This window comes from Chinchilla lanigera, unplaced genomic scaffold, assembly GCF_000276665.1.
Source record: "Chinchilla lanigera isolate Chin_1 unplaced genomic scaffold, ChiLan1.0 scaffold00068, whole genome shotgun sequence".
Lineage (NCBI taxonomy): Eukaryota > Metazoa > Chordata > Mammalia > Rodentia > Chinchillidae > Chinchilla > Chinchilla lanigera.
The window spans coordinates 2,713,024-2,782,218 of record NW_004955469.1 but is presented as its reverse complement, the minus strand read 5'-3'; the positions used below and the strand labels follow the sequence as shown (position 1 = coordinate 2,782,218).

The window sequence follows — 69,195 nt, the reverse complement described above, 5'->3', positions numbered from 1 at the left end:
CTGCCGGGCGGGCCCCGACCCCGACCGAGAGCCCGGGAACCAGGCGCCCGCCCCCGTTGGGTCCCGCCGCTCGGCGCCGGGAGCCGATGGAAAAAGTCTCCACATGGCTCGGACCCGCCGGCTCGCGGCGGCGCCCGGAATCGCGCGCTCCCGGCCCACTCGCCCTGGGCACCACGGCTGCCTGGCCTCTCGAGTGACCCAGAGGGACGCCCGGGCCGAGGCCACTACCTGGGCCCCCGCAGACCCCAATTCAGACCCGAGCGCGGCACGCACCCAGCCCGTGCCCGACTTCGCGCCCAGGCAAGTTCGGGCGCCTCGGGCTGAGCGGGCGCGGCGGCCACGCAGCCAGCCCCCGGCAGCGTGGGGCACACGGCAGCCCCGGGCTTCCGCCGGCGAGCGGGGCCGAGCTGGCAGCGGGAGGTTCCGGGAAGTTGGTCTGCGAGCCTAGAGACCGGCAGAGCCCCACTGCGGGGCTGCTGAAGTTGTGCCGCTGGGGGAGGCGCGTCCCCTTCCCGGCTCGGCGAGGCGCGGGCGCCTTCACGCGCGTGGACCCCGGGACGCGCCTTCCCGGCCGGCTTTGTCCGGTGGAGCCGGGAAGAAAGGGACGAGCGTGGAGCTCGGGCGGGGAAACCGCGGTGGGGTGCAGCATCCACCTTGGCGGGGGTCCGCCTCCTCCGCGGAAGGACGTGGCCCACAAAGAGCCTGCGGCGGTCCCCGGAAAGTGGCTCTCCCGCCCCAGCCGCGGTCCGCTAGCCCGCCTTCCCGATGGGGGCGCTTTGTTCTCGGCCCCTGTAACCCTTTCCTGGGATCCGCCCCGCCGCGCCCGCCCGCACCGGCTGGGTCCTGGGCCGCCGCCAGGTGTCAGCGCCGGCCGCCGGGTGCTCAGCCACAGCCCCCGAGTGAGGTGCGGGCCCCGAGGGTCGTGCGGGCGGGGCGCTCTGGCCACCCCTGGGAGGTGGAGGGAGGTGCGGAGCGGGGCGCTTCCCTCCCGGAAGTGGCGGTTTCCCCCTCCACATCTGGACGGCCGGGCTGCCTGGCTGTGGCAGGAGGAGGCGCGCGGGTCCTGCGCTTTTGACGGGGCGCTCAGAGCGCTGCTGTCTTCTACTAGCATTTGCGCTGGCGATGGAAGCTGGCAGTTTCTGAGAGCTCTGGGGTCTGGATCCCAGTCCAGGCGGGCACTGCCGCACCCTAAGTGACTTGTTCTCAAGTTCCAAGAGGGGTCTTTCCCACGAGTCTGGAGGAGCGGGGAGTGCTATGGTTTCTGTCTTCAGTTCACTCCTGGCTTTCAGGTCCAACATGTAGCTCTGGAGGATTGTGGTTTTCCTGGGACTCAGACTACGCCTGCAATCCTAGTTCCCACTCTGGGGGAGAGAGGGAGCTGCCCCCACGCGCCTGCTTTACCCGTCTGGCATTACCTCCTGCTCCACTCTCCAGGCCCAAGACGGGGCCGCCCTGGGGCCCCGGAGGTGGGGTATGGCACCTGCTTCCAGCTGCGGTCCAGAGAGGTGCTGGCTGCCCTCTGCCTGCCTTGGGAGAGGCAGACATTCCTGGGAACCCAGGTCCGTGGGGGCCGCCTTTGAGGGCCAGGCAGCTGGCAGCAGCCTCTCTGAGTTTCTGTTTCCTGGGGTTTTCTGCGTGCTGGACAGGAGCAGATGCTGCAGGAGGACACACTGTATCTGGCCCAGAAACTTTGACACTGTAGGGAGACACGAGGCTGCCTCTGGTGGGGAAGGAGGGAGGGAAAGTCCAGAGCTGGGAAGGCCTTCTGGAGGTGGGGGCTTCGGAGCCCCAGACACTGCCTGAGCTCTGGGAACGACTCCATCATGGAGCTTTGGTGTTCTTTTTGCTCTGTTTTATAAAGTTTAGTTTGTTTTTCCTCAGCCTTGCCCTCTTCGTTTTATAGCGAATGTCTGTGTTTGGTTAAAAGTGGGGACATGACATGGCATAAAGTACCTTCCCAGGGGCCCTTCTTCTTTCCTAAGAGAAGTAGGGCACTGGGACTTGCTGGAAACAGGTGAAGGTGCCCCAACGTTGTGGAGATCTGGCCCTCCCTGCAGGCTGACTTTGGCTCCCGTGGGAAGCGGGTCACAACCCTCCTGGGACCAGCGAAGTAGGGAGTGCCTACTTGCTGGGTCCTGGCTGTGAATGGATCAGGGGAGCCAGCTGGGACAGGAACTTGCTCAAATCCGCTCCCCAGAGACTGAAACAGGTTTGTCTAAAGAGTGTCTGTATGTTTCCCGAGGCCTTTTGTTTCCACCGAGTCAGAAAAATGGCCTGTCCTGGAATTTGCTTTTTTTTCTCTTCTCCTGCTTGAAAGGCCTAAAATCCCTTCTCCCTTAATTATGCAGACTAGTAGAGACGTTTCCCTCAGCCTCCGCCTGCCTGCCCAGCTCAGCCTTCCAGAGGTGAGGTCACTGCTGGCTTTGGCTCCCCGGGGAGGTGGAGGGTGTGAGTCTCTACCTGTGGCTCTTGATAGGTTCCAGTGGAACCTCATTAATGCACCTTGGCGGGGAGGCCTAGGAAGGAGAGGGCCTGGACAAAGGAGCCGGGAAAGGCTTCGTTTCTGCAGTTTTTATAGAAAGATCTTTTCTGTTGTGGCAGAGTTTTAGATTCCTGAAATCTCTTAAGAGTGAGGTGTCCTTGGTGTTCAGGCTTTTTCCGTGAGTTAAGAATCTGTAGTAACTTGCAAAGTATTCTTACTGTGGGCAGGACTCTCAGATATTTATTTCCCTTCCTTTATCAACAACAGCAACAAAATGCTAGACATAGTTTAGTCTCTGGATGCCGAGGCTGCGAGCATTGTGCCCCATGGCCCCTGTTGCTCCATTTTGAGTTCTGATCTGCCTTTTGCTTTTCTACCCGTCAGATTTCCAGAAGTGACCTTTGTGTGCCTGAAGTAGCAGCTTTTCTGTTCAGTTCCACTTTGTTGCTTTCTCTGGCAGTACTGAGACGCTAATGGTCTTGGTTCAAATCATTTCTAAAGGGGGCTGGGGATTTAGCTTAGCAGCACAGCGCCTGCCTGGCAAGCGCGAGGTCGTGAGTTTGATTCCCAATACCGGGAAAAAACCAAAAACAAATTATTTCTAAAATAAGAGCTGTAGACTGAGTGTGGTTCTTGCCCATGAGTGGCTTTTTGACCAAGTCCTCACGTGGATTTGGTCTTTTGTGGGCCTCAGCTTGAACCTCTGTGAGGTGCTGAGGAGAAATACACAAAGAAGATTTGCTGTCATTCTGTGCACTGTGCTCACCGCTAGACCTAGAGTAACAAAGAGATACCAACTGAGCGAGGCACGTAGGAGCCCTCTTCTGGGACAGGCTGTGCAGGGTCCTGGGGAAAGCCACTGGAGGAACCCTGTTCCTATTGCCTCAGCCAGGTTGGTCTGTAGGTACAGGGACAGTCTAGATAGCCTGGCCTGCCTAGCCCACTCTACGTCCTGATGAGCAAGGTCCCTCGTTCTTAACCCTTGACTGTGACCCTTCGCTTTGGTCCTGTCTCTGTCTCCTCACCATATGTTTTATTTGAGTTTTAGTTCACCTTTCTATATGATCTGCACCCACACTTCACAGACCAGAAACAGCTTTGGATCAGTAGAGCCACAGGATGGAGTCTCAACTCTGCCACTAGTTTACTGCATAATCTCTAGTGAGTCACCTTAGTTCCAAGTCTGTTGTCCTCATCTTCGAAAAAGACAACGTAATACCTGTTCTCCCTGCTCCATTCTGTCATTTGCCTATTCATTTCATAATGGATGTGTGAAAGTGCTTTGTGATGAAAGCACCAAGGAAAGTTAGCTGTTGATACAATTAAGATTAGCTTTTATCGAGTGCCTGTTATCGCATTCTGGGTTCTTTTCCTACATTCTTATTTAATGTTTCCCTGAAACCTTTATGATACACATCATTCATTACCCTGTTGTTTTGGCTGAGGAAGCAACAGCCTACAGAGCTGAGCCCCTCCAAGGAGCAGCAGCAGTGGAACGAGGACTCAGTATAGTGTGCGTACGTGTGTGTGTGTGAGGTGTCACCTGCTCTGAGAAGCCAGCACCTGGGGGCTGGCTGCATCCTCTGAATCCGTGGTGGGACTGCCTGGCCCATGGGGGTGAGCGTTTGGGTGGAGGGGGCTATTAAGCTGGACAGAGCTGGCGCAGTGCCTTTAGGCAAATTCTAAGCATTGGGCAATGCCCTAGGCGTCATCTAGATCTTCTCCCAGAGTGCTGAGATCAGGAGAAAGCGGGGTCCAGGAGAGCAGGGTGGGAATCTGTCTGGGGCCTCACACAGCCCCCAATGGGTGCCAGGTAGGCTGTTAGGACAGCGCCCTCACCCCTGCCCTGCATGGCACCCAGGACACACCATCTTTTATCCGTGGGCACCAGGGAAGCACTTGTAAGACTGGGAGACCCCTTTGTACGCCTAGGAGGTAGATATCATGGCCCAAGTGGGGTGATGGAACCCAGGATTCCTGTCTACCACCTGTACCCCCTGCTCCCCTGCCAGCCAGTAGAACTGTCATCAGATAATTACCTAGTCCTACAGGAAACAGATTTTTGATTGCTCCCCATCAGTTTTACAATTTTGGGTTGAAAGTTGCTCAGCCTCTGTCTACCTAGAAGAAAGTAAGTGGGGGGGAGGTCTATGGAAAGAGAGGTTTTTTTGGTTTGTGTTTCGGTTTTCTGAGATAGGGTCATGATATATAGTTTGGGCTGGTCTTAAACTCACTATGGCCCAGGCTGGCCTCAAACTCATGGCAATCCTCCTGCCTCAGCCTTCTTTCGAGTATTGGAATTACAGGTGTATGCCACCATGCCACAGCGGAAAGAGGGTTTTAGATGCCAGCATCCAGTACCCTGGAATAGAGTCAGCACAATGTCACTTCCCTCTCGTTCCAGGAGAGGCTGGATTTAGGGGGTGAATTCCGGAACCTTTTACTGAGTGACATGAATATCCTGTCGGGTGTAAGGGGAAGGGAGGGGAGGGAGGGAGGTTTGGGATGTAGGCCATCAAGACAAAGTTACAGAGAGGAGACCCTACAGTTTCCAGCTCCAGACAGGCATCGGAAGGCCCTGCTCACATTCAGAAGGCCCTCTGGAAGCTTACATCCAGGTGGCAGCTGGTGTGGAGAGGTCCCAGCATTCCCAGGGCCAGCATGGGCACCCCAGGTCAGCTCCCTGTGGTCACAGCTGGGGGAGTCCCGGGGAGGCGCAGGGCAGTGCAGGGCCCTGCTGCCTGTTGTGCCTGGTGTCTGAGGAGCCAGGAGGTCTACTGGTCTCCAAGCTGAGCAAGGCCAGGGAGTGTGTGGTGAGACCCCGGGGACATTGAGGCAGGAGAGGCAAAGGAGTGGTGAACCTGCTCCTTCACTCAATTATTTGCCCAGTAACTTCGAGCTCTGGATTCCAGATGTGTCCCCTCCTGCTCCTGGAGCCCCTCCAGGTCTTCAGCCTCCTGCTGTTTATGGCTTCGTGGGCTGCCTAATTATATGTAAAGGGTGGCTCCCTCTGGCCTCAAGCCCTGGGAAAAACTCCTCTGCCCGGTGACTCACCTGAGCTCACGTCCCTGTGAGAGGCTGAGTACGCACGCAGATGTGCAGGCTGTAGCCCCATGGGCCCTTGCCCGGCAGCTGGACAGCTGTCCCCTGTGGCTTTCCTGCGTGTCGGGCTGTGGCCTGGCTTTCGGGGAAACTGGTCAGCACCTGTTTGCAACTTCCTCCTCAGAAACCTGGAAGCTTTTTCCTTTCCCCTCCCTTTCTGGAGCTCTTTTCCCATTTTAAATGCAGCTCTGACTGTCTCTGTGTCCCTGGCATGAAAGTCTGTGCAAGTTTTTCCTACATAGGGGGGCAGCCGGACCCGTCCTTCCTAGTCCCAGCTTTGTCCCAGCTCTGTGTGGCTTGGCCAGGTCATTGCCCCTCTGGGTCACTTCCTGTCCAAGGACTTTCCTTCTTCAAGTCTGAGAGCTGTGTGGTTGCAGAACCCTTGTCCTGGGGAAGACTACAGTGACAGTGAAGGACTCCACAACCCTCTGCCGTTGTCCCCTGGGGACTCACAGGAGCTGCACACAGGGGCTCTGTAGGGTGGACCATGCCAGTGGGGGGACTTGTCAGGTAACCTGGAGGGTGGGTTTGGTGCTCAGCGTGGGAACCAGAATGGACAGAGGCCGCTGGGCAAGGTCGGCCTGAGGGTGGTGCTGGGCGATGTTCCCTGCACACACCCAGGCCTCCTGGCACCTGCCCCAAGGTCCGCTCATCAGCAGGAATGAAAGCTGTGCTGGGCAGGTTGGGGCAGTGGGCAGGCGGGCGTGTCTATCACTGCACTCATCAGCTGAGTCATGGTGCCAGGCCCACAGGTCCTCCCCGAGACTCACCCACGCAGCCTGGACCCATGGAGCCTACTGTGTGCTGGGCACAAGGTGTGGGCCTTGCCTGGCATCACGGAGCCCATCTGTGACATGGGGAAGGGATGGGGAGATCATGATCTGGGGTGTTCGTGGCCACTGGTAGCAGTGTTGTGTGACTGGTGGCTGGAGTCCCTGCCTGGCTTCTGCTTCCCTGGGAGGATTCTGCCTCTGTGCTAGGGGTGGCTGAGCCGTACCTGACTTGTCCGGATCGAGATCTTGAGCACCTGCGGCGTTGCAACCCTAGGCAAAGTTCACATCTGGGGTACAGAGGAGACGGTGCCTGTCACTGCAGCCAGACTGGAGAACCAGAGGGGACACGAGTTCAGGTGCCTCCTATGTCTCACACGAAGCAGTCTCCAGTCAGGAACTTGGGTTGTCAGGCAGGACGGTGTTCGAACCTCAGGTGCATAGACTGCTCTCTGGCAAGGGAGGTATTTGGGTAGGGATCACTCTCATGGGGCTGCGAGAGCTGTCAGGAAGCCAGGCTGCTCCAGGGCCATGCTGGGTATCACGGTCCCTCAAGGCTGGTGAGAAAACCCTCGCAGCACAATGGCAGTAATTGGGATTTCTAATCCTTCCCACCAGGGACCACCTAGGGCATTCTACGGCCACCCGGACCCTCCCTGGATCCCTGTTTTCCCTTTGTAAGGGCCCGATCTGGGGACCTGAATCCTAGGGGCTAGGTGAGGGGGGCCCGGAACTGGCAGGCTGAAGAGATAGGATTCTAGGTCCAGGCCCAGGGTGGTGGTGGTAGGGTGTGGGAAGGGGGACAGGACTCCTACAGGCTCCTACTCTGCACACCCTGGCACAGTGGGTCTAGAGAGGCCGTTAGGACCTGAACTCCGGCCACCCTTACTGGGGATGGCTGTGGATGTGCCAGGGGCCTGACCTGGCCGGGCACTTCCTGTGTCTGTCCTGCACAGGGCCACCCCAGCTTCCCTATACCCCTGCACAGGAAGCTCTGGGCCTCTCGAGCCCATCTCCTGGGAGTGCTCGGGCGGACATGGCTGTCAGGTTCAGGCTCGCAGGGCCCCGGGCTGTGGGTTGTCTTAGCAGGCGCCGGGACTGCTGTGGGCTGACATGGCTCCAGCTCGTCCAGAGCCACCCACGGGTGCAGTACTGCTGTGGCAGTGACTGTGTCTCTTCCAGAATGGGTATAGGGGAGGATTGGGCCGGGACCCTCCCTGCCTTAACCCCATAGGCTCCAAGGGGCTGAGGCCTGGGGCATGAGCGCAGTGAGGTCCTGGGGCGAGTCCTGGCTGATGTACCCTCCCGAAAGACCTGAGCTCCGTGGGTGAGTCAGGGAGGGCTGGTATCCTGGCTCAGGGAATTGTCAGAACAGTTTCACCCCTAACAGACCCCTGTCTGGGGCTGGGTGGGCATGTTGAAGAACACTTATGATTCAGCCCCCTCCTGCATCCTCTGGCCAGAGAGAGAGCTTTTCTCAGAGTGCCTTTCCCACGGAAGGACAGCCGCCTGCTCCTGGATGCCAGGGTCTGCCCACCTTTAGGGTCACGCTCTGGGGTCCTGCAGCCTTGTGGCAGGGGAGGAGGGACCCTCTGGGTGTTGCTTTGGGTCCAGACCTGGGCTGGGGCAGAGAGAAGTGCTGGGTAGCGCCTTGTCCATGTGGATCACACGCATCTTCATCATTTCGTGTGCAGTGTAGGCGTGGCTCCACCTATTTCCATGCCTCAGTTTCCTCTTCTGTAAGATGAGGCTGTCGCATCCCGCCTGGGAGGGCTGTTGAGATTTCTTGCAGTCAGGCATGCGGTATCACTTGGACAAGTCTAGGGGCGTAGAGCTGGGCTGCTGTGCAGGAGCCCAGTGGCCATGGCCAGGAGGGTGGGCCAGTCTGTGTGAGTGGCCGGCTGGCCTGGCCCAGTGGAGCTGGCACACATGGCTTTTGCCTCTTCCCAGAACACTGAGCTGGCCACCAGACTTTGGTCTCTTTCTGAGCCTCTGCCCAAGGCTGCCCCCGACTTGAGCCCTGCAGGTTGGGCTGCCAGTCCTGGGAGGAGGCCAGGCAAACCCACACACCGGGCGCCGCAGTGGGGCCCAGGCTGCCCTGGGAGGAGTCAGGGCCTCTGTGGATGCCAGGCCATGGGTGGAGTGGGCCCGTTCTCTGGGCCACGTCATGCCTGAAGCCGTGTTCCGCTCAGAGTCGACAGCCCGTTGCTCCTCTGTGGAGCGGGCTGACAGCAGGCCAGCCAGAGAAAGGCTACTGGCCTCTCTTGGTGACCATGTGCTGGTAGTCGGGGACTGTGTCTGCCTCGTCATTCTCATCTGTACGGTGGGCTTGGAGATAGAAGCAATATGATTAAGAAGGTTAATTAATGCAGGGAGAGTGCTTCAGCCAGCACTGGCTCACACTCCTCAATCCACAGTAGCTGCTGCAGTGGTTTCTTGGTTTTTGTTTTTTTCCCTTTCAAGGCCTAATTTGGTGGTACTGTTCTTTACTGAACCCCAAGCCCATGGCAGATCCATAGGCTCTTCTGAGCCAAGGGGCTGCCCTGGCTGGGGTGGCTTGTGCAGTGGCCGCAGGGCGTAGCTCAGCCCTGGGCATAGAGGGCCATGCAGATCTCCCCACCCACTGGAGAAGGCCAAGCTGCTTTGCCCCAACCTGAGTGTGCTAGCCTCCACGACTGAGCTGTGTCTGCTGCTTAGGGAGAGGGGTGGGCCTGGTACCATGGGACCCTGTCAGGGCGCTGGGCCCTAAGCTTGCCAGCATTCCAGCCTTCCTAGTCCTAGTTGTGCTCTACCTATGAGGTGCCTTCCTGGCCCAGCCCTGTGTTTGTGTATGGGATAAAAGCTACAGACATCTGTGGCTCAAAGAGAGAGCAAAGGAAATTTAGTCTCTTTTCTGGGTACGGTGTTGTTGTCATCCACATTCTGACAAAGTTTTAAAAATTTCCTCTTGGTGTGTCACAGCCTCCCTGTGGTAATTCTTTCCCTCTGTCTATATCTCTTATCCAGCCCCAATGTCCCAATTCCAGAATTAGCCCCTCGCCCCATAGGGTGCTGATTTATGCTATAGTGTGAATCACTAGTACCCCTCAGCCTTCCTAGAAGCATTTTTATGTCAAGAGGCGATTGTGTAACTGCAGGGACCTAGAGAAAGAAGCCTTGGTGATAAAGTTGAAGTACCTGCTTCTGCCATACTTCCCACAGCTGGCTGGAGTCCTGGCTGGCTGCAGGTGTGTCGACAGCTGTGTTTCTGCCTTTGTGAAACTTGAGGGTACTTTATTTAGCCATTGAGGGGACGATGTCACTAGAAGTCCACGTGTTCCAGCCATCAGGCCGCTAAACCTGGTGGCATCGGGCATGCTGATGGGGAGGGTGCAGAGCTGATGTGGTAGACTCCCTGGGACAGTCAGGCTCAGGAGGGTGGGGCTCTGCGGGCCTCAGCTCCTGTGTCCCCAGGGGAACTGGTCACCATCCCCAAATCACCTTGGTTTGGGATGCCTCCAGCACACTTCCTGGGCCCCAACTCCTTGGAAGCCAAGAGAAGTGATAGTGAGGCAGTGGTAAGGTCCCCTTCCCTGCCTCGGCCTTCTTGCTGTCTGTGGACTGTCTCTGCCATGGCCCCTGCACCTGGGCCCTGGGGAGTAGAAGCTGCAGACCCTCTTGCCACTATTTGGCCAAACCCCACTGTATCACTGGGCAGCCTGAGGCAGGGATGCCCAAGGTCACCCCAATTGGTGAGGAACAGAGCTCAGACTGTCCTCGGTCCCTAGCGTGCCCCTTGTCTACCCTGCAGTGGTCAGTGCCTCAGGTCTTGTGGCCTAGACCCTTGCCGCTGCCTTCTGGGAGCAGCTCCAGTGGGAAGGCTGGCTGGGCGTGGGCCTAGCAGCCCTATTTCACCAAGGGCAAATGTGGCCTCCGTGGCCTGGCTGTGTCCGGGCCCGTGGGGAGCAGCACCATGGGCTGGCACAGAGGCTGGGATTGCCTAGGATCCTGTCCCCTGTGGACACCCTGCTGTTTCCAAGAATAGGAAGCACAAGGAGCGGGGTGCATGGGAAAGAGCCCTTGGGTTTCCTGTCTGATACCGCTAAATGGACAGTGCTGTCCTGAATAGGTCTTTAAAAATAAGCGGACAGGTGTCCACCCCACCTGGCCCAGAGTCCAGGGCCAGGAATGGCAGGGTAGGGGCTGCTGAGGTAGGGTGGGGTGTCCTGGGTGCCCTCTCACTGGGCCCCGCCCTAGGCCAGGCATCACTCCCTGCCTGTCACCCTCCCTTGGCAGGTCCTGGCTTGACTTGGTAGAGAGACGGTGAGCTGATAAATCACTGTGCCTCTCAGCTGGAAATACTGGCGGTGCCACCAGGGCCCGCCCTCCCAGAGTGGGGAGATTTTGGGGTGACTGGACACGGTGATTCTGGGGTGCCCTGGCCTCAGTAGCACCTTCCTGCCACTTTCAGTGAGGTCACCGGCAAAGCTGCTGATGGAGAGGTGCAGGGCTAGGGAGCCGAGGTTGTCCTGGGTCAGGTTGTCCTCGGCCTGGAAAGGGTCTCACCCAGCTCTAGGACGGACTGGATGGGCCTATAATACAGCACTCTTGCAGGCTGAGGAAGGAGGGTCACAAGTTCAAGCCCAGTCTGGGCCATTTAGCCAGACCCTCTCTCAAATTAAAAACAAAAAATTAAAAATGGGCTGAGAATGTAGGTCAGTGTGGAAGGCACTGAGTTAAATCCCCAGTACTGCAAAAACAAAGCAAAACAAAACCTCCAAAGAAACTGATTTCTAAGCACTGTGAATGTGTTTAATCCTTCCGAGTTTGCTTGCTGTAGCGTGGAATTCAGTAGACTGGGAGTGATGGGTGTTTGTCCTGGGGGACCACAGGGCCTTGTCCCTTTGATTTGGACCTGTCTGGGACCCCTCAACCCCTAGCCCAGAGTCAGTGCTGCCGCCTGGTATCCTGGCTGCTTAGGGAAGGCTGTGGCCCAGCTCCGCTGATAAAGACAGCTCTTTGTCCCTGCTTTTGTGACTAGGGGACTTGTTGACTCAGTGACTCGGCTCCTACCCACAGAAGCCAAGGGCTTTGTTACTGCACCAGGACAGGACAGGCAACCAACCCGGGTTTCACTAGCAGTGCAGAGGTTCCCAACGTTGCCTGGGTTCATGTCGTGGGGTGGCATCGTCTTTCCTTCTCCTGGGTCCAACCCAGTGCCCTCCTTAGGGTAGCCCTTTGTGCCCCAGCCTCTACAGCTCCCCCTTCCTGAAGCCACTGCTTGGATGTGCACCTGGGGTGGTCTCTGGTTAGGGAGGGGGCAGGAGCTCTGCCAGGGCCAAAGCCAGATGGTTTCTTATCCTGTTTTCTCCCCAACACCCGTGGAGGATGGTCCCAGACTATTTAAAGTTGAGCACCCTGTTGAATGTCAAAGTTCTGTGACTTCCTGACATTTAGACTACTTTGGTTGAAAAGGCAGTGTGATCCTGGAAGTCCATGACGCTTCTTTTTTGGCCAGGGAGCTGTGGCCTACTCATCACTTGAGCCAAGTAGCAGGTGATGCGTTAGTGTTTTGGGGTGCTGGTTGGACTTGGCTACAGGGTGAAGAGGTGGGGGAAGGGGGCAGTGCCTCTAGTTGGCACCTGAGTTTGCCATACACATTTGAACTTCTTGGAGATGCCTGCTTGATACCCTGACTTGCAACAGCTGAGGCCCTTCCATGCCCAGAGATGCCCTGGGGAAGGACTGCAGTTCAGCCCATCCTGCAGCCCTGGGTGGCCCAGGTGAGGGGCTTGCTCACACTAACATTGCCAAGGTGGGGCCCTCTTCTGGCCAGTGTGAGGCTGGGAGCTGCCTTCTAGAAGCTTCCATGCCAGCTCTCTGCCCAGACTCCAGATGTGCTCTTAGGTGTGACTGGCAGCAGGATGAAGAATTTCTCTCCCTGACACTGCTTTTTTTGGATCTCGCCTTGTCCTCTGCCCCTCAGAAGGGTGGGCAGGCTCCTGGCTGCTTCAGCTATGGGTGGGGCTTGGGATTCCTGCTCCAGGAAGCTCTCATCGCATAACTCCTGGAGCCTGTGGCCACACTGAAAAATCACACTGAACTCATCCTAAAACGGATGAGTTCAGCCATGGAGGTGGTACTGCGCTAGGGCTGGATGTGGGCGAAGGATGGCAGGGAGGTACGCACCAGAAGTGTAGATGCTGGCCGGCTGGGTTTCCGAGGCTGTGCTCCTTACCTGTCAGAGATGCAAATGTGAGCCCTGCCTGCTGTACCTGCAGGCAGTGGCAGGCATCAAAGAGTCAGGGGTGGAAAGTGTTTCTGGCGTTAGGGAAGCCCACACCTCAATCCCCTATCCTGCTGGGCCTCTCCGCAAGGTCCTTCCACGAAGCCCACTTGGCCAAGACAGAGCTGGCTGTTCACTCCTGGTTCCCTAGACTCCCCGTTTCACCCCATGAGGCCCCAGCCCCAGGAGAGACAACCTTCTGCCTTCGGGTTTTCAAATCCTTGAGCTTCTAGGGTCTGTGCTGTGGGTGGGGAAGGAGCCCATGCTTTGGAGAACAGAAGCCTTGAGGGTGGAGACCTTCCTTATCATGAGCTATTTGATTTGTTCTGTAGGCAGCTCGTTTTCTGGGGGCGTCAGAGGTACAAGGCTGGACTGGCTGAGCCCATTTGTCTCTGTGCAGCCCTTTGGAAAGACCCAGATCAGAGGTGACACTGGAGAGACCCCGTGAGGTCTTGGAGGCAGTTTGCTACATGCGGGAGCACAACAGCTGGCCAGCGTCCACACTGCTGGTGCGCACTTCTCTGCCATCCTTCACCCGCGTCCAGCCCTAGCACAGTACCACCTCTGACTGGGCCTCATGGGGGTGAAACAGGCCTGCAAAACTGGAAGTCACACCCTGAACTCCAGAGTCAACTGGCGCCTTGGTAGTAATCCAAGTTTGAATTTAGTAGTTTCTGCTAATTCCCTCCCCCAGCACCAAAATCTCTTTCCTCCTTTAAGATGCTATTGTGGAAGGTCTCAGCTGGAGGGGCTTGGGGGTTCATTCAGAGAGCTGCTCAGCTTCACGGAGACTGGGGGGGCTCAGAGAGGAGACTGGCTATCCCAGGCCAGGAGCTGGTCTGCCAGTTTCAGTGGAAAAAGCATTTGCTTAAGAGCTTGTTGTGTAAACAAGATCACACAGGGATAAGCCAAGCAGAGCTGAGGGAACAAATTGTTTCTAGGGCAGACCCAGTCTCTTATCAAGTCTTTGAGCAGCCCTGCTGTTGGGAAACTTAACCTGTTGGGGCTTCTCCTGTGGGTGATAGGCCAGCCTCAGGCCAGCCTCGGGCCAGCCTCACCGTGTTTCTGGCTTCAGGTTGGGCCCAGGCTCTAGCATGTCATTCTGGCCTTGGCTGTTTCTCTTGTTGAATGGGACAGCCTAGTCTCTGGTCTCTGGCTTCTGCACTCCATAAACAGTGCGTTTCAGGCCAGATCTCCCGCCTGGCATATGCCTTCTTTCCTAAGGGGGAGTGGGGGCATCGCATCAGAAGAGGCTGAGCGGATGTGATATGCGCCCTGCTCCGCATGGGAAGTTTTCGTTGTTGCTGAAGGCTGGGGTCTGCACAGGTATTTGAAGTCCTACTTGGGTGGTATAGACAGATGTGGCCTGATGTGGGACCAGGGGTGGACTTCCCTGTGGATGGGCCACAGTGGACTGTGGATGGGCTGTGAATGGTCCTTCTGGGGCCAGCACCTTTCTCTGGGGAAGGAGGCACAGTTTGGCTCTTGTGCTTTCGGAGGAAGTACAGCGCTATTTCTGGTTTTTCAGTTTTGCACACTCAAAGCAAGCCTCTGACTGGGCTCCTGGACGGAGACCTTCTGCCTGGTCCAATTCTGTCCAGAGGTTTCGTTTGTCACTTGCTGCTTTACTCCACTGCAGAGTGAGGCTGTGGCCCTGTGGCCCTGTGGCCTAGGGAGGCTTCGTGGAATGTAGCAACAGTCCTGCCCCAGTCCTGGAATGCAGATGTGCTATGGGCCCCATTTGCAGGTGGGGAGACTGGGGCCTTAAGAGGCTTAGAGGTGTCCTAGGGCCACTCCCCTAGCAAGTGGCGGGAGTCAGGGGAGTCTCTAAAGCCTCCTGTTAAACTGTGCCGTTCTTTGTCTTTACTCATTCTTTGTTCCAATTCCTGATGGGCCTGGACAGTTGTCAGAGCTGAGGTCTCACTGCCGAGCAGGACTCTCAGAGCTGCCCTCCCTGCCACCTGTTTGCTGGGTCCTCCCGCCCACACCTGCTACTCTGACTTCCAGACCCCCTCCATCCTGCTCTGCCTCCTTCCAGCTCCCAACTTCGGTCCTGCAGGACAGCCTGCCCCAGCACCCGGCTGTGTCTGCACTTGCACACCTGCAGCCTCTTGGAGCTGGGCTGGACAGGATGGGCCACATCCCTTCCCCGTTTGCTGGTACCCGCTTGGTGCAGAACCTCCTAGTGTGGCCTCCACCAAGCCCAGGTCAAGAGGTTCTCTGTCCCTCCTTGCCCTGTCCTTGCTGTGGTGAGGAAATGGGCCCTGAGGCCAGGCCTGGGGTTGCCCTGAGTTTAACCTCTCACCCATGCCAGCTGTGCTGCTGTGACCTCACCCCCGTGTCCGGCACAACTGGAGGCTACTACTCTGGGTTGGATAGTCCTGGAGTCGTTCTGGGAGTGCTTGAAAGCTCCCTGGTCAGGGCCCCTAAGACTCATTCTCAGCATAGGGGTGTCTGGTGTTCTAGTAACAGCCCGTGTGCTTTCTGAGAGGTCTGGGCTCCTGACCAGATTGAGTTCATCACGGCAGGGGCCCTGGCCTGTGTGGGCTGTTATTAGAGCTTCTGGGGTGCAGAGCTAAAGAGCTGCACAGAGCTGAGGCTCCCAGAGCTGGGGCAAGGGTGCCCTGCCTATGTCACCTGTGCTGTGCAGGGTAGGGGAGTCCATTTGGTTGTGCAGGACAGGCTCTGGCTCATACCCTTCTCTGATCCTTTTCAGCAAATTGTGGCCACAAATGTGCCTCCTGAAGACCAGGATGGCTCCGGGGATGACTCTGACAACTTCTCCGGCTCAGGCGCAGGTAAGGCTGACACAGCACCCCAGGACAGCAGTGGGTGGACGTGGCTGGCACTGGGTCAAGTGGTCTCCCTGTCCTCACCCAGCTGGGTTGGAAGGGCAGTGCTGAGGGAGGGTGTGGGGTACATGCTGCTAGCGGCTGCCTAGTTGAGGAGAAACCTCCAGGAAGAAGTGCAGGCCTGGACACACCTCTTCACTCACCGGGCAGCCTTTGGAACCAACCTTTGGCGGCCTGCCTGCCTTGTGTGAGCTTTTATGTTCCCATCTGGTTTTTGCTTGTTTGTTGTGAGGCAGGGTCTTGCTATGTAGTTTAAGGCATATGCAGGCCTTGAATTCACCATGTAGCCCAGGCTGCCCTCAAATTCATGGCAGTCCTCCTGCCTCCGCCTCCCGAGCGCTGGGATTACAGGCATGTGCCACCATGCTTGTCTACCACCTGTAAAATGGGGATAGTGCCCAGCCCATAGGTTAGGAGTAAGGTAGCACAGAGCCTGCTGGTGTAGACTTTCCATCTTTTCCCTTCCCACGTTCCCTGTGCCCTGTATGGGAGCTGATCAAGGATCTTGGGATCTCAGAGGAGGAGCGAGAGCTCAGCAAGGAGGCTGAGGCCTGAGAGCTGGGTGGCAAGAGGCAGGCACCTGTTCCAGGGAGAGGCCTGGCAGGGCCTGTGTCCTGCCCCATTCCCTCTGACCGCCTTGAAGCCCCTTCCCAGGTGACCCTGGTTTCTTCCTCCTGGCTCTGGAGACAGGGCTGTCCCTGGGCAGCGGCAATGGGAAAAGGCAGTTTGGTTTTTTTGTTTTCCAGACTGAGTCAGTGTGCTCTCTCCGGGGGGAGGGTCCTCACTGGCTGGGGACACAGAGTCCCAGTCCTTGCCCAGGCTCCCGCCCCCCGCAGGCTGAGTGGGCCCTGACATGCTCTGTTCCTGGCCCTGTTTCAGGTACTTTGCAAGACATCACCATGTCCCAGCAGACACCCCCCACCTGGAAGGACACATGGCTCCTGTCGGTGATGCCCACAGCTCCAGAGCCCAGTGGCAGGGAAGCCACCGCCGTCTCCACCCCCGTCCTGCCGGCTGGAGAGAGGCAGGAGGAGGGAGAGGTGGCTGTGGTGGCGGAGGCCAGGCCTGACAGCACTGCCCGGGAGAAGGAGGTGAACCCCGAGCCCAGGGAGCCCACACAGCTCCCCACCACCAAGAGGGCCTCAATGGCTGGAGCCACCACGGCCCAGGTGGCTGCCACCTCCCATCCCTCCAGGGACATGTACCCTGGCCAAGCCGAGACCACAGCTCCCGCAGTAACTGGCCAGCCTGACGGTCACACGTCTGGCGTGGAGGACGCAGGTCCTTCTGCCACTGAGAGTACTACCGAGGATGGACCCGCCCATCAACCGTCAGCAGGAGAGGGTTCCGGGGAGCAGGTGAGTGGTCTCAGTGCGTGGCACGGGGCCCTCAGCATCCTGTGTCCTGTGAGCACGTTGTGTCCCTCCTCAGAATCCTCTGCCTTACCCAAGGCAGGATGACTCATTAGAAGGTCAGAGCGTGAGCCCTCGGAGGTCTCCGAAAGAGGACTTCCCAAATAAGTCTGTTTTTGCAGAAGTGTGCATGTGCGTGCTTTGTGTCACTTTTAGCTGCCCTGGTGCAGCCAGGATGCAGTGTGGTGAGGGAAGCAGGGCCAGGCCTCCATCCTCGAGGGAGGCTGGGGTGCATCTGGATCGGTGGCAGCAGAGACCACACAGGTGGGGCCTGCTTCTGGGTGGGAAATGCAGCTGGACACCACTGTGGCAGTGGCCCCAGCCCAGCCTGGTGTCCTCCCCCCAGGACTTCACCTTTGACATACCCGGAGAGAACGTGGCTGTGGCTGCAGTGGAGCCTGACAACCGGAGCGAATCCCCCGTGGATCAGGGGGCCTCACAAGGCCTCCTGGACAGGAAGGAGGTGCTGGGAGGTGAGTAGGAGGAGACTGGACTGGGGGTTGGCCATCCTCAGCCACTGCCCATGCTGCCCAGCCCCGGTGGAGGAGGGACTATGTTTGACCCTGGGGCACTGTGAGCTGAGCGGGCCTTTGTTTGCCTGCCCTAGGGGTCATTGCCGGAGGCCTCGTGGGACTCCTCTTCGCTGTGTTCCTGGTGGGTTTCATGCTGTACCGGATGAAGAAGAAGGATGAGGGCAGCTACTCCTTGGAAGAGCCCAAGCAAGCCAATGGTGGTGCCTACCAGAAGCCTACCAAGCAGGAGGAGTTCTACGCCTGAGGACCGGCGACTCTCCCCCGCCCCTGCCACTCACTAGGCCCCCACTTGCCTCTTCACGAAGAACTGCAGGCCCTGGCCTCTCTGCCTCCATGCCACCTCGCTGGCACCAGGCCTTCTGGATGCTCCTGCCCGGGGTGTGCTAGGAGCTCACTCTGCTTCTCTAATCTCCACCTGGAGGTTTGGGTGCAAGGGTTTCTCGCCTGTGACCTTTCCACAGCTATACCTGGCATGTCACCATTCTGACTCAGCTTCTCCAAATTGGAGCAGCCCCACCCAGACCCAGCCATGGTGAAAAAGGGGACCCCACTGCTTTGGACCTGGATGGCCTGCTGTGGCTGAGGATCCTGGGGAGGGTGACTCGGCTGACCCCGTAGCACTTACTGTACAGACAGCAGGCTGGGGCTAGGGCCGCTGTGGCGGAGAGGGGTTCACTTTTTGCTAGGGCCGCCGTGGCGGAGAGGGGTTCACGCTCCATCAGAATTCACTAGGGGAGGTCTCACCTAGATACCAACTTGTTTTTGCACATGTTTCTGCTAGTTTCTCTATTCGTAGGCCCAGTAGACTTCATTACTCCCCAGGTAAGTTAAGCCGGTTAATTTGGTGTCCCCCACATTGCTACTCTAATCTACGTTCAGGAGAGAGCATCAGGGTTAAGAAGACAGTTTATGTTTTTGTTTTAATGAGGAGAACCAAGTCTGAAAGCCAAGCACAGGGTTATTGTGTGTGTTGTCTCTGAGTTCATTGCTCATATATACAGCAGGGTATGGACAATCTGTTTGGTGGCCCCGTTGCTGCTGGCCTGTTGGTGGGCTGGCTGGTCCGGGCACTGGGGGGCAGCCACCTCTTGAGCAGTCCTGCCTGTGTTCCTTGGACTCAGGGCTACAGTGTGGCCCAGGTCACTGTGACGTTGGAGGAGCTGATGAGTGAATCTAACCCTGGCCCTCAGGCTAGGCTAGAGGAGAGAGGACTGGGGTGGGTGGAGGGTGGCAGCAATGCCAGGTGCTGCCCTGCTTTTGGCATCGTCTCTAGGGACACTTTCTCCTGGAAGCTGACAAGAGGTGTCAGGCACAACTGCCACTGGCTCCTCCATCAAGAATCAAGTTCTCCTTTGGCTCCTGCAGCTGCTGCCTGGGCTGGAGTCAGGAATGTTTCCCAAAGAGTGATAGTCTTTTGCTTTTAGCAAAACTCTACTTAATCCAATGGGTTTTTCCCTGTACAGTAGATTTTCCAAATGTAATAAACTTTAATATAAAGGAGTCCTGTGAACTCTGCTGCCTTGCTCCTTCTCTGGGCTGCGGTGTGGACGTGTCCAGCCTTTTTCTGAACACTGGTATCTTGGGAAAGGTTGGCTAGAGGTTTTGTGCCTTTGCTTCTCTGGAGGGGGTGGATTCTGGGTCCAGAGTCCCTCTGGTTGATCTGATTTTGTTTTGTCTTGTCTAACATTTTTCTGGAGTCACGTCCAGGCTTTGTAAGGCCTGTCTGAGGCCAGGCTATCCAAGTGGGACTCTGCAGGCAGCCTGAGTGGAGGCTGCGGCCCAGTGGGTGTGCAGCTAGAGCTGTGGACAGCCCCCCTCCCACGCCTTCGCGGACCAGAGGCCCTCCCTTGGGCCCTGCGACTTCCTGTCCTCGCTTATTTAACTCGACAGTGTTCTGGCTGCTCCTAGAGGTGAGCTGTCTGAGGCTCAGAGACCACCGCCAAACTGAGGGATGCGGCACCCTGCACTTGGTCCTGGACTCTGCTGGAGCGTTTGACTGCGCGTGACCTGGGGGGTAGCCCTTTGCCAGTGTGGGATGCTGCCTGAGCCCGGGCTGGGCCCATCCATGTGACTGCAATAAACGGTACTTGTCCTTGTGGACAGCAGATGCTCTGGTGGTGGTGGAGTCTCTTTGGCCTGGTGGTGTCCTACTTTGTCTCCTTCCTGGGATGGGTGGTGGCCTCATGTGGAGTAGTGAGATCAGCACAGATCCCTCCTGCAGTGGGAGACTGAGCCCATCTCTGCACTCCTCATCCAAGCCGGGCGCAGACCTCCCCGCTTCGCCTTGTCATCCCCCTCTCCAGGCCCTGAGCAGCCTCAGACTGCTGGCTGTCAGAGTTTGCTGTCTGTTCAGTTTGCTCGTTATGCAACCTGAAACAAAACTTAGTAGCCAACAGTCCTGAGTGCCAAAGGCCTAGAAGTATTGTCTGTATATTATAGACCAAGGACAGTAGAAATTTGGTGGTTGAAGTGCAGGGCACTGAGGGACCCTCCCTATTCTGGGGATCCAGCTGCCTCCCTGAGTCCCTGCACTTTCTGGCTCTGGATGCAGGGCGGCCCTGGCCCTGGGTCCCAGGTCTGTCCTGGACAGTGCAGACTGGGAGGAACCATTCCTTCTTGGCTACCTGCTGCTGGGGCAGGGTCTGCACCTCCAGGTGGTGAGCAGGGTGGAAAATCCTAGTGTCCTCCAATACACTCCTGAGAGTTTGGAAGCTAAGACAAAGTTCTCCAAGTCATTGTTCATCCAGCAAACATGGAAGGCAGCACTTCCTGCCAGGCCGTGGGTTGGATGGTGAGAGCACAGAGGCTTGGCTGCCCAGATATTGAATAATTTTATTAATGTCCTTTCCACGTAGGACTTGCAAGTTTCCAAAACCCCAGCCCCTTCTGTCCCCTGTGTCCTATCCACGTAGGTTAGACTACCTCCTTCCCACTGCTTTGTCCTGCCCTCTCCTGCACAGTCCTCTGGGTCTGTTTTCGCTGGGGTCCTGTGACGACAGCATCATGCCCTAGAACAGACTTTGCTCACTGAGAAACTGAAGTCTGAAGTTCCTTGGGCAGTCCTGTCTCGGGCAGTCTGTGCCTGTTTCTTCAGCCTCCACTTGCCTCTTGCCCCTTTCCTTTCTCCATCCCCACTCTCCCACAACTCTTTCCCACTTTCTTCTTCCTCGCCTTTAGCTCTCAGATCGGCTGCAAGGCCTGCGTGTGCACATCTGTACATTGCATAGGAACAGGGGACTCACAGAAATTCCCAGTCTTTCATATCACAGTGTTTTCTAAACTAATGAGCTACCTTCTCTTAGATGGATTGTGCCACATCCTGAATTTGCAGCTGGGTTTTATGTTTAAATTGCCTCTGGGGTTTGGCTTTGGACAAGTTGAAACATCCAAAATAAAGATGCTGGAGCTCTATTTTGCCTGCTCCCAGGAGGTTGTGGCCTCTGGAGACAGACAGCTCTGACGGCGGTGTTGACATGTTCCACCTGGGCTGGTTGGGGGCTGGGGGAAGCAAGGGAAGCACTGAACCCAGCTCAGCATCTGGATGGCCGATGTGGCCCTTGGACCAGGTCTGGAAGGGCAAAGTGAAACTGCCTTCCAACATGAAAGGGAAGGCCACCCTCGGTCAAGGTGGGGCTCCAGAGGCCCACGCTGGTTATGACAGGCCAGCAGGTGTGAGGAGAGGCCAAGGCCATGCAGCAAGAGCTGGTGACACAGTGCGGGAGGCAGGGACAAGGTCCAGCAATGGTAAGGGGCCAGGAGGATGACAGGGAGAAGCAGGATTTTGCCAAGCAATCTTCTGTGCCTCCATGGTGTACCTGACTGGGGAGACGGTGCCCGTGATGAGGCTGAAGATTCCCAGCAGGAGAAAGGACAACAGCCAAGCTGGGCCTTAAGATGGGCAACTTCCTGCCCCTTGGGTTGGACATGGATGGGCTCCTGGGAGAAAAGGCTTCTGCACGTGGGTCCAGTGGTCCCCAGTGCGGAGGAGTCCCACGATTGCCAGGATCGCTCCAGGGTCTGCCTCAAACTCACAGGTACCTTCTCTCCTCCTAGGCAGACGAGAGGAGCTGGGTTGCCCTGTCGGGGAGGGGTGTGCTGGTCTCTAGAGTCAAATAAGCAGGAGCTACAGGGGTCCCAAGCCAGGGAAATAGAGTCCCATGGAAACTGCCTTGGGCCTGAAACCACGGAACCATGAGAGGTGGGACCTGCCAGCTCTGCCCGTGGCACGGCCCCACTCGCCACCCCCAGCTCCCCGCCGCTGCCACACCCCACCTCCTGTACCTACCCGAAGGTCACGCCCACCTGTATGGCTGTCACCGTGAGTGCAAGGAGGGGGCTGTGTGCCCAGGTCAAGGTGGGATGAGTCTTCTGTCCCATCTCCCTTCTAGGGCACACCTCTTGGGCATCTCTTGCCCCTTACTACAGCCACCTATGTCCACAGTGGCTTCTGGCTGCTTCTTGAGGCCAGGGGCCAGCACACAGGGCTTTCTACGAAAGTGGGGAGTCTCTGCCTGTGGGTGCCCATCTGTCTGAGCTGCTATCCTGGCTTGAAAGTCCAAGAACCCCTAGAAACCTATGAACAACACATGGCACCCTCTCCCCACCAGAATGGCTACAATTGGAATGGACAGTGTGGCCCCAAAGGCAGGCAGCCCAGGGTTGAAGCCCATCTGAGTGCTTGCAGGTGGTGTGGCTGCGACGAAATCTTCACCTCCTCTGTGAGCTAAGTAAAATAGGAACTGTGTCTGCCAGCAGGTGTCTACAGGAACATTCACAGCAGCTCTGGTCACCAGCGTCTAGATGAGGCAGCAGGTCCAGCAACAGAAGAGATAAATTGTGGCATAGTCCCACAGTGAAATACTATGCAGCAATAAAAAGAGACAAAGGTTGGATGCATGGGCAACACAGATGAACATCCCAGGCCATGCATTAAATGCAAGAGGCCAGACACAAAAGAGCCCATGCTGCATGTCCCATCTATGAAGTTGTGAAGCAGGCAGAGCTCATTGGTGCTAATAGAAGCCAGTGGACACCTCTGGCCCAGGGTGCAGTATTGACAGAGTAGGGATACAAATGAACTTTCCAGGGTGCCGGAAGTATGCTCTGGCTTGATGTAGGTGGTGACTGCAAGGGTGAGTATGTATGCAAACAAACCATCAAGCCATACGTGCAGGAGTGTACTCTGTCTATTATTCTGTGATAGGAAAGTTAGAGGGAAACAGTACACTTGTAAAAGGGCTTCTGAGATTCTAATTAGTCCCTTTAAGCCCCACGGGAAGTTTTGTGGCAGAAGCAAGGGAGGCCCACATGGCCCACGTTTGTCTCAGGATCCCAGTGGATTCTAATTTACGCGCAGCGAGGCTCAGGGCAAAAGAGTCACAGCTGTGCTCTGAGCAGTGCCTCCCAGCTTCTGGCATGGGCCTGGTGGGTATGCAGAGCAGCCCCCTCCTCAGACGCCAGCAGGGTGGGCACTGTCTCAGGGCAGCCCAGTGCCCTCCTCCCTTGTGGCGGCTGCCGCTCCTCCTCGGTTCCTGGAACCTGCCCTGCCCAGCAGCCCTTTCCAGCACCTCAGTCTGGGAGCCGCCGTTCCTCCACTCCAGGAAAATATTTGTTCAGGGACTTGGCATCTGCAAAAGAGGAAATAAAAGCCACCTTGGAGTTGAGCGGGCGGCACTGTGGCTCACTGCTTTGTCGGCCCCTCTAAGCTGCCTCAGCTCGGCTGGTGTCTGGGGCGAGGTGCGGCTTTGGGGATAGGCATGGGGTGTCAGCTCATGGTCCATTCTGTTCTCAGTCATGTGCCGTCTCAGCTGGCAAACACTTACACCTACTGTGTGCTGGTCACACACAAGCCCTGCACACTGCAGTAGCCCTGGCCCTACTTCCCAGGGGTGGAGAGGTCGGGACAGTGCGGGAGGGTCAGTGGGCCGAGGCGAAGCTCGGGTCCCAGGAACCAGTGGGCAGGGGATGAGCGGAGCGACACTGGAGGAAGAGGAAGGTTAAGTCCAGGGCAGTGGGGGGTGGGGGTTCCCGGCACGAGCACAGGCAGCACCCCAGGACTCTGGTGTGGAAAGTCGATGGGACCAGGAGCCCGGAGAGAGACTGGAGAGAAAGCAGTTTCGAGTGCCTGGAGCCTGCCAGGGCAGTGGCTCAGGAGCTCGGACTTTATCCCCAGGGTGGAGAAGGTGTGTGTTTGTTTTGAAACATTCAAACATACTGACTTTGGCTCTTGTTAATATAGAAAAATATAAGGAAGAAAGTCAAATTTGCCACAAATCCCTCTACCCAAATGTTTCCTGATGACATTTTAAAAATTCAAAGACTCATTCATGTGCACGTGATTAGAAATCCAAGCAACACAGAAGAGTACAAAATGAGAGCAAAATCCTCTTCCCCACCTGCTTCTCCAGCCAAAGGCAACTCTACTTAACAGGTTTTCAGCAGAGGTTTTCAGAAAGTGTCTCCGTGTATATACCTGTGAAGATAAGCCTGTGCTTTACAAACCTCAGGCTGGGCACAGTGGCACACGCAGTGATCGCACCAGGTCAAGGCCAGCCTGGGCTAGCAATGTAGCACATGGTGGAGTGCCTCTGAGTTCCATCCCAAGTACCACAAAACAATGGACGGGTCTCTACACAGAGCTATGTGGCAGCTTCTGACCCGGTTCATCTGGGGAGTGTGGTCAGCTCTGCTCTGTGCTTGAAAGGCTGTGCACACTTAGCAATGCGGATGGATGGTCTCTGACCTACATTTTCCTCGAGGTGGGCATCTCAGGTCCAGTTGTTTGCTGTCATCTGCAGCGCAGAACTCACCCTGCTGAGCTCTCGTGGACAGGTGCACAGACCTTCGGGCGAGGAGAAGGAAGGAAAGGGATGCTCTTCTCAGTCATCTTCCACAGCTTCACCAATTTCCTACCCTGCCACATGCCCAGAGGCCACTGCCTTACCCGGCAGCACACCTGGTGTTTGCGAGATCTTCTCGTTTCATGTGGGCTGTCGGATGGAGATGGCATCGTTCAGTTGTATTGATTTTTATTTATTTGGTTGCGAATGAAGTTAGGAATATTTTCCTAGGTTTTCACTATTTTTTCCAGGGGAATGGCCTTTTCACACTGTGGGGCCTATCTTTCTAGTTGGCCCTGTTATCCCCTCAAGGATGGGTGTGGGTCTTTTTATGCTGATGGCTCTGAGGGATGAGCCTGTTGGGCTCTGGTCTTCAAACCAATCGGCCGGCTGGGGTGCCCAGGCGCTGGTCAGCGGGGAGGCTCGCAGGGTGCCCTGTGGGAGGCATCCTGGCTGGGGTAGGCAGTTGTGGGCATGTCCAGTAGACACGAGTGAAGGCTGGCGGGGCCAGTGGGGGGTGGAATTCTTGCACAGTAGTCTGGGGCACTGTCAGTTCCAAGAAACACACCTTGCCAGCTCCCTTCCCAGGCGAGGACACAGGGCGCCAAACCTCGCTGCAGGACTCCTCCTGGCCAGCTGCTTGGTGGGCCTGCTGGCCTACGTCCCCACTGCACACCTGAGTGGGACTTTGAGCTGTGTTTTCCTTCCTCAAATGTGTGGGGCAGGAGAGGGGGGCAGGGTGACAAGAAAGAGGACGGTCCCCAGGTTTCTGCTTCAAATAGTATGGTCCCATAAACCATGGAGACGCCTCAGAAATTTCAATCTTTCAGCACATAGTAACCTGTTGACCCACATTGGTCAACGTTAGGCTGAAGCCACACAGAGTCCCCAAGAAGGGAAATGGTCATGCCCCTGGCCTGAGCACTCAGGGCTGGGAGGTGTGAGGAGAGCCCTGTACCCCGAGTGACATGGACGTGCATAACCGGGTCCAGTACAGGGCCTGGCCCACAGGAAGAGTGTCAGAAATTCCTCCAGGTGACATCCTTTAATAACTCAAGTTTATGTTAGGGTCAAGAGGAGTGAGAAAAGAAAGGAAATGTTTTCTTTTTAAAAAACTGAAGTGTCTTTTATAAACTATGCCCTCGTTGTATGATTTTTTAATAAATGCACACAGTTGTATATCCACTGCTACAACTTGATACAGACAAATGTCATCATCCCTGACACACCAGGAAAAAATCTTCCTTGTGCCCTTGGAAGTCCTTCCTCCCCTACGCCCAGATCTTCCTGTCCCCGGTTTTGCTTTTCCCAGACGTCCCGCAAATGGCGTCATCAGTGTGGAGCCCTCCGCGTCTGGCTTCTGTCACAGAGGAGACCGCGCTTGCTGGGCTGCCCTGCGTCCTGTACATTGCTGCACGTTTTTCCTTGGTGTGGGTATGGGCGCTTCTCTTGTAGTCACTCAAAACGAGAAAAACCCGCAAGCTCTTCAAATACAAGGATATCCTTATCTCTAGGCACAAAAATCAAAACATTTGCATTTTGTCCAAATGCAAATCCTGATCTAGAATCAGAAGGCAGTGTCCATATCGATGAGGGTGAGAAGCCACGCCCAACACTTAGGCAGAAGCACCAGGGCCGTAGGGCAGACAGGCACTCGCTTAGGGGGTCTGTACCAGCCTTCTGACTTCCTGGTTCAGTCCAGGCGACCACAGCCCCTAGGTGAGTTGGGAAAGAGGTCCCCCTGGGCCCCAGTCTCTTCAGTGGAGGCACCCAGTTCTAAGGGTTGGGCATCCTTTCTTTCCTGCAGGCCACAGACCAGGCAGGAGCTCAGCCCCCACCTGCTTTCTGAGCCACACCAAGGCCCACAGCCCCAGGGTGCAGGCACAGGTTTGGGCTCTCCCCTCCTAAAGCAGGTACGTGGAGACCCGCAGTTCCCTGGAGTGTGTTAAGAGCCCCCTGTGGAAACCTCAGAGCTGGCCTGGGGGTGGCCCCTGGGCTGCCTCAGAGCCTGGTGGGGCAGTCTGGGCCTCAGAGTCCTTCCAGCATGGTGTCTTCAACTCCAAGCCCACACAGCCTTTCCCAGCACAGAGCCGGGCAGCCGGCACCCATACCAGCACCCGGCGGAGAGATCTGCTTCCGCCGCCGCAGGCTCAAGACCTCCAACGCAAAGGTCACATGGGTGCGCAGGACACGTGTCACCCTGCAAAGCTCCCAGGGGAGGCAGGACAGCATGATGCTCAGAGGAGACACTGGAGGCAGGCTCTGGGCTCAGAATCCTGGTTCTGCCATTCATCAGCCATGCGATCTGCCTCTCAAGGTGTGATGGGACTCAGCACCTGGCCTGTTGCTGCCTCTCAGGAAGTGATGGATGTCGTTGCTGAGCCAGTGACAGTTCAAGGGCTGGAAAGGTGTCAGGGAGTAGGTGGTCACCTTCTAGGGCTCTGTCCCTCTGGGCCTCCGTGTCCCCCCACCTGCAGGATGTTGCGGGAAATGAAATGCTTTCTCACTCCCCAGCATTCCCCAGGGCAGGGTGGCCGACTAGCAGACCGCCAAGCTGGGGGCTCTGATGGTAGCAATCCTAGCACCCACCCCTGCAGCAGGAGGGCCAGGAAGAGGGGTCAAACTGGGCCCTAGGATCCCAGTGCGGAAGTAGCCTGGACTGGTCCAAATGCCAGCTAATGCTGCTGGGCCAGAGTCCTTGCTCAAGGCTGTGTAAATAGCCACCCGCTCCTCTTCTTTAGTGAAGCTCTTTTGCCAGAGCCCACTGGAAAAGCTCCCTCACAGGGGACTGGGCCATGCTCTGTATGAAGTGCCAGCCTGGGGCCATTTCCAGGGCACAGCTCAGTGGTCCCTCAGATGTGTGCTGCCGCAGTGACAGCCCAGCACAAGGTTGGCACCCAGGGCTCACGGGGTGCCCTTGGCCAAGCAAGGCTCCCCACAGCGCTCACTGTCACCTCATCCTAGTCCCCTGTGTAGCGGGTGGGTCCTGCTCCCATTCTGCAGATGAAGAGGCGAGTCTGGAGGGGTTCCAACAGGACTGGCCCTTCACCACCAACCTCTGTTACATGGCCTCTGCGGAGACCCAGAGGGGCTGGAGGGCAGGCTTGGTCTCTGCCCAGACCCTCCCTGGGCGCAACAGGCCCCTCCTCCTCGTCCTGTCTCCCCACCCTCGCCTGCACCCCATGGATGGGGGGTTTCTCCTGGGACCAGGGTGGAGGGTGGAGCAGACCTGCTGCCTAAACCTGGTGCTCCACCCAGCTCTGTGCCCCCACCTGAGGGAGCAGGGCAAAACCTCCTACCTGCTTAGGCCTCAGTTTCCTCGTTTGAGAACAAATAATGCTGGTGCCCACCTTCAGGTTCAGACGAGGCTTTGAAAGAGATTTAAGAAAATGCAGTCTCCTACTAATTGCTGCCCAGCAGGATTCTAGATAATTATGAATAACCACCACGTCTGACATGCCTGGAATTTGCCTGGTCCTGTACACGCCTCCCCTATCTTGGGGACAATGTAGGACCAAGAGCTTTGGAGTGAGACTCTGCCCTATGTGCAAACTCCTCCGGACCTCTGTTTTCTCATCTGTGAAATGGGGCCAACAGCTCTTACCTCAGAACTAGGACTGTGGGGTATGAAATAAAAATAGTGTTTGCAAACTAGCATTTTACAGTGGACACTTTGCAAGCATGGCATAAACAGTAGCCATTATTCTTAGGATTATACAATCCCAAAAGGCAGGTATTACTGTCCCCGTTTTGCAGATGAGCAAATTGAGATCCAGGGTATTACTTCCTACAGCTACTGAGCCAGCCTGTAGACCTGGCCTGTGCCACTCCCCACCTGTGTGTGCCCCATTGCCCCATTCTGGCCACCTGGCCTCTGTGGACAGGCAAGGGGCAGCTCTTCTAGGCTGCTGCTGCTCCTGAGTCCTGAGACCAGTCCCAGGCGTGGAGCTCCACCAGTGATGCTGAGGCGCCCGCAGGGAAGCCTGTGCAAAGCACACAAACCCTAGGGGAACAGTGGCCCACCCGCTCTCTGCCCAGGCAGCTCTGTGCCCCAACGTCCTGCAAGCAGGCAAGAATGTCCCTCTGACATCTCAGGTCCAGAAGCTGGGCGCCAGGCCTTCCCATAGGGAGCTGAGCATGGGGTGTGCTCTCTGTCTCTCCTGCAGCCTCCAGCGAAGCTGGCTGAGAAGGCAGCGAGCATTAGCCCTACCGAGGGCCTCCTCCCTCGGGCTCTGAACCCTGTGCACAGCCTACTTCTGTCATTGAGTCACTTCTGGGTCAGAGCCTGCGACCCAGAGACAAACAGGGATGTGGCCTGGACCCTGAAGAGCCCTCAGTTCTGTGGCAAGGACACACATGAGTTAATAAACAGCATGGAAGCCCCTGGGCAGGACTGTAGGACAGTTCCTTCAGTTACCGTTTGAGAAATCTGCCTGGAGAAGGAGACAGCCAGGCAGGGGCTCTCATGGGGAGCCAGGTGAAATCAGAGGAGGGGGATTCTTGGTAAGGACCATGGTTCAGGGGCTGCAGGAGCACTTGGTGCAGTGTCTGGGCCGGGGTGCAACACTGTGAGGGGTGGGTCTGCAGGGACACCAGGGGCCAGTGGAGGAGGGTGCCACATCCCAGGTCAAGGGTACAGTGGCCAGGGTGATGGTGGCTCCTCCTGGCTCGTGAGAGCTGACTGTGCCCTTCGGTTCAGTGACTTCACACTGCATTTTGACATTGGCTGTAGTGGGAAATTTACACCATGGAAATTGGCAAGGGCTAAAATCAGAGCTCACTGTTGAACAGGAAGTACATAGGGTGGGGCTGGGGAGAGTGGGCAGCCTCTGCTGGATGTTAACCCAAGGCTGGAGTAATAGCTTTGGTCCTGGGAAGAGGGCTGTGGCCGCTGCAGTGGCTGGGGGGCGGGGGAGGGAAGGGGCTCGGGTGACCTCCTGGAGGGTCTGGGTAGTGGGAGAGGACAGGCCCTGCTTGGTAACCTGACTCCTGCTGGGAGGTTCTGCCTGGGGGTGGGGCGGAGGATTAGGGAGCCCTGCAGCCTTCCTCTGCCAGAGCCTGAGAATCCACAATAAAACCCTTAATGAAAAACACCTGGGTGCTGCCAGCCAGCCAGCCAGGCCCTGAGATGGGGAGTGGAAGCGGGTGGAGAGAGACCGCATGCTCCATCCTCTCATTCCTTCGTTCCATGCGCACACTCTTGTCTTCCCCAGCTCCCTGCACCCACACTGGGCAAGGAGCTTGAGGAGCCAAAGGAAGAGGGACTAGGGAAGACACGGCCATAGGATCCCCGAGCAGGCACCCCGAGATCACCTACCCCCAGGGCCTACTGCACGTGTACCCATTCCACAAGTCACAGTGTGTCAGAGCCACACAGGGCCATGCCCTGAGTCTCCCAGGTCTTCCCCAGAGTCCGCTATGTGGGGTACTAGGTGTGCTTTTGGGGTGACTGACAAGAATGCAGGAAAAGTGAAGATTGATCCCCTGCCCTACTCCTCCTACCCAGGGTCTGTGGGGGATGGTGCCACTGAGATCCCAAGGGGGAGACTTGGTTGACTCCAGAGCCTGCTAGAGCCTTAGACGGATCTAACCTGACCTCTAGGTCAGGACTGGCCCAGGGAACTTTGTAGCCAGGAGGTCTGGGGTGTAAGCTCCATACTCTCCCTTCTCTTGGAGGGCCTAAGGGGCAGGACTTGCTGTGGGTGGGAGGACACTTCCTACTAGGCTGGTCACAATGGCCCCGGGCTGGCCCAGCACTTGCGTTCCTGACTGGAGGCGCCAGCACACATTGAGGGGGGTGGGGTGGTTGGGAAAAGGATGCTCAGGCACTGGAAGGTGAGGATGTTTGTGCACGGCTCTCTCTCCTGTTGTCCTGCACCTTCTATGCCCTCTGTCTACCCACTACCTAGGCACCAGTGACCCTAGGCCTAGTCCGAGGCCTGTAGGACACATGAACATTTCTGCATGACTGGAAACAGCACCCACCCTGCCTGGCACATGGTCATGGTGACACCAACAGCACAGTCCTCTAAGCGGGCAGCTGGACAGGGTGACCAGGCTCCTGGGGTGTGTGCTTCGCTAGCAAGGGGGGAAGATTTCGTGTGTGCCAACATGTCCACTGCTCCAGTGCCCTCTGCCCTTCCCCACTCACAGGCCACCCCATTCCCCATTCCCAGTTAATAAATACCCCTTGGAAGGATGTGAAGGGCCTGCAGGGGCCCTGTGAAGCTGAAATCCACGATCTTCAAGGGCTTCGGAAGAACCTCCTCCCCCACCGCCAGTGCTGCCCCCAGCCGCCTCTAGCAGGGGAAACCCCCACTCCTCTGGGCACCATGTGCTAGGGAGGCCCGGGCATCTGGAGATGAAAGGCACAGGACAGCTGTGGCCCAGCCACCACCCAGGAGGCAGCCCAGCCAAGGGCTTCCCTTGGGGGCCATGTGGTCCCAGCCTGCACCCCGCCTCTGAGACATGCGGCGGCATCCACAACACTTGCAGATTCCCCTGCACAGAGGAGCCAGCCCAGCTGGCCAGCTGTGAGTGAGGCCTGGTGCTAGTCAGCCCTCAGAAGGCGAGCACGCTTCCCAGTGCCAGGGACCCTCTCTGACCATTGAAGAGCACAGAGTTGTAGCCTTACCCTGAGGCCCTAGTCCTTTCCTTCAGGGCCTCATATCTCATCTATAAACCAAATTTGGAGAACTGCACAATGGGCTAGTAAGAGGAAGAGCAAGACTTGAACCCAGAACTGTCTGGTTTCAAAATTTCATCACAGCAGCTCCTATTGCGTTTGCTAGCTGACTTTGGGTTTGTTTGGGACAATGAGGCTCCTGGTCTTTCCCGGGCCAGGGGACTTCAGGAGGTCCCAGGAAGTTCCAGGGATGTAAGGATTCTGAGACCCCCACCCTCAAAGCTGAGGTTCAGAGAAAAGAACTGATTCACCCACTGGGGAGTGAACCCCACACTCTCTGGTTCTCCCTGTCCCAGCCTAGCGCTTTTTCTGCTGTAAAGGTGGCTGTCTAGAGATCCATCTTCCACTTGGACTCCAAGCCTGGGGCCTGAAGGGGTGACTGTCTCCTGGAGGGGTGGCTCTGTGATGGTGGCCTTCGGCTGAGGCCATGTCCTCCCTTCCTCCACCCCCAGTTACTGATTCACAGAAGGGCAGTTCTTCCCAGAGGGGAGGAGAGAGGCAGAGGCAGCCAGGGACTGGCTGGAGGAGGTATGGCAAGCCCGCTGGGTCCACTGGGTCTGTGGCTGTAACCGGGCCTTGCCCAGGGCCTGAAGAATCCAGAAGCCCGGTGGCAGCCCTGCATTCAAGGCCTGGTGAGGGCTGAACCCTCAGGCGGGAATCCTGGGGGCTCCCACTGGGGCCAGCTCCCTGGGGCAGAGGGCTAGGCTGGGGAGCTAGTCATCCAGTGCTGACGGAAGCCCTGCTCAGCACAAACTATGTGCCTAGACGCTCCTGGACCAGGCCCCCTGCCATGGAAACCCCACAGTCTTGCGGAAGAACACACTGGCTACGGGGTTTAGGTAAGTTTGAGCTGGCCCCTAAGCTCACAGGAATGTGCCGAGCCCTCCTGCTGTATCAGTCAGGGCTTCCTCAGGAGCAGTGCTCGGCGGGCGGCCTGTGTGGTAGACTGTTCTAGGGGAGCAGAGCAGAGAACCAAACCAGGCAAAAGCAAGGTCAGGCAGATGCTGAGTCGATGAGAGGCAGAACAGAGGCCCAGAGCCCAACCTCTGTGGACGTGCCTCTCCAAGACCAGTTTCCCCGCAGCAGCCACCCGCAAGGAGCACTGTGGGCTGTGATGACACGGGCTCCCGTGAGTCAGGGACCACGCTGGGAAGTACCACTGAGCCCTGTCTCCCAGCTGGCCTTTCCGCCATTCCCTCCAGCTCCTGGTAAACTTCCTGTGAGGGTTAGTCACTCCGCTGGCCCCAGTCAGCAAGCGAGTCCCCCACCCACGCAGCACCTCCTCGAGGTGACAGCTGTCTTGCGCTTTCCTCCTCTCGTATCTCATCGCATGTGAGTTCTGGCCTTTGCTTTCTCCAACTGCAGTACTTTCTCAGCAGCTGCATTTTGATTCCTCTGCTTTCCCATCCTGAACACCAGAACATTCCTAGCTTCCATACCTGCCCCTCAGGGTCCCTGTAGTCCAATGCCCCCTCCTCAGCTTTCCCTGGAGCCCCTGGAATTTGGCATGGTCTCTCCATGTGCTGGGCTGTGGGGGGCTGCTGGGAGCTGTGCAGTGAGAAGACCTGCTCCCTGCATGGCGTCTGAGGTGGAAAATGCTTTGGTTGAAGCTGGCGTGCCCTAACTTCTTGTGTAGTATCTTTACAGCCCACTCCTCAGGTGAAGAAGAGAGGTCCAGGCCCCAGAGCTGAGCTGACTTGCACTTCCCGTGCTCTGTGAGAACAAGGGGGTGGAGCAGTCTACACCCATGGCAGAGCCTGGAGTTTTCTGGGAAGAAAGGCTTGTGCACACTGAATGGAGGGACCCCTGGATGCACAGACTTGTGACAGTTACACTGCTGGTTCCTTCCCCCCCCACACCCTTTGATGACTTCCTGGAAAGAGGTTAAATGGAGGGTTTGTGACATGGAACATTTGATGTGACTTGAGAACTTCCTGTTGAAATGACCCCTGGGGCTCCTGACCTCTCCTCAAAAGTGTCTCCTGCAAGATCTGAATGAGCCTAAGCCCAACGTCTCTAAGCACAACCACTGTATAGGGCACCACCCTGGCCCTGAGGCCGGGCCCCAGCTCTCTTGGGCTCTTCTAAGTTCCCGGCAGAGAAGCTGTTCCCTGCACTTGTGGAGAGGAACCAGGGAACCCCACCGGGAAGCGGCCCTTCCCTTCAAAGGTTCTGATCCCCTCCTCCTTCCTCCGGCACTAAGGTAACATCCTGGAGAGGGTCCTGAGAGCTGGTGCTGAGCGTGCGTGTGTGAAGCTGCCCTGGGCTGCTGCCCAGGATCGACTGGGTCGCAGAAGAGTCCTTGAGTGGGGCTGCCCAAGGCCACTCTGCGAAGACTCCGGCTGCCACCCTCCTGTAGGATCAGAGCCGTGACGATGTGGGCTGAGCTCAGGCTCTTCTCCTGCCCCTCCTCAGCAAGGGCCTTGGAGAAATCTCCCTCAGGCAACTCATTCTCACCCTCCGTGCTCTTGTTCAACACCATCTTGTCCATGCTGGGTAGTCCATGCCTTACTGTAAGAGTCTCTGGAACTCAGTAAGCTTTCTGTAGAGGTTGTGGGGGCTCCAGTTCTGGACCTCCTTGGCTGTTCTGATACAGACTGCATATGGTGGACAGAGTCCGTGGGACAGAGTCCATAACATTACCCTCATGTTATAAGGAGCTGTTCAGTGGGAAGACCTGCTCCCTGCATGGAGTCTGAGGTGGAAAATGCTTTGGTTGAAACATGGGAGCCCTAACTTCTTGTGTAATATCCTTAAAGGTCACTCTGCAGGTGGAGAAGAGAGGTCCAGGCCCCAGCGCTGGGCTGACTCGCACTGCCTGTGCACTGCACAGACAAGTGCTGGACTGGCCACTGAGGTATGCTGAGGTCTACTCCCATGGCGGAGCCTGCAGCTCTCTGGGAAGAAAGGCCTTCCCGAGTCTGGCCTGGTCTCGGTACCACCTAGTGAGTCAGGGAAGGCTGGGGGCTGGCCGTTCAGGCCTATGGAGGCTGAAGTCTACCCAGCCATTGCTGTTAGAGGCATGGCCATCCGGTTCCATCAGCTAGTTGGTCAGACCCAAGGCATTAGCTGTCTCTGCCTGCTGGGTTCCTGTGAAGCAATGCAGCTGAATCAGTCCTTGACCAGACAGTAATGAATACTGGGGCTCTGTAAACTGGGGCTTAGGGGGAGGGCGGGGGCTTGACGCTGGGCCAACCTCTTGGGAGATGTGGCAATCCTCATGGGCAAATGGAGAGATGCATTGTGCAAACTCCCACCCTCTTAGAGGCAGTGAATGTGAGATAAGCTACCAAGGCCATGCCTAGCCCAGCCCCTCTGGGACTAACTGCATGGTATTCTGTGGGTGAGAAAGAGCAGAGAGGCTCAAAAGCCCGTCCCACAAGAGAGTGATGCATGACTGTGGTCAGATGGTGAAGAGGCAAAGCCAGAGTGTTTGATCTCCTGGGAGAAGGCAAACTGAACAGTGACTCAATGGAGAAACATCCAATCGAGTGTTTGCTTTTGGAAGGTCAGTGTAATCAGAAAGACGGCTGATTGTGAAGGACTGGAGGGCTGGAGGGGCCTGAAGGAGTTAAGCCCCTGAGCCCTGACATGCAGTCTTGCCCTAGCACCTGGATTACCCTGGAGGAAAGCCTAAATCTGACCCTCTGCCTCCTGCAAGCCGCAGAAATTAGTGGCTGAAGGAAGATTTGGACCAAGCCTCTCTGCTCCCTGGCGAAGCCAGTGCTCCTCATGTCGTCTCCCCGGCTGCTGGTATCTCTCATCACTGTCACTGGCTGGCAGCTCTGGCTTTATTTAACTTTAACAGATGGGCCCTCTGGGAATAGAGTTCTCCTCAGTCTCCTCTGGGGTCCTTCCTAAGCTCAGACCCCTGAAAGTCTTCTCTCTGGAGAGGAGGGAAAGATCTTTAGCCTTTTATTCAGACTCCCGGGCCACTCCTAACATGGTGGGAGGAAACTGGGGCTCCTGGAGGCTGAAAGCATCTATGTATTGTACTCTGTAGGCACCCCAAACCTTCTCCTCTGGTTGCCCAGTACTCCTCTGTCTGACAGAGGCCCCTTACTCCTTGCTCAGCTCTGCTAGGAGGCTGCCTGTGGCCCCGCCTTCCTCATGCGTCACCCCAAGGCAGCACCACACAGTGGCCTGCTACCTGCTAGCTATACATCTTTGAGCAGGTTGCTAACTTCTCCATACCTCATGTCAACCAGCTATAAAATTGTGGTCAGGAAGTGATCTGCTTCACAGGCTTCCTGCGAGGTCTGTGCGATAAAATAGGTAAGTATATGTAACTGCTTAGAATAAGGGTTAATATACAGACAGTGCCACAGCCAGCACAGACCTCAGCAGTGCATTCATGTGTCTGGCTCCCCCCAGGTTCAAGCCCCAAGTGTGAGAGCACCTTCTCCCCATCCCAGGCTTAACCCCGCAGAGGCCCTCAGTGAGCACAGAGCGACTGAGGGAGGCAGGGGTCGGGGAGCTCGGGCCAAATGCCAGCATCCTGCAAAGAGAATGTTCTGGGGCAGCAGGATACCTAGATCTCTCAAGTCTGGGTTTCAGATGACTAAGCAGGATGTGTTGCCCCAGGAAATTGGGGTACCTAAGGTGAAATGGGTGAATCTGTGACCAAAGATATAACTTCTAGGGAGAGCTCGGCCCTTTTTTATGGTGACATGTCCCTGGGTTGAAGGAGGGGCTGGGCCTTGGTATCCAGATTCCTGGGCTCTCAGAGGAGCACCCAGGCAGGCCAAGTAGTCTTTCAGATCAGCTGATACCCCTGTTCAGACCAGTAGGGAATAGCTCTTACGGAATCCTGGGAGCTGGTGCAGGAGCAGAACAACCTGGCTGTGGCACCCGGACCCTATCTTCACAGAAGATCATCTTCCACTCCCCACATGCACACACCAGCTTTTAAAACCAGACTTCCCAGCTTCTGAAACCTCAAAGCCAGCCCTGAAAAGGCACAGAGTTTATTTAGAACAAAAGACTTTAGTGCTCTGTTCAACAAACAAACAAGAGGCCCAGCACTACACAGTGGGCAGAGGTGGAGGCTGACTTGGCTCTGTCTGAGTGTAAGTTCACTACTGTCACCACCTCGTGGGCTGGGCCCACAGGAACCAGGGTGCTGTGAGGGAAGGGGCCCTGGGGGCTAAGAGTGAGTGCACATGCCTGGAACATGCCAGAGATGGGGCTTGGCAGGGATGGGGCCTGGGGGAGTGAGGAGTGGAGGGGCCCGCTGCCAGGCTCCCAGCCTGTGATAGCCTAAAGCAAGGATGAGTGGCACCTGCTTCCTCCAGTCCAGCCTGGGCTGGTGCTCTGTGACTGTAGCCTGGCAGAGAGGGCTCAGGGAACACTGTATGAGAGACATCCCAGCAAGGCCTGTCCCATCACAGTGCAGAATGCACTTGTCACATCTACCAGGCTGTCCTCTTTCCTGTGGTGGCCCTAGCCAGGCAGGCAGACAGGTGCTGGGGCCATTGTGCAATGGGTGAGCTCACTGCCGGCCGCAGTGCTGCCCTGGCCTGCACCAGCCTGCCCGCTGCTGGTTAATCATTGTCCAAGCACCCTGGCAGGCATGGGCTGGGAGACCTGACAGGGCAGGGCCTCCTCTGCCAGATCCCTGCAGAGCTCCCGCGGCAGGCCTGAGGCTCTGGCTCCTGTGCCCCGACAGGGTACATCCTGTAGGGGCTCAGACTACCTCTTCTAGCTCCTTAGTAGAAACTCAGTAAGTCATTCTGAGTGAATCAAGGAATGTTCCTTTGTAGGTTTCCTTTCTTAGGATGAACTCAAGGCAGTTTGGTGGCTTTGCCAGGAGTATAGGCACCGATGCCCAAACACCTCATGTTCTTGGTCTGGAAAGAGGTGTTGCTGCTGCTGCTGATAATGCTATCTGTGTAGGACTATTGTAAGGATTAGGACACACATAAAGTGCTTACTATACCAATAATCAAAAACTCTCATGCCTGAAACAGAGGCTCAAATACTCATCAGTGGGCTCAGCTAATCCCTGAAGGAAGGTGAATGGCCATCAAGTGCAGGCACACGTTTGTACACAAGGTCTAAGCCCCTCATGTATTTTCTTGTGAGCTGGGTACATCTTTCCCCATTTCCCAAGCTGTTGCACTCAGGCTTAAGGACTGGTGTGTGTGTGTGTGTGTGTGTGTGTGTGTGTAGTGGGGGGTCTACTGTCCAAGGTTACATGAATCTCAGGTCTCTCTGCCCTTGAATCTCATGTTCTTTCCACCACCCAGCACTGCCAGGTTTGCAGATCAAAGATGCAAATCTGAACTTGTCAGGCAATTAGGTTCTGCTTATACTCACTGACATCTTCTGTGTGTGGGGGCGGGAGGTTCTGGGCTGCATCTGCCGGCCCCCGAGAACCCCTGCTCTATGAGGAGACATGAAGTGTGTGCATGTGGCCAGCAGGAGCCCAGCACCCCTGAGACCCAGGAGGTTTGAGGAACCCTAGACATGCAGTGTCTTGGAGCAACATACTCGCTCTTTTTTTTTTTTTTTTTTTTTTTAATGGTATCCGTTTATTTGGCATTTAGGGGGACAGCTACAGGGGTTAGTAGGGGTCTGGAATCTTTCCCCTCCCACTCTAAGCTTCTTGGTGATGCTGCTACTAGCTGGGATGAGAGCAAGGACAGCCACAGTGGGGTGGTGCCAGGGACTCAGGCTACAAACCCTGACAGTGGAGCCCTTGTGTCCCGGAGGAGTCATGGCCCTTTATAGGCTCTGGTCTATTTTCAGAAATGCACCCGAGGATGAGTCCCTGGAGTCAGGCAGCTTACACTTGGGCTCAGTGGGTCATTTGCGGGACTCTGGGGAGGCAGAAAACCATGGTATGAACAGCTAGAAAAAATCCACGAAGCTAGCCCGTGCAGCTCCAGGACTAGCTTATGCATATGTGTGTGCACATGTGGGTGTGTATGTGTACATGCATGTGTGTGCATGTGCCGGCACCTGTGCTATGTGCACATGTGTGTATGTGCCTGGGACCATGTTGGCCAGGCCAGAAATGCTCATGCTCAGTGCAGGAAAGTTAGTAAAGGCCATTCCGTGACAGCTCCGGAAACCTCCGTGTGGAGCCGCTTGACTTGCAGTGTGCAAGCATGCTTCCTGAGTGATATCTGTGAAGCCCAGTACCCAGTGCTCCCTTCCCTTTAGGCCTTTCTGCCTAAATGGGCTCTCAGAATATTCATGCTTGAGGACATACCTTAGGGATTTCGGGTACTTCAGAAGTGTGTTCCTGGCCATGAGACCATGTGCCACGGGAAAGACCAGTAGGTCAGAAAGAAGTGTGTATGATACACAGTGTTGGTGCCAGGGAGGCTGTGGAAGGCGCTAGAAAGATCCTAAAGGACATAAACAAGTTCTAATCTCCTCTTCACTCTATTCTCCATTTATGTCACAAGTACTATCTTTAGATCTCTGCCAGTGTGGCTCAGAGGTCATTGGAAGCGGCCTTTGAAGGACATATTTTGTCCCTGGACCCCTGCTCTTCCAGCCAGTTTGGCTGTTTAACAGCACATGGTGGTGGTGCCTGGGGGTTGTGTGGTATGCCTGAAAGATAAGAAAAGGATATACAGATCTTGAAAGAAGTGAAAAGTAGTTCTAATCTGTTCTTCAATTTATCCTATACACACCCATTATTAGATGCCTGATCTCAGCCAACTTGGCTGTTTAATGATTATTAGGTCCTTAGGAAAACGTGTATCCCCAAGATTAGATGGGAGCTATCTTCAGATCCTCACCCTTGCTGCAAGGAGGCACATTACCCTCAAAGCAAAGTGCAGACCAGATTCTGCCACAATAACGCACCTTTAATAGTAAGTAGGCACAGAATAGCTGTTGAATCCTCTCCACTGAACTCCAGGGCATCGGCTTTCTCTGTCCCTTTTTCTGTTTCATGCTCACATGAGAAGTCCAGAACCCCAAAGATTTGTCAGTAGGACCAGCCAAACTTCTAGTTGGACAAGGAGGCAGAGCCTTCTGGCAGACTTGGAAGGTAGGAAAAAGGACCCCCAAAAGGAGTAGATCTGAAGCACTAGTCTATAGAGATCAGCCATCCAGCTTTGCTGGATTCTTTTGTCTTTTAAGCCAAAAGGTAGATGCTTATACCATCTTCCCAGCCATTATGATTTGGTTCTAAAATGTACCCCAGAGGTTGTGTGCTAAAAAGCTTTGCCAGGAGTTTAGGGGCTACTATGATTGATACATGTGTCAACCTGAGAAGTTTAGAAGTTTAATGAAGCAACTCAGCAGGGGCCAGGGTTCTCACTTTGTAAACATCCTGAGCTTGTGGAAGAGGAGGGCAGAGATGGGCAGATAGCCAGCATACCATACAAGGGAGGAAAAGAGGCTTGTTCTCCCCGCTTTTGCTCTTGTTGCATTTGCTATCTTTTGCCACCTTGAACTGTTGCCCTCTGCCATTCCACCCTGCCTTGGAGCCAGCTGATTATGTACTGAAACCTCCACAAACTGAGAGTTAAATAAACCTTTCCTTCCTTAATTTTGGGCGTCAGGTATTTTGTCTCAGCAATGAGAGACTTTGACTAAGACAGGGGTTTTGGGAAGGTGACTGGATGAGGGTTCTCATGTCAGGAGTGGGTTGATTCACTCACGGGTTTATGATTTGATGGCATTATTAGGAGGTGGTAGAAACTTAGGAGGTGGAGCAGTGGGTCATGAGAACACACCCTTGGGGACTCTATCTTGTCCCTGATGCCTTTCTCTGGTTCTCACTCTGCTTCCTAACTGCCATGCCGTGAACAGCTTTCACTTTCCATATGATGCTTCTGCCCAGCCCAGGGTCTGATAAGAAAGGGAGCTTGTTTACCATGGACTGAAACTTCTGAAACCATGAGCCAAAATCAGTCTTCCTTCCTTTACACTGACTTTGTCAGGTATTTTGTCACAGTGATGAAAAACTGACCAATACACCCGCCAAACATATTTCTTAAACAACTTATCTAGGACATGTTTAATGCCAGTTAATGACTTTTGAGGCAGTAGACTTGGATAACTGTATTTGAAGCCCTTGCTCTCCACCTCTAGAGTATGAGTTATTTAAAGTATTAAGTAACCACCCCAGAGCACAAATTGCAGTTATCACGCACACAGGCCGGTTGTCCCTCCTCTTCCTGCAGTGGAGCTTGGGTAGATCACAGAAAGTCTAGCTGCTTCTTTATAATCTTAGCTCTGCAGCTGTGTTGCTCATGGGCCCAGTCTTTACAGAACGCCTGCAGGCTGGATAGGGGTGCAATACTAGAGAGGGAAAGAAAGAAATACAGCTTGAGATGAAACTCACAGATAACTAGAAAACTCTTCCATACCCTGCAAGGTCAGAACTCTCAGCTCTGTCTCAGCCCTGGTGCCCAGGACAGGCTGTGAACTGTCTGTGCAGTTTCTGGTCATCACCACAAAGATATGTTCCAGACAACTTCTACCTTGGCATTGTCAGAACCCAGGCCTCGGGTCGTCCCACACCAGCCAGGTCTCAGTCTGTCTACCCAGCTGGACTGCTCAGTGGCCAGCCACACTGGTGTTGGCCCCTCTTCCTAGTGGCCATTCTTTGGGGTCTTTGGAGTCTTTTCCTTGTGAGTTTGTCTTTATTCATTTATAAATTAAGCAAATACTTATTAAGGCACAAGAGTTGCTGCTGGAATATACATGAACAATACAGACAAAACCCTTGCTTCAACGAGCGAGCTCACAGTGTACTCAGAGGACAGGGTACTCAGGCCACCTCGGTGAGTTTTATACAGGAGCTGGGGTTCTCCTCTCTTCTTAGAAGCTCTGGGATCCTTGCGCTAGTTATTCCTCTTTCTAAGGGACCAGGTTTGCCAACTAAAGTGTCTTAAGAGAGGTTTGCTTCCATTGGGCCACTGCAAATTTACCCTGGGCTGTGGCCCCTACATTTATATAAGGGGTGAATTGGCCTTGTGGCTTCCTTTGAGGAATGGAGGCCAAGTTCCAGGTGACTTGGTATTTCCACCAAAGGGGATGAGGTGTGTGTGTGTGTGTGTGTGTGTGTGTATGTGTGTGTGTGTGTGTGTAGATTTAGGTTGCTACGAGCAAACAGGTCAGTTCCATGACAATTTTAGGCAGCTTCTAACAGGATTCTCTGAAGCTTCTAATGGGTCCCATTAAGATCAATAAAGAGTTTAGGTTTACTCACAAGAAGAATATGTGGGCCCTAAAGGATCCTAAGGGATTTAACATTCGAGGTGTGGGGGCTTGAAGAGCAGGCAGAAGAGCAGGCAGATGAGCAGGAGCTCTGCCCTCAGCCACACCCCACCGCCATAAACTGCACAGTGTTGCTCTTCTGCTGGGCTCCTTCTGCCCCACACAGAACCAGTTTAATGAGATGAATTAAGAAATGAATAAGGGGAAAACCTCAGAGCAAACAGCACATGGGGTGTTTGGCAGAGGACGTCTCGACATAAAAGACTTGGAGGCACATCAAAGGTGCCGCTTTCAGAGCACGCTGAGGAACACTTGCAGCCAGGCTGCTCCTCGGCACTCTCTCCAGAGCACTAGGTTTTCGTCTTGAGGATCGTCCTGTGGGAGTTCGCCACCAGCACGTGGGCAGGTGTGCTGCAGGCACTGCAGTCTGAAGGAGGCTGGCTGCTCCCATGAGTGCTGGCTCCTGGTCAGCGCCCTGCAGGTCTGCACAAGCCACAGCCTCCACCCTGGGCCTCCAGTCAGGCAGCTGGAAAGAAGCAAGAAAAAAGGCAAGAGTGTGCTCAGGCCTGGGGCTGGAGGGGGCAGATGGAGGCTGGGCGAGGTGTGGGCAGCGCTGTGAGTTGGGCCTTCAGGCTCTTCCCCAACAAAACCACTCCAGGGCATCTGGCTCAATCCCAGCTGGTTGACAATTATTTTCCACTTTACCTGACTTCCTTTGAAACCCAGTGCTGTCCAGTAGAATTTCTTCTGATAATGGAAATGTTTTGGGTCTGCACTATGCTGTGTGATAGGTGCTGGTCAGATGTGGCACCTGAATACTTGAAATGTGACTATTGCTCCTAAAGTACTACATTTTACATTTTACTTGATTTTAATAAATTAAAGTATAAATTGTAAAACATAGCTAGGAGCAACCACATTACACAGTGGGATTGAGAGGAGGGATCTTGTCTGATCCGGCATGCTGCTCCTCTTTCACACCACAGCACTCAATAAGAGGGTCCCCACAGGCATGGCGGCAGCCGGACCAGGCATAGTGTGGTGCATCTGTGCAATTTATGGGTCTTCTTCCCTGTTCACATAGTTCCAGAAGTGAACTATGGCACCGCTGGTCCAGGTTCCCATGGCTGTGGCTGTGTGGTAGCCTGCAGAAGACTGAGCAGACCTGGGCCCTAGTCTGAACACAGCTGCAGACTTCGTGGGTGAACCTGAGCAGGTGTACCATGCTGCACGCTGGGAACGACGCTTGACTGTGCCTGAGGCCTAGGGACTCTATAGGGGCCTGGGGTACAGGGCAGTGCAGCCTATAGGGCACTTTGAATCTGCTTCCTTGGCTCCCTCCCTCTTGTCCAACCAGGCCTACCAAAGACAAATGGGCCAAGGAAGTGATACTGGTGAGGATCATGGCTGTGGATTTCCTATGTGTTCAGCAGTGTTGTGTGGGGCCTGAGAGCATGGACCTCGGAGTCAGAGGTCCTCGGTTTAAGTCCACAGTGGAATGGGACCAATTTGTGCACACAGAATGAATTGAATTCTCAGGGAGTTTGTGAGCTGTTGGACAAAAACACCATTATTAGCAATGAAATTATAAGTCAATAATTTGTATTAAAACAAAGTTAATAAGTACATTTCACCACTTCTTAAGCATTTCTCTATTGTCTGTGTTTGAGGTGTGAAACGGCCGCATGCTGCTGTGCTCTGTTCCACGCCTGTGTTCATTCACTTCCCACTGGCTGCCGACATCAACAATCATGTGATTGATAGAGTGTCCTCTACAGACACTGGCACATGGACACTGTACATCACAGCTAGCTTTTTGTTTTGCTGATTGTCTAGACTAGAAAACGACAGCAAAAATGTGAACAATGCAGATAAAACTTAATGATGTCATGTCTATAGTTATTATATTGTAAATAATGTGAAAATTGAAGAAATTTCCATGTTTTTAAAAACTCTTATCTGATTCAGAGAAGAGGTCACTCATCCAATCAATCAAAGGGTGAAGTTTTAACAGGTCTTTGTAATGTTACTTTCATTCCTTAACATAGAAGTCTCAACCAACACATATTGGAACCACATATGGTGTTATGGCTTTTGTCTAGACATCCCCCAAAGCCTCATGTGGCCACAGGAAGTACTGTTCAGAAGTGGCTGGATCTAGCATGTGCGATGTGGGGATTGTGTGATGCTGGGATCAAGGGTGTGTGATTACTAAATTAGTCCACTGATTGGTTTGGCACAGTTCTGGGTATGGATAATGGGAAGGCCCACACTGACTATGAGCACTTCTTGCTCTAAAGGCATGTAGCCTGGAGAGAATAAAAGGGACAGAAAGAGGGCTGCTGTTGTAGGTTGTTGCTTTGTTACTTCACTGCTTGCTGCCTTCTTCCGACCATGAACTGTTTCTTCTCTGCCATGTTCCTCTGCCGTGCCACGCTGCCTTGGAGCCAGCCAGCTATGAACTGAAATCTCTACAAACTGTGAGCTACAGTAACCCTTTCCTCCTTTTACCTTTGGGTGTTGGGTGTTTTGTCTCAACCATGAGAAAAGTAACTAAGACATATGGAGAACTGTTTTTTAAATATCTACCAGTGCCCCAACAATTTAAGACTTGGGTTTACCTCTATGTGGTAGGAAACGTGACTCTGTTTCAGATGTTCTGGTCTCAAAATCCCAGTTTGGTCATCTGTAAAATGGAGCTTTAAAGTGTCACATGTTTGATAAATAGATGGTCAGCCTCTGTTTTCTCACAAAGTGTGCCCCCTGTTTAATACGGCCTAGAGATACACAGAGATCAAAGCAGAGAAAGTACATTCACAAACTCCCTTGCAGCTAGAGCTCTGGGGGTGAACTCAGTGCTTCCAAGTAGACACAAGTTTGGAAAGCAGAAGTAACACAGAGCTGTGGCCCCATGTAATGTGGATGGAATGTGCCAGCAGCAGGGCTTGGGTGTCCAGGCATTGTAAGCTTTCCTTTCCTTCTTACCAGCTCTGTGAGGCTGAGGCCCTAGAGCCCCTCACAGCCTTCAGGGAGAAGCCCAGGAACACACACAGCAAGCTGGTTTGCATGTACCCATGGGTGACTCCTACTGCTCTCACCCACTTCCATGACCCTCTGAGGGCTGCAAGGCCTCCCAGAGCTCTGTCTGTGCTCCCTGGGTGGGAGGCCCTCTTGCACACTTGGACACACTTCAGCCCCAGCCAAGACTGCCCCTCTTCTTTGCCCCAAGCCTTCCCTAGCTACTGTTGGGTCTGATGTCAAACTGCTCCCTATCTCTAACCCAGGAATAGTCACACTCTGGAGGAGGCCTATTCTAGTCTTTGGAGACATTTCATGCTTTTAGCAGAGATCCAGCAGTAATCCAGTACCTGAACCCCACAGTGACCTGGCAGTAAACCCAGAAAGCCCTACAGTAACCTCAGTAACAAACCCTTTCAGATTTGTGTGATGTTTCTACAGGAGGTCCACAACAGTTGTATTGAGAAGGGAGTGTTTCCATAGCCCCTAATTAGATCTTTCCTTCACCTGGAACACCATGGTTTCTATCTCTGTGTCTCTCAACCCTTCAGTCCTTCAAGGGCAAGCTCAAATGTCACCTTCCCAGCAGCAGAGAAGGTGTTACTTTCTCCATCTTTTCAACTTCTCCTGTCCTCTGCATGTCACTTTGTCAAAATTCCCATTCAGTTCTCCATGGAGACAAAACTTCCCAGTTCCCAACTCCCAGTGGACACAAATGAGACCACATGCACATTGGCACCCACCTTTCACTATCTACTGCCACTGCAGGGCTTCAGTGCAATGCAGTGTCCCCTGTTGTCCCCACCGTGTCTCAGGTGTATTGGAGAATGAGTCACAGCTCGGGCTGCCGCTTGTTTTACCCAGCAGATTCGCCTGCTGGCACTGGCATCACCTACTCCTTCCACCTCTGCTGCCCTTGATTCCAAAGTAGCAATGTCCTGGTCACCAACCCAGGTCAGCCTCCATTCAGGCCCCAGTGGGTTGGGCCATGCATTGAGGCCCACTGTTTTTTCAGTCTGCTTCATGTCTTGTCACCTGTGTAGTAAGTTGTTGATGTCTAGGCTGTCGTGAGAACCTGTATTTCAATAAAATAAAATGAAATTTTTGTCTATCAGCCCTCTCTCTATAGAACCTCAAAACCTGGGAGCCTGACGTGTGGCTACCCTCCACCCCATTGTGGCCCTTGTGTGTCCTCCCGCCTCACCCTCATGCCTCTGCAACTGAGGCCTCCCTCTTTCAGCTGCCCCTGCCCACACTCACCCCCAAATAAATTAAAGGGGAAAAGAAAACCAGGGGGAAACCCGACACTCAGGGAAAAAGATGTGCACAGGACTCCCAAAGCCACTAACTGTCTCCTCAAGGCAGTTTTGAGTGGTCTTCCTGCCCCTTTCTGCACACACGCAATCCCATTTCGCTTCAACTTCATTTACAGGTTGGAGGAAGCCACCAGGGCAGGACTTGCTTCTGTGTTTTGTGCATGATTTTTGATGGCAAGAAAAGGGAGAGAACTGTTTATCACCATCCCTTGAAAGACATTTCCAAAGCTTCCTGTAGTTCAGATGGACACTCATGTGCCTCACTTAGGTGTGACCGGAAGGAAAGTGTGGCCTGGGCCACCAGGTCTCCCACTGCTGCATTGAATGCAGGACAAAAAATGAGAGGTTGCTAGTCCTGTTGTCTGGCTGACCTGGGCAGGCCCCAGCTCCTCCTGGGGTGGGAGCAGGCCTGTGGCTGTTGGAAGGTGAGTCTGGATTCTGGTTCTGTCCTTCTAGGCCTTGGGTCTGCCCATGGCACTGGCAGGGAGGAACTTCTTTTCCTCCATGTGGTGTGTGGGGAAGATATCTTCGCTGACTTTGCACAGCACGACTTCCACAGCCACCACCAGGGTTCTGACCCGAAGCCACACCTTCCGTGGGCCCTGATTCTGTGCCCTGGGAGGAGTGGATGCAGGAACTGCATGCTGAGTGTCTGCACCCAGTGCTGTCCTGGTGCAGGCCCAGGTCAGAACCTCTTGGTCCAGACTTATAGCTTTCTTACATTGTTCCACACCCCACAAATTTATAGGTGCAGCATTTTTATGTCTGTGCACTGTTTTTCTGGGAAATGCTCTGCAGATTTTATTCGATCCTCCAAGGGACTCTGACCCCCTTGTCACTGAGCCAAATGGTAGGTAGAATAAAATCTCAGCCTGGGATTCAAAAGCTGTGCCTTGGCATTCTTGCCAGTCCTAACTGCTGTGTGACCTGGACCAGCCACATTTTTCCTCTAGACTGCTCTCTGAATTTGGCCAGTAATCCTTGTCTTGTGTGGCAGTTTAAAAACATGTTCACAATCCTATGCATGCACCCTTAGGTACCATTCTCATTAAAGAGGAGTCTAATTGAATATGGGTCAGGGTTAATGAAATACTTCAAGTTAATAGGGGCAGAAATGATGCTGTATGACTTCAGAGTCCAGGTTAGAAGGGTAATACAGTACAGCTCTCTCCTGGCTTGCTTTTGCTTAGGACTCACCCTTGAAGCTCTGAGCCTATGTATGTGAAGTCTGGTCACCTCAAGCCATCACCCCAGTGGGACTAGGAGGTGCGACTACCAGAGATAGAAGTGTGCAAAAAGCCAGGCTGTTCCAGTTCCCAGCTCCCACGCCTTCCCAGCCCAAGCTCCGGGAAGGGGAGTAAGAAGCTCCATGTGATTACAGCTGTCCCTCTATCTGAGGGTTACCTTTCTGCAATTTCAATTACCTACAGTCAGCCATGTTCCAAATATTAGATGGAAAATTCCAGAAATAAGTAATTCCATATGTTTTAAATATCACGGTGCTGAGTGTGATGAGATCTTCCTTTCCATCTACCTTTGCCCAGCATGTCCACCCAGTATATGCTACCTGCTCGTTAGTCACTCACCAGCTGTCTGTTATTACAGTGGAGTATCAGAGTGCTTGTTCTCAAATAAACCTTATTTACTTAATAATGGACCCTAAACACAAATTTTTATTATACTATATTGTTATAGGTATTCTGTCTTGTATTACTCTTACTGTGCCTATTATGTAAATTAAATTTTATCATAGTTATGTATGTATGTATAGCAAAAAACAGCATATAAAGGGTCTGGCACTATCCATGGTTTCAGACATCCACAGGGGTCTTGGAATGTATCCCCCACTGACTGGGGGCTACTATAAGTCTCCAGCTGACATCTGCTGACACCTCCAGCAGACACAAGCTGGCCCCATCCAGCCCTGTCCCCTTTGCATATTCATGAGCTAAATAAGTGCTGCTGTTGCTGCTGCTCCTGTTTAAGGCACTAAGTTTTTTGGAGTGGTTTTGTTATGCAGTTTTAGAACATAATGGAGCACCTTGCCTACTTCTGAGGTCAGAGAACTGTCCCTGGGCAGTGGTTGTCGGTCCTGAGACAGGATAGGTGGGTCATCACCTAGTAGGAGTGGTGTTTAGCTGTGCTGAGTCACTCTGCTTTCTGGAGGGAAAGAGGGTTATTCCCCCCAGCTCAGTCCTCCTTAGGGAGAGCTGCATCTCCAACCCATGCTCTGTGGGGAGGATGGGAGTAGACAGTGTGCAGGGTCTGGGAGCAGGGTAGTATGGCCCAGCTGTAGATAGAGATCAGACCATCTACTTGCCACTCTTGCTCCTCATACCAGGAACACCTGCAGGGATCTTTTTAAATTAGTAACCCCAGAACTTAACGCAGAAGCTAGCAACCTTAGAGTTCCAAAGAAATGCTTGAGAGTCTCTGAACACTTCACTCAGTTGCCAGAGTGCCTGATCAGGCTGAAGCAGCATGCAGGGAGGGGGCACCCCTGTGCTGGCATCAAGGGACTGCAGTGGCAGCCCCTTCTCTGCCCGCCCCACGGGGAGGAGAGAGACTTTGTGGGGCAGCACGCACCTCAGTTCTGCTCTCAGCCCTGTATGTGTGACCCAGCCTCTGTGGCAATACATGCACTGCACTGCCAGTCCTGCAGGAAGAGGTCTCATGCCTGCTGGCTGCCCCACCATCAGGACACCTGCAGCCTGTTGTGCAGCCTCCTTGACCCTCTGGCCCCCGCAGCTGGATGCAAAGTCCCCGCCTTCCTGCCTGGCTGGTCGTGCAGACCGCAGGCTGATAGAAGCTCTGACCACATGTCCTACTCATCCACCACTGTTCCCAGAAGGGGTTTGCTCAGACCCGGAACTCAGAGCCACATGGAACAGCCACAGAAGAGAAGGCTGAGTCGCCCGAGGTCTCAGACAGACCATAAAGGAAGCACCCCTGGCCCAGCCTGGATTTCCTATCAGACACCGAGCTTTACAGCAGGAAGGCTGCCCGCCAGCACCTTGGGCTGGGCTGCTCCATCTGCCTACCCTGGGCCTGGATGTCTGCCCAAGCAGATGCGATTGAACTTGCTGCAGGAGAAATGTCTATTAAAAGCTAACCATCATCACAGCAGTGGCCCATCAGACCAGGGCCAGGCTGTTGGAGGGATGCACAGCTGCTGAGATGACCAGCCCCACCTCAGGACCACGACTCTGACACCCAAGTGGCCTGTGTCCCCACCTGACTCACCACTCGATGGTGTGAGTGGGCCTTGCCATTACCGAGCTACTCTGTTGGGATACAGGCTGGCCCCGAGCAGCGTGTCATGGTCATGTGGGGAGAGCCCGAAGCCATGTGTTCTGACTGAGCCTTAAAAGGGTGTCCACAACAGCAGAAGAGAAAGGAAGGATGGGTGGGAGAAGAGAGTGGCCACAATGGCAGGGCAGGTGGTCAGCTCCTCCGAGACCCCCTCACCTCACTTGCCCAGAGGCAAGAGTGCCCTGCTGTCCAGGTGTGGACTCGGGGGAGAGGGCGTTTCTGGGGAAGGGTGCCCTTGGAGGAGGCACTGGTTGGGTACTGGGCCTCCCACCTGCTGCACTGAAGTGGTTCAGGGAGAGAGGCGGACCCTGGCAGGCCACTTCCCTCTCAGTCAGAGCTGGCCTCCTGTCCTTCCAGGGGGAAAAGGAGCTGATGCTGCTCAGCAAGCTGGGTGGTGGCAGCCGGTGGTAGCCTCTGTGCCCCATCCACATGTTTTGGGGTTGGACTTCTTCTTTTCTCACCTGGCCCACATCCTCCTTTCTGGGCCTGGCCAGCCCTGAGCTCCACAAGGAGAGCGCATCAGCAGAACTCCACTCTGGTTAGGCCCTGAAGGTGCTCATCCCGGAGACATGAGCATCCTCGACAGCTTTCATCTATGGGGCCTGACAGCAGGTGCCTTGCTCCTGGGCACCTGGACAGCAAAGTGTGGGCCACTGACCAGAGCAGCTAGTGCATCAGAAGGAAGAGGCACAGGGCTGAGGGTTGATGGAGGAGACAGGAGGCTGCATGAGGCTTGGAGACCTTCGAGAGCAGGTCTCTGTGACAGCCTCTGGGGTCACAGGCCACAGGAGACCTCCTTCCCACCAAAAGTGTCCTGAAATAGTGGCTGCTAGTGTTTGCCTCAGGTGGAAGGACAGGGTAGCACGTGCTATGATCATAGCGCCTGTAACAGCAGATGGGGGGCTGAGATGCCTAGGTGTACGCACACACAGACACACACGCAGATACGCACAGACACAGATACATGCAGACATACACACAAATACAGATACAGACACACAGACACACAGACATACACACAAACATACACACAAATACAGATACAGACACATAGACGCAGACACACCCAGGTACACACACACACACAAATACACACAGACAGACACAAATACACACAGACAGACACACACATACAGATACAGACACACCCAGGTACACACACACACACACAAGTACACAGGCACAGACACACAGACATACACAGATACACGTAGACACACACACAAATATACACAGACACAGATACACACAGACACACACACACAGATACACACACAAATACACACTGACACGCAGCAGCAGCAGCAGGAATGTGCTGGAGACTGGAGCTCCAAGCAGGGCAGGCATTACTGTGACACCTGTTGTCTCCATGGGGTCCCTGTGCACCCCAGGGGTTGCAGTCTCTCCAGGAAGGACACACAGCAGACTCCCATGAGTAAGCACGGGACAGTGTCTGTGTCACCCGGCTCTGTGGATGTGAGTAATGGGACTAAGCTATGCTGTGGGACAGACAGCAGGCACCCTGGCTCATGAATTCTTGCTTCTTGCTTGCTGTGATTCACAGCCGCCATTTTCCAGACCTGGCCTCATAGGCGCCCAGCCCCTTCTCTAGGAGCTGCACCGTCCCTGCTGTCTCCATCTCAGCCCTGCGCCCTCTGGGGAGTGAGGGCTGCATCAGCGCAGGGGAGGCCGGAGGAGAGGACAGCCTAAGTGCACAGGCCTGTGCATAGTGGTGGCAACTTCCTGTTGCCTGGCATCTCAAAGAGGCGGTCAATGCCGAGATGCATGTGATGCTGGGCCCCTGAAGAGCCCCGAGCCAGGGATGGAAGAGACCAGCCAGTTTTCGTTGCAGCCAACACTGTGTATATTGTGAATGCATGTATGTGTGTGGTGTGTATATATTATGTGCATGTTGTGTATAGCATGAGTATCTGTTGAGTGTGGCATGCAACATGAGTGTGGATATGTGTATCACATGTGTGCATGGTATATGTTGTAAGTTTGAGTGTATGTGTGTGAGTGAGTTGTATGTGTGGTGTGAGTGTGGGTATGCATACGTGTGTACAAGGTGTATGGTATGTGTGCTGAGTTGTGAGTGTGGTGTGTGTGGTATGTGCTGTGTATGTGTGGTGTGAGTGTCTGTTGTGAGTGTGTATGTGGCGTACTTGTCACTCAAGTGTGTGTATGGGGTGTGTGTTGTGAGTGTGGTATGACAGTGTGGGGATCCTGAAGGAGGACAGGACATCAGTCCGCTGTGGTGCAGGGCCAGGGAGGCTCTTAGGGGACAGTGATGGAGCCTGAGTGCCTAGCTCAGCAGCCACAGAGGGAGGAAGGGCTGGAGATAGTCCTGCAGTCCCCGGCCTTGTCTCAGCAGGACAGGCCTTGGGCAGTGTGCAGGGCCACAGGCTGCTCCCTGGCAAGAACAGCGTCAGCCCCAGCATAGCCGGGGTCTCCAGGCCACGTCCACTCTCCCCGTCTCAGGGAAGCCCGGGCTGCCAGATGCAGCAGTGGCTCCATCCAGCTTGGACTTCAGTCGGATGGCAAGTAGTACTTCGGTGTGTTCCCAGCATCACACAGCATGCACTTCTACTGGAAACATCGCTCCCCGTTTATCTGAAATTCAAACTGAGCGGGGAGCGCTTCAGTTCTGTTTGCTGGAGCAAGAGGGACCGCGCCTGTGCTGAGTCACGGAGAGCCTTTGTGTCCCAGGCTGGACCTCAAGTGTGTTCTTCCCTTTCAACCCTTACCTCACCAAACTTCACACATCACTTCACTCTTCAGGATTCTGCCTTGTCTTTTGTACACTATCCATGCAATATTTAATTAATCTGTTCTTTAAATACAGTTCCTTTAAAAAGAAAACAGAAAAGCTCAAATGTTGTATATGTTTTCTTAAACTAGTGTGTTAAAGACAGGGTCTTGCTTTGTAGTTGAGGTTAGTCTTGAACTCATGGTGATCCTCAGGCCTCAGCCTCCTGAGTACTGGAATTGTAGGCAGTGTGCCACCCCACCTGGTGATTTTATGTTTTGTAGTACCAGGCTTCATGCATGCTACCCACTGAGCTCCACCTCCAGCACAAATTTTACAGGAAACTTTATATTCACAAGAGCTGGTCCTGAGAGCTGCAACACTAAGTGCAGTGCCGGTCATCATGCTGGTCCTGATGCTGCCTACTGGGTGCTATTCTGAGGCCAAGGCATTCTGAGGTCTTTTGCCTCAGTCATTCAACAGTTTTCTCCCTTTCCCAGCCTCTCTTCCTACATCTGTGGCTCCAGTTGCCCTCAGATCTGAGCAAAGCCTGCTGGAAAATGGATTCTTCCCATTCAACAACTGGACACACCCAGAAGCAGCCCAAATGCCCTGGGGGACTACATGTAAAAGAGTGTGGTGAGCACACACAGTGGTACATTACTCAGCTTTGAAGATGGGGGAAGTCCTGTCATACACTACTCCAAGGAGGAAACTGGAGGACCTCATGCTAAAAGACATAAGCCAGTCACAGAAAGACAAATTTTGCCAGATTTCATTCAGTGAGGTATCGGGAGCAGTCAAATTCCCAGCAGGGAAAATGAAACGGTGTGGGGGCAGAGGAAACAAAAGGTTCTAGAGCTCCATTACACAATGGTCTGCACACGATGTTACTGCACTGCACAGCTAAAATGACTCAGAGAGTGAATGCTATGTCATGTGTTATTTACAATTTCAAAACATAGATAGCAGGGATAGTTGAAAAATATTTGAATTTCTGCATGGTTCACTTTAAAGCGGTTATTATACTGTATTAGTTTCACCTCAATAAAAAAATGTTAAAGTCTTAGTCCTGATTTCAGCTACTTTTAGTGTCTTTAGATAAAGCCATATAAATATGAATCCTGGTGCTAGGGCAGCCATTTTGCAACCATGAAGGAATATGCCTAAGGATCAAGCCCACAGGAGGAAGACGACAAAAGAAGATAGACAGAACTTGTATCCCAAATGACTGCACTGAGCTTCTGAATTTCCCTAGAACTGCTTTTCCCTGAATTGCTTATGTGAATAATACCTTTTCCTCATGGTTTTATTCACTTTTAATTTAGGTGTTGTTACTTGTACCAAAACCATCACAAGTTCCAGAGACTTTCTCATGTCATTAGAAGAATGACAAAATGAAAAAGGAATACATTCTCTCATGTTGTTTATCATGATTTAAGATACATACACATAGTACATAAAATAATCTATTACATCACTGACACGCATTCTGCAATCTGTGAAACTTGGTTTGACTCCCCAGTTTGCAGGTGAGAAGACAGTCATGACCACAGAGCTAGAAGCTGAATGGCCTGGGTGGGTGTCAAGCCCTTGATGCCGCTGAGCTGAGCGCTTCAGTGAGGAGGAGTAGTGGGACCCAGTTTCCCTTCCCTCCAGGGGACAGGATACTCGGCTCCTGTTCCCACTGCCCTCTCCCCAGGATGTCGGCCCTGGGGCCTGATGCGCATCCTTCTTCCCGGATGCTCCTTCCCTGGCTGCCTGACACAGCCATGATAAGCTGGAGGTTGTCTGGCACTGTGGTGTCTCCCCAGTGAGACTACAAGGAAATGAAGCCCAGGATCCGCACACAATGAAGCCCTCAGCCCAGCTGTGCATCCCAAGTGTGGGCCATGCACCTCACGCTCTCCCCACTGAGGTGGCTACGGCACAAAATAGCAGCCAGGCCCCTCCACGCCTGCGGCCCCTGCCCTGTGCACATAAAGCCTGGTCCCCTCCATTCTCAAATCCTTCAGCCCAGGCCTAAGGGTCACTGCTAACCCTGCCCACCAGGCTCCCCTGAACTCACCTCTACCCTGTCCTCAGTGGCCTCCATTATGGAACCTGTGGCTTCATCATTTAACTTTTGAAGGACCAAGTAGTCTCCACAAATCGGGTTGGACTGTTCGGCCCAGACTGCAGGCTGTGTCCACAGGGCCAGGCAGAAGGGCTGTGAGATGCAGGCAGCAAAGCACTAGGAGTCCAGGCTTCAGTGAAGGCCTCTTGGAGCCCTGTCAGGAAGCCAGGAACTTTCCGCTGGGCCCCACTCAGCAAATCAGAGAGAGACTCTTGCAGTTGTGCCGGCTGCTGTTCCTGCACATTCCAGAGCCTTCCCTGGAGTGAAGGCATCTGGGATGTAATGGCAGTGCCTGGCTCCTGGGGTCAGAGGCCCTGCATTTGGGCCCAGGCTTCTGTCTCTAAATTTCACTCTCTTCTAATGTCTCCCACCAGAGAGGACATGCTTGTGAGTGTCTCATGGGGACACTGTGTGCACAGACTTCGTTCCTATGTGAGAACAGTCAATCTGAAGATACACATAGAAAAAGATGGGGCTAACACAGTGAGACTCACACAATATTTACAGCTGGTCCTAAAAAGAAATGTGACAGACATGAAGAAAACCATAAAACTCGACAGTGGACATAAAAGAAGACTCACACAAGGGATATACATCCTTAAGAAAGTCCTATATCAAGGAGATAGCTACTTAAAAGTCACCTGTATTCGCAGTGCAATATCAAAAACTATCTCATCAGTTAAAATCATTAAGGTAATTCTTATTGCTCACTCAGAAGAAGAAATGTACACAGCTGTGTTTGAAAAAGTGAAGAGGACCCCATCCTGCCAGGTCTCCAGACTGTGTAGAGGTAAACCCAGGCAGCTTCGCAACGTGGTGAGACCCTGTGTAAAAATAATTTTTAAAAAGTGGGGAAGGAGAGTTAGGGATGTAGCTCAGTGCAGAGGCCCTGGGTGCATTCCCCAGCACTGCAAAAACAAACAGAAAAACAAACAGACTAACAAACCAGAAACGTCTTTCCAGAGTGTGACAATAGCAGTTCCTGAGCTGGGCAGCTCCAAAGCAGAAGTCACCAGACCTGAGGTGGGGATATAGCTCAGGGGCATAAGCGCCTGCCTGGCAAGTGCAAAGTCCAGAGTTCGATTCCCAGTATCAAAAGAAAAAAGGAAAAGAAAATAGAAGTCACCGGGCAGTTCCACCAAGGGACTCAGGTTGAGACTTTTATAGGAAAAACAGGAAAAAAATGCAAAGAAAATGTTCAGTTGGTGTCAATTGCAGTTCCCTTACTAGGAGCATCCTGTTGGAAAGGCTGTTAGTTTGTATGCTGTTTCTGATTGGTTAATAAGCTTAAATTCTGTTTTTCTTTAACACGGGTATTTACAGAGATGAAGTCAAATTTTGTTAAGTCTGCAAATCAAGCAAAATTTAAGTCATTGATGCCCCTAATTGGCTTTGCCTGCTCAGGGATCCTTTAGGCCTGGCCCGCATTTTCATTTTCTTTAACAAGATATACTCTGCAATTATAGAATCACAACCAACGTAGAGACAGGAAAATAAACCAGGGGAACAGAGCAGTGATGCAGAAACACACCTCTGAGTACAGAAATTTAGTATGTGATAGAGCTGGAATTTACTATGGGTGACGATACATTCAATTTAAAATGGTGAGAGAAATATATAGCCATTGGGAAACAGGTTGGCGGTTCCTTAAAAAGCAAAACATACGGTGATCACAGGACCTAACAATTGTACTTCTGCACATTTATCCCAGAGAAACGAAAACTTATGCTCACAAAAACCCAGGCACAAATGTTCATAGTAACTTCCTTTACAATCTCCCCTGCACTGGAAACAGCCCAGATGTCCTTCAGGGAATAAATGGTTAAACAAATCGAGGTAAGTCCAAACCTGGGATGCGCCAGTGAAAAGGGATGAACAGCGGAGACCACTTGACCATCTCTGGGGGTTGTGTTGAGTGAGAAACCCTAGCCCCTGAAGGCCACATGAACTCGGACCTTTTAAAGATGACGAAATTATAGAATCGTGAGCAGACTAGTGAGGTAAGGAGGAGGGCAGAGGGAGAGTAAGAGAAGAATTGTGGCTCTAAAGGGAAGACACAAAGCCTCTTAGGGTGTGGATGTGTGTGGAGGAATTGTTCTGGATCTTACTGTGTCAGGTCTGTCCTGGTTATGACACTGGAAGATACTACCATCGCGGGAAACCGGGACAGGGCAATGGGACCGCTCAGTATTATTTCTTACATATGCAGGTAAATCTACAATTGCCTCAAAATTAAAAGCTTAATTTAAACATTACCAAAGGATTAGAAGAAAAAACACTATATCTGTGAATTAGTGCTCAGGAAATCTTATGACATAAGAGTTAATACAAAAGCTATTAAAATATACATAAATTCACCTAGTTTAAAAGACACCATAAACAAAACTTAAAACCAGCAACCAACTAGAAAATATTTGCAATAATTATAATATACAAATAATTAACATTCAAAGTATACAAATATCTTTATAAATAAGTACAAAAAGGTAAACAATACACAAGAAAAAAGGGCAAAACCTACGAAGAAACGTGTCATAAAAGGAGAAATACAAGTGATCAAAAACATATGAAAAGAGGTATTATATTCAATAATAAAGGAAATACAAATTGAAGCCACAAGAGACTTTTTATTCTATCAGACAAGCAAAATAGAAGAGTTTGCTTGAATCCCGGGCTGATGAAGATAGTATACCATATTCTGTTGGTAGGAGTATAAAGGTGGTAAGGTCACTCTGGAAAGCAATTTTCTAGAATCTGTCAAAATGAGAAAACAATTACCTTCTGACCCTGAAGATCTCCTTCATGCTACATTTCTATATCCAGACGGCAGTGGGTGATAGATCCTTCCTGCAGCTTTCTTTATCTAAGGAAAGGATTGGAGATGACTGCTATCCCCACCCACTGGTGACTGGTAAATAACTGTGGCCCATCAATTCTGTGGGATACTGTATGCACCACTCGCCGAAAGGAAACAAAGCAAGTTGCTAAATTACACATGGAGAATGACAGGCATCATTAATATAAACAGTCACACAATTTCTGGAGGTAATTTTCATTTTAAATTCATGACCACAAACCCCAAATGATCGTGCAACACAACCTGGTAATCCTGAAATGTTTCCCTGGTAAGTTTATTTTCCCCTTCTAAAGTGATTATTTTGTGCATTCCCACCCCTTCCATTTCCTACATTCCCTCCCTGTACCACATCCAATACATGACCTTGCTTCACACTTCAACCAAAAAACCAGAAGTCCCCAGCCGGAGCTGACCTTACCTCCCACCCTGAAAGCACCACCCTTGTGTCTGCCAGGACATTAACGCCCCCACTCCGCCCACCTCCTCCCTGCTCCCCACAAGGACAATCTCTTGCTGAGGACTTCTTTCCTGCAACTATCCCCTCCCTCATGCATGATCAGAGACTTCCTTCAGTCACCCCGTCAGCACATGACATGCTCCAGTATCTCCCATATTAAAATTGAATCTCCTTTCTCATGTGACACCAGGTCTCTGCTGACAGTAATGGACAACCAGCTCTTCTCCAAATGTCCACAGCCCCCTTGCCCAGGGTAATGCTGCTGGTGAGTGACCACCCAGCTAGTCCAGGTCCTCCTGGATTTTCATGGGGCCATTGAGTGAGGTCTGGGTAATAGAATGTGGCACAAGTGACTTAGGCAACTTCAAGCTTGGCTCATAAAATTCTTCTCCATGATCCTCTTCATCTCTTTGCCGTGGCACCTAGGACAACTGTGAACACCATGCGCTAAAGAAGATGCCAGGAAACCAGGTGCAGTGGCGCATGCCTTTGATGTCAGTACTGTGGAGGCTGAGGCAGAAGGACTGCAAGCTCAAACCCAGCCCAGGCAACGCAGTGACTTAGTGAGACCTTGGTTTCAGAATAAAAAATACAAGAAGGGCTGGGGATATAGCTCAGTGCAAATGTCTTGGGTTCAATCTCTATTACCGCACACACATGTAGAGAAGAGGAAAGAAGGAGAAGGGGAAGAGGAAGAGAAGAAGGAAAAAGGAGAAGGAGGAGGAGGAAAGTGCTTGAGTCTGTGAGGAGTGGAGCCTACTTCTCACTCTCCACTCTTATCTCTGACTAGAATTTAAAAGATAAAGAAATAGGGCTGGGGATTTAGCTCAGCGGCAAAAGCGCCTGCCTGGCAAGCTCAAGGTCGTGAGTTCTGTTCCCGGTACCGGAGAAAAACAAACAAAAAAAAAGATAAAGAAATAAACTTCTATTTTGTTAAATACTTAGGTTTTTGGTGGATTATCCATTATAGTACCTGGCTTTATCTTAATTAATATACTCCTCATTTATAATAAGTCTTCTCAAAAGAATTGCCTCTACTCTTTTGTTCTGGGTTCAAATACCAGTGTTGGCATTTCCTAGTCATGTAAACTTAGGCAAATTCCTTAAAAGATCAACTCCATCTGTAGAATAGGGGAATAATCTTCCTACCTTGAAGGACACTTGCATGAGTTACCATATGTGAAGCTCTTTGATCAGTGTCTGGCACACAGTGAGCTGTACTTTAATTCTATCGATCGTTCTTTACATCTATGCACCCCCTTCCAATCTCCCTTCCTGTCTCTGCCTCTCCAGGGAGTGCCGAGCAAGACAGCCCCTTGTGTTGCAAAATCCAAAGGTATACTTCTTCTGCCTCACTCCTTCTCAGTAGCACAGTTGACACAGGTGTCCACTGCCTCATTCAAAAAATTTTGTCATGCAAGACTGCAGATGTGTACAGATGTGCTCCTGTGTTTTCCCTAGATTGAGGAAGGGTACATCTCTACTCAGTTGCTCCAGTCAAAAATCTAGGAATCCATCTGGATTCCTTTATTTCCTCCTCTGTCCCACCCCAGCCATCATTAGACTCCATTTATGCTAAAGTTCCTCACTTCTCCTCTCCTTCACACTAGCTGCCTTGCTCCCGGCCTTTGTCACTCCTGCTGTGGAGATGTTCTGCATTCTCCTGACTTGTCTCTATGAAGCAATCTGAGGAACACTCTAAAAGTACGAATCAGTCACAGTTTGTTTAAAATCTGCTAAGAACTTCTGAAGGTACTTAGGATGGAACCTGCTGCCTGCCCTGGCCCCGTGGGCATCTCTGGTAGCACACTCTGGCTCTCCTGTGACTGCCACGAGCTGGCACAGAGGCCTCCTTTCTCCCGTGTGCAGGACATGTGTGTTCCTGCCTGGCTGTCCCCTGCCTGGATGCTTTTCCTCTGGGTCTTTGTGTGGAAGAGAGCTTCAGGTCTCAGCTCATGCATCTCCCACCGAGTGTGGCCTCCCCCCATATGTCACTCTGTCACACCGTTCTGTTTATTTCCTTTGCAATACTTCTCACAACCTAAATTTTCTTGTTATCATCCTTCCCCTTTCCCTGCCCCTGAAGGTAAATCCTACCAGGGTAAGGACCTTGTCTGCATTGCCATTCATTCATTCATTCATTCATAGTCAAATGAAATCACATGCAGACACATTCAAGAACATCCAAATGAATAAATACCAAACTGCTAAGGCTTTACCTCTTCAGAGCATGCTGAGATTTGGTAGTGGAGCTTAAAGTGGATTTAGCTTAACTGTACCTTTAAACCAGGAGCCATAATTCTCCTATTGCTTGTAGAACTAAAAAAGAAGCAAATACTTGGAAGTGTTTTGTGAAGTGGGAAGAGTTATTCACAAGAGTAAGGGGAATTGTCTCAAAGGAAACTAACAAGAGGCTGAAAAGATACATCATAGAATGGGAGAAAATATCTGCAAATCATAGGTCCGATGGGTATTAAACTTCAGAATATATAAGGAAATACTACACCTCAACAACAACAAAGAAAACACCCCAATTCCAAAACAGTCAAAAGACTTGAACAGACACGTCTCCAGAGAAGATACACAATGACAATAAGCTCATGAAAACTCACTCAACATCATGAAAAATAACGGAAATGCAAATCAAGCTCACAGTGAGACACCACTTCATTTCATTAGATGGCTCTTACAGAGAAAAAAAGGAAAATAATATGTGTCTTATGAAGTAGAGCCAGATGTGGGGATGCACACCTGTAATCCCAGCACTGAGAGGCTGAGGCAGGAGGATTCCCGGGAGTCTGAGGCCAGCCTGAATTTCATAGGGAGACCCTGTCTCAAAAAAAAAAAAAAGAAAAGAAATAAAAAGAAAAGAAAAAAAAAGATGATAAGAAGTAGAGAGGTGCTGGGGATATAACTCATAAGCATAGCACCTGCCTCACAAGTGCGAGGTGCTGAGTTCAATTCCTGGTACTCTCCCCCCAAAAAAAGAAGAGGAGAAACTGAAACCCTTGTGCATTGCTGGTGGGAATGTAAAATGGCGTCACCACTGTGAGAAACATTTTGGCATTTCCTCAAAAAACTAAACATAGATTTGTCATATGATCCAGCAATTTCACTCCTAATTATTTATTCCAAAAACTTGAAAGCAGTGACTCAGATCCTTGTACATCAGCATTTATTGCTTTATTATTCACAACAGTGAGTGGATAAGTAAAAGGTGGTACTACATACAAACGAACACTTACAAAGACAGGAAATCCTGGTACAACATAGATTAACAGACCCAAAAGATCACATACAGCACGATTCCACTCACATGAGACACCGACGATAGTCAAGTTCAAAGAAACAGAAAATAGAACAGAGGTTACAGGGGCTGAGGGTGGCTACTGTTTAGTGGGTATAGGGTTTCTGTTTGGGTAATAAAGAAGTTCTGGAAATAGAGAGTGGTGATGGTGACAGTTTTTGTGACTGTACATAATGCCACTGAATGGTGTATTTAAAAAGGATCAAAATGATGATTTTTAGGTTACGTCTGTGTTACCCCCAGCCCTGGTTGAATATGGTTTGAGGGTGCCCCCCAAGGACTCAGCTGTGGGAAGCTTGGTGACCACGGCGGCAGTGGTAAGAGGCTGAGGGAGTGAAGGACAAGGGGCACTGGTGGAATTATTCAACTTCACAGAGAGTGACAGCGTGAAGAGGCTTGTTATAGGCTTTCTCCATATTCTACAACAGGCCCCACCTAGTATAAGAAAGCAGGTAAAAAAAATCTACTTTGCTTTCAAAGACACCCCCTTCCTTGGCTGGCTCCAAGTAGAGAGGAAAGTGACATCCAGCTCTAGGAGAAAGCAGTGGTGGCCCCTGCATAATGGATCCTGCATGCCCTCTGCTCCCGAGAGCTTTGCCCATTTGCAGGGGCTCTGTGGGATTTGGGGGCTCAGAGGACCCAAGCCACCCCCCATGCCCATCAGCATGTCTGTGATCGAGGCAGTTCCTGTCAGGCAACGCAGACGGCCAAACTTATACCAGCAAATAGGAAGTGGCAGGGTGGTCTATGGGGAATTCATTTGCCAATTAGTGGCTTCTCCCAGCCCAGTCTCTGGCCTCCACATGTCCAGAGTTGAAGTCTGCCCCGGACATATTAGGACCTGCCAGGCAGGCCCTGTGAGCCAAGCCATGGATACCAGGCTGGCCTTGGCTCCTGAGAATATTTTACACATCACTCTAGACTTTTGCAGCCCACATTTTCTGCCTGTCAACACGTGCTTCAGGATATGCATGAGCAATAAATCAGAGTAGCTTCACGGAGTGTCCCTTCAGTGGTGCACATGTCTTCCATCAGAGACGGCTGCAGGCCCGGTGCCTTGTGAACGAGGCTCAGCTCCCCGCTGATGGCCAGCCTCACACTGGGAGTGGGCTTCTGTGGAGAAAACACAATTGGCATTCTAGATGTAACTTTTGAAATCACACTGGAGGACACAGAAAACTTAATATTTTAATCTTCATATATTAATATCTTTATTAGTTATAATAACATATTAATATCTTTATCTTAATATATTAAAGAAGAGATGCCTATCGCACGTCTTGCCTGTGCAGGAGGGAGAGGGAAGGGACACAGGACACAGGATCAGGACCCCAAGTACGTACCACTGCTTCTTCCCACCCCAGCATGAGCTCTGGCAGCCTGAAGGATCAGGAACGTGACTAGAGTTCTCTGGGGCTCGTTCCCCGAGGTTTGTGTGTTAGACGCTTGGTCCCCAGTGTGGCCGCATGGAAGTAGTGGGGTCTGGCGAAAGGTACCAGGGTGAGGGGACTCCACACTCATGGATGCGCAGCAGCTGTGTGGAGGGAGGGGGCCGGATTAGCACCCAGAAGAGTAAGCTGCTGTAAGTCAAATTTGCTGTCTGCACTTCTCTCCTGCACGCTTGTCCTTTGGCTTGTCTCTGGCTCCCTGTCTGCATCCCGTCAATCTCTTGATGTGGCTGAGGGCCCTCACAGAGGGCTGCTGCCACACCACATGGTACATCCAGCTACCAGAATCACAGGCCAAGCAAACCCCTTTAACTGATGCTCCCCAGAGCAGAACACAATAGACTAAGTTAGGTACTCGGTGCTTTTAAGTGTATTTCTCATGAGTTAACTCCTGACTCCACTTTTTTCTTCAATTCTCAGTTACAAACACTTTGTTATAAAAATAGCTCAGAAAGGGCCAGGGATATAGCTCATTGGCACAGTGCTTACCTGATAAGTGCAAGGTCCTAATTCAACTCCTAGTACCAAAAAAAAAAAAAAAAAAAAAAGCTCAAGAAGACTTGGCCTCTCTAAGACTTTGGCCATTTGTTCACTCAACACCATAATAGGACATCACTAATAATATCAGGGTAAGTAGAACCTTTCATAAAGGTGCATTCCTTTCATAAAGCTTATGATTTTGTGTCAAGTCTCATAAATTATTACACATACACACACACATATATAAAATTATATATTTATTATGTATGTATGGGTATATTTTAGAGATATTGGTTGTTTCCAGACCACCAACATGAAGTCAATATGGCAGTAAGATGAGCCATATGAACTTTTTGGCTTCTCAGTGCATACAAAAGTTATGTTTACACTATGCTGTAGTCTTATTAAATGATCAATAACATTACGTCTAAAAGAGCCACACTAACATATATACTTTAACTCAAACATTCTTTACAGAGCTGGGGGTATAGTGCAGAGTGCCATTTAATCTGAGTCATCAACTTGACTGAATTAAGAGGTTCCTGGAGAGGTGATTGATCATAGGGACCCACGGGTTCGTCCACTGATGTTCACAGCTGAGTGTGCTGTTAGCCAGTGGAGCGCAGCCGGAAGCAGATCGCAGGGAAAGGCTTGCGGGGTGCGTCTCACACACAGGCTCCTCCCTGTGTGTTTCCCAGCTGCTGTGAGGTGAGCAGCTTTGCTCCCCCAGGCCCTTCCTCCATGATGTTTCTGCCTTGGAGCCAGTGACCACATAAACCTCTTTTCAAGTGCCTGGTATTTTTTCCCAGCAATGAGAAAAGTGACCAATATACCTAATGCACACAAGTCCCTGGGCTCCATCTCCAGCCCTGCAAAAAAGTTTACAGAACTGTACCACTAACATGCTAGCCGTCTTGGGAAGACTCACCGAGCCATAATCCTCTTCCAGTGGAGAGTTTTGCCTTGATGTTCTGGCTGCTGACTGACCAGCATGGTAACTGCTGAAGGTTGGGGTGATTGTGGCAATTTTAAAAAATAAAACAACAATGCAGTTTGTTGCATTGATTAGCTCTTTCCTGAACCATTTCTCTGTAGCACCTAATGGTGGCTGGTAGCATTTTGTTCACAGTAGAACTTCTTCCAAAACTGGAGTCAATCATCTCCAGCACTGTCATTTCTTGATCAAGTGAATTTACAGAGTTTTCTGAATCCTTTGTTGTCAGTTCAGCTTCACCAGCAGTAGATTCCACTTTGAGAAACCTAGTCTCTGCTTACACCTAAAAAGCAACTCCTCCTCCGGTAAATGTTACTGTGAGACAACACAATTCCTCCTCATCTTCAGATTCCTCTTTTAATTCTAGTTCTGTGGTTACTTCTTCCACTAAAGCCTTGAGCCCCTCAAAGTCCCCCATGAGGGTGGGATTGATTTCTTCCAAATCCCGTCAGTGTTGCTATTGCCCCCTCCTCTCATGAGTCCTTAATGTTCTCAATAACATCTGGAAGGGTGAGTCCTTTCCTGAAGGTTTTCAGTTTATTTTCCCCAGATTCATCAGAGGAATTACTATCTACAACAGCAATAGTCTTACAAAATGTATTTATTTATTAAATCATAGGACTGGAAGGTGGGATTACTGGTTGGTGCACGGGCTGCAGAATGGATGCTGTGTTAGCAGGCATGAAGATAACAATAATCTCACTGCAGTTATGTCTTGAAAACGTCTTTTTCCCCCCTGAGCAGTAGTTCTCAACAATGGATTTTAAATATTCAATAAGCTATCTTCTTTTGGTTTTTCTTGGTACCAGGAACCAAATTCAGGACCTTGTGCTTGCCAGGCAGGTGTTTGTGCCACCAAGCTATATCCTTATGAAAGGATATGCTATCATCCAGAATTTTTTCATCCATTTATAAAGTACAGAGTGAACTTAGTATAATTCTTACATAATTTGTAAATGCTGGGATTTTCAGGATGGTGAATGATCATTGGTTTAAACTTGAAGTCACTGATTGCATTTGCCCCTAATAAAAGTCAGCCTGTCCCTAGAAGTTTGAAGCCAGGCACTGACTTCTCCTCTCTAGCTATGAAACCTGTAGATGCCATCCTCTTCCGGAGATAAGGCTGTTTCGTCTACATTGAAAAATCTGCTTTCTTCATGACCCTTATCAAGGTCTCAGCTAGGTCTTCTGGGTCGAGTGCTACAGTTTTTCCGTCAGCATCGGGTCTTCCACCTTGCACTTGGGTCTTACGGAATTGACTTCTTAAGCTACATGAGCCAAACTCTTCCCACTTCAAATGTTCCGTCTGCAGCTTCCTCACTTTTCAGCCTTCACAGAATTGTAGAGGGGTATCCAGGCCTTGCTCTGGGTCAGAGTTGGGCTTAAGGGAGTATAGTTGCTAGCTTGATCTTTTATTCAGACCATTAGAAGTTTCTTCATATTAACTCTCTTATCATTGGTGCATTCACTGGAATGGCGCTTTTAGTTTCCTTCAAGAATCTTTCCTTTGAAGTCAGAACTTGTATAATGGCACCCAAAGGCCCAGCTTTTGGCCTATCCCACCTCTTAACATCTCTTCCTCACTAAACTTTCTCATTTCTTACTTTTGATTTAAAGTGAGACTTCTGCAACTTTCCCTATCATGTGACTGCTTAGAGGTCAATGTGGGATTGCTAAGTGACTCAATTTCAATGTTGTATCCCTTGCTGGGTGTGGTGGCACACACCTGTAATCCCAGCACTTGGGAGGCTGAGGCAGGAGGATCACTGTGAGTTCAAGACCAGCCTGGGCTACAAAGTGAGCTCAAGGCTAACCTGAACTGCACAGAGAGACCCTGTCTCAAAAAGACCAAAAGAAAAAAAGCTGTATCCCAAGAAATAGGGAGACCCGAGGAGAGGAGGGGAGAAAAGCAGGGGGCAGCCTGTTGGCAAAGCAGTCCAGAGTACATGGGATATTTATTAGTTACGTTTGGTGTTTCCCAGGGTGCAGTTCATGGCATCCCAAAACAGTGCAACAGTAACATCAAAAATTCTTGATCATATATCACCTTAAGTGGTGCTTTGGTTTATGCACTCAATTCACTCCGGCATTCTGGTTGCCAACCAAACTGGAAGAGAACCAAATCAAATTTCCCATAAGGCCAACACTGAACCTAACCACTGAATTTGACTCAGTTCTTGTCCAACTTAGTTTGTGACCACCATGGTGGAAAGAATCAAATTTGTGAACTGAGGTAGGAGTGTAGTTTGAAATATTATGAGAACCACCAAAATGCGACATGGAGACATGAAATGAGCACAGGATAGTGGAAAAATGCACTGATGGTCTTGCTTAATGCAATGTTGTCACAAACCTTCAATCTGTAAAAACAAAAACAAAAACATAAGGCCTACAAAGTCTGACACAGTAATGCACTCTAACATGAGGGATGCTGGCACAATATGTGCATATAATAAAGAAAAAGTAGTCTGCTTTAGGGGGATGTGGCCCTGGAAGGCTGGGCTGAGAAAGCAAGGGGTGAACTGAAGTCTGAGATGTGCATTTGTCCCGTTGTTCTGGAGGAGGCTATCTTCTGAAAGCTGGGTGAGCTCCAGGCACCGTCCTAGGCTGTGGGGATGCCTATGCCGAGCCCACCGACATCTGTCCTCAGGGAGCTTCCCTCTACAGAAGGCTAATGAGCGAGGTGAGGAGGGGCCCTGGAAAGATCAGGCCAAGGGAGATAGGTGCTGAGGACTGTGGAAGGAACATGGTGCCTGCAAGGACAGGCTGGAACCCAGGGAGGAAGGAAAAGGTAGCTACAGAGAAAGCTGACCTTGTAGACAGGGCAGCCAGAGCCTGGGACTTCTACTGATGGCAGTAATGCCATCAGTAGAAGGAGCTGTGTTGATGCTCCTCCCCAGAGCACAGCACCTGGGCTTGATGTGATGTGGCAGCTTCCTGGGCTGAGTCTTTCTCTCCCTCATGCCTGTGTAGCCTCAGCCGGGTGGCTGCCACAGGTGGACGCCTGACTTGCAGGACACCTGCCTTCCTTAGGTTCTATTTTCTGCATTGTTCTTTTGAGGACCCTTTTACTTTATTTCACTAACAATGCACTTACTAACCTTGTGATGCAGAAGCATGTGTCACACAGACCTCAGAGTCTTTGGTATAATATGGGGATAATACTGTCTCCATTTGGGGTGGTTGTGACAGCTTGTTGAGTGAACTGCAAAAACATATGTGACATTGCCCGGCACAGAACCCAGAACTCAGTAGACGAGCTTCACAAATGTTACTTCCTTTCATTCACTCCTTATTCAATTTGGAACTTTGTTAAGTGAATTTCTGTTAAGCAAGGGATGTCTGTTCTCAAATTACAGTAACTGCTACTTTCCGGGGCAAGAGGTTATTAGAAGACTTCCTCCTCAGTAGGCAGGGAAGAGCCAGGGAGAAGGTGGAGATGGTCCTTAGAGCTGCTGGGCTGAGGCTCCATCCTATAACAAAGAAGCAATAGGAAGCAGCCCAGGCCTTTGTCTCTCTCCCGGGCAGGACCCGAGTCATGTGCCTGTGTATGTGAACGCCCCCACGTGACCGAGCCAGCACTTTAAAGCCGGTGCCTCTGAAAGCTGGTCTGAAAACAAAATAATTGCATGCAGACATGCCTTTTGATCACATTCTAATACTGATTTACAGCTCTGCTTCCTCGTAACCCCAAAGTGAGCCTAATCACGGGGCACGTACTGACGCTCAGGATTTTGTGTAGGGGCAGCATCTGCAGGTTTGCTTTGGATAGGGGCAGTGAGCAGCGGTTTCCTAATGTCTGACTCCCCTTCCCAAATTAACCTCTCCTGCGGCCAGCGGGGTATGTTCATCTGAACAGCTCGGTTGAGCACTGGAGGCAGAAGACAATTTTTTTTGTGGTTTCCTCGAGGCCAGGCAGTTTTTCCATTCTGTTCTTTTATTATGATCATGATTACTTCATTACCGACCCCTGATGGGGTTTCTTTAGGTCCCAGGCTGTTTTTAATAAGAAGCAGACCAAAAACAAAGTTTTGGTTGTGTTTGAAATCTTCAGCTTTTTTTCCTGAAATAATAGGTTAAAGAATTTTATTTGTCTTCTGAGGTTTTGAGGTTTGCTCAGAAATTCTCTGACCTAGGCCTTGGGGCAACAGGGAAATGGCTCTTAGAATCTTGCAATCAAATACAGATTCCTGGGCTCAGCCTCAATCGCCTCAATCTGAAGCTGTAGGGGGAAGCCCAAGGAATCTGCCCTTTGAGCAAATACTCCAGGTGATTCTTGTGAGTAAGGAAAAACCGTTTAAAGTTTACAGAGTATAGAAGGAAAAATTTATAAGCCACGTTTCTTTTTAAATTACAAATCCCATAAATTCACCATTTTAAAGTATACGATTCAGTGGTTTTAATACCTTCACAAGGTTGTGCAGTTATCACCACTATCTGATTTCAGAGCATTTCTGTCCTTCCCAAAGAAACCCCACACCTAGAAGAGGTTAGTCCCTAGCTCCTCCTATCCCCAGGCATTGGCAGTCACTAACCTACTTTCTGTAGGATTTCTGTGGACTTGCCCATTCTGGACACTGCATACAAATAGCACACAATTTATGGCTTTGGGGCCTATCTTCTTTCATTTAGCATAATGCCTTCAAGGTTTATCCATACTGTAGTGTGTGTCAGTACTCCATTTCTTTTTGGTGACTGAATAATATTTCACTATACCACATCTCGTTTATCTGTCCATCAGTTAATTGCCAATGGGCTTACTGAGGAGGCCTTCTGTGCAAGGTGGGTCACTGGGGTGCCGGGGAGATGGAGATAGGCCAGCCTTGGACACCCCTCCAATGGTCCAGGGTCATGGGCCCTGCAGAACACAAAGCTGAAAAGATGGGTGAAGCTGTGCCAGACACACACGTAGGAGAATGTGATGCACAGAGGCAGCATGTGTGTGCTGGTGCTGCCCAGCTGACAGCCATGTGGCTTTAGCACAAGCTGGGCCTGGGCCAGAGACTCCAGCGTTGACTTGGTCCTGCTCCCTCTCATGGAGCTCACAGACCTTGAGGGAGGCAGCACACAGCTCCACTTTACAGGTGATGCACGGAAGTGGGGTGCAGGGAGAGGGGCCTGGAGACCAGAGACAGGGAAGGAGGGGCAGCACTGGGGCTGCCCTTGGCAGCTAGACAATGACGCAGGTGGGTGCTGGACCATGGGAGCAAATGATCAAGACACAGGGTGAGAATGGAGGGATGCAGTTCCAGGATACTTGTGTTACTTAGGTTCATTCTTGTCAACCCTGGCTGCTGGTCAGAGGCTTAAAACGAAACAAAAACCAAACAAACAAGCAAACAAAAACAAAGCTTGCACAGCTGTGGTGCCAGACACCTGTAGTCTCAGCTATTTGGGAAGCTGAAGCAGGAGGGTCCTTTGACCCCAGGAGTTCAAGACCAGCTTCAGTGTCATAGTGAGGCCTTCTCTCAAACAAACTCAAAACAACAATAAAAACTGCAGAAGCCTGGTCTCTGCCTTTAGAGGCTCTCTTTTAATTCACTTGTTTTGGGGTGAGCCGAGGTAGCAAGCAGTGTTTATCTGAAGCTCCTCAAGTGATTCTCATCATAAGCCAGAGTTCAGTGGACTCTAGGGGAGACAGTTGGTGGTTAGCCTAGGGCACTGTCAGGAGTTATTTCCAAACTACAGTACTGTTTTTCACAAAAGGGAGCCCTGTTAGTGATTACACCAGTCAGCAGGTATAAGTTAGGCTGCTCCTAAAAGTGGAAGATGCCAGCTATGGGGTTGGGACCTCACCTCACCAGTGATGGGAAATATTGAGGGTCCTGGATATGGACCCTGGTATTGTTGGTGAAGGCAGAGGAATGTGGGGAGATCTCCCTGGAGAAAGGCGAAGGCAGAATGCACAAGAATGAGAAACACTCTTCTAAGACCAGCTGGATAAACCTTTGGCTTAAAGGAAGATGATGTGCTGTCTGGGCTGTGGCTGCCTCAGGACAAATCTATTGCCCCT

The 69,195-nt window shown here is 52.4% G+C and overlaps 2 protein-coding genes across 2 annotated transcripts; both read left to right on the top strand.

Moving 5' to 3' along the window:
* Positions 1–103: 103 nt before the first annotated feature.
* On the top strand, positions 104–2,609 carry LOC106150243 (translation initiation factor IF-2-like). Its single transcript, XM_013522563.1, has 3 exons — positions 104–193; positions 255–899; positions 2,349–2,609. Exons 1-3 carry the CDS (start codon positions 104–106, stop codon positions 2,607–2,609), a joined length of 996 nt encoding a protein of 331 aa, XP_013378017.1.
* Positions 2,610–8,521: 5,912 nt separating this feature from the next.
* Sdc1 (syndecan 1) lies at positions 8,522–19,523 on the top strand. The gene is made up of 8 exons (XM_013522561.1): positions 8,522–8,672; positions 9,808–9,911; positions 14,658–14,804; positions 14,934–15,035; positions 15,177–15,417; positions 16,351–16,829; positions 17,230–17,356; positions 17,491–19,523. The coding sequence occupies exons 1-8, from the start codon at positions 8,522–8,524 to the stop codon at positions 17,658–17,660; spliced, it is 1,521 nt and encodes a 506-aa protein (XP_013378015.1). The 3' UTR covers positions 17,661–19,523.
* Positions 19,524–69,195: the final 49,672 nt, after the last annotated feature.

What these genes read in the sequence shown, in the direction of transcription:
- LOC106150243 (XM_013522563.1), top strand. Translation starts at nt 104, where the DNA reads ATGGCTCGGACCCGCCGGCTCGCGGCGGCGCCCGGAATCGCGCGCTCC. An exon ending in ACGGCTGCCTGGCCTCTCGA is followed by an intron (nt 194 to 254) that starts GTGACCCAGAGG and finishes ACCCCAATTCAG; the next exon opens with ACCCGAGCGCGGCACGCACC. An exon ending in TGCTCAGCCACAGCCCCCGA is followed by an intron (nt 900 to 2,348) that starts GTGAGGTGCGGG and finishes TTAATTATGCAG; the next exon opens with ACTAGTAGAGACGTTTCCCT.
- Sdc1 (XM_013522561.1), top strand. Translation starts at nt 8,522, where the DNA reads ATGCCTGAAGCCGTGTTCCGCTCAGAGTCGACAGCCCGTTGCTCCTCT. An exon ending in GAAGTGATAGTGAGGCAGTG is followed by an intron (nt 9,912 to 14,657) that starts GTAAGGTCCCCT and finishes GCCTCCTTCCAG; the next exon opens with CTCCCAACTTCGGTCCTGCA. An exon ending in CTTCTCCGGCTCAGGCGCAG is followed by an intron (nt 15,418 to 16,350) that starts GTAAGGCTGACA and finishes GCCCTGTTTCAG; the next exon opens with GTACTTTGCAAGACATCACC.